The sequence below is a fragment of the Paramisgurnus dabryanus genome, chromosome 3 (assembly GCF_030506205.2).
Source record: "Paramisgurnus dabryanus chromosome 3, PD_genome_1.1, whole genome shotgun sequence".
NCBI classification, from domain to species: domain Eukaryota; kingdom Metazoa; phylum Chordata; class Actinopteri; order Cypriniformes; family Cobitidae; genus Paramisgurnus; species Paramisgurnus dabryanus.
In genome coordinates this window covers 4,018,392-4,079,339 of record NC_133339.1, presented here as the reverse complement: position 1 = coordinate 4,079,339, position 60,948 = coordinate 4,018,392, and the positions used below count along the sequence as shown (strand labels likewise).

Genomic DNA, 60,948 nt, shown 5'->3' with positions numbered 1-60,948 from the left:
GAAACCAAGATGTTTGTCAGACATGACACGCATCTTAGTATAGGTTAATCATTTCACTCTCAGAAAATGTACAAATAACCATCATTTTAGATGTTTAATTACTAAAGTATTTGAATCGCTAGACGAGGGATGAATGTAGGCTACTTATTTTTTCTGAAAACCTCCCACTCATTTAGACAGAATGGGTCACATGTAACTGTGCTGAAAGACACAATAAACGCTTAAAGGTGATGTACAGTCAACGCGCTCTCAAGTTCAACGCATATAGGCACAAGCTGGATAAAGCTTTGAAAATGAGAAGTTTGTTTTCAATGCCTATTATTAATTAGAATCAAGTTATTTGTCTTTTTGATTACAATTTTGTAATATTATTTTTAATAAATATTTAAAGTTATTTAAGTTAAAATTATAATAAAAGCAAAAATTCATTTAAAATGCCACATTAATGTAATATTCCGGTTCAATCCGAATACAAATACAGATACAAATAATTTTGAGATTGTTACAGATACAAATACTGACTCCGCTGCACACCCCTAGTTAAAACTAGTTATATTTCCTAATTAAACTAAGGCCTAACTAATCCCTGTAACCACCCCTATAATCTTTAAATATCATTTGTTGCCCTTTTTTAAGGTCCCCCTCTGGTTAAACCCTGGCCCCCCTAGTAAAATTTGACTAGAACCGGCACTGTTTATAGAAATTTGTGCAAGTGACATGAAAAAGACATGCTCAATGCACGAAAAAGCTGAATTTTGTGCCATGGACACAAATAAATAAATCAATTTTTTTATTTTGGGTATAATTGAGGGAACGACATTGGATGAGCAGAATTCAGACACCATGGCTAACACCTGATATAATACACTAAAGGGAAGTTTGATATTTTGGCACACACCAGTGCAGAAATGTTTGTATAAGATCCTAAACAAGTATACTCAAATATGTTGTCATATCTACATTTGCTTTAAGATATGGACACATTGTTAAATGTAGGATATTTTATTTGTAACGCTTTATTAAAGTAAAAGAAAGAATCATAAACTATGTCTTCTTTAAGATTAGCTCCAGCAGATGGGGCTCTTGACTTATGCAGGTTCTGCAACATGTGTGACATCACACAAAAAGAGGAGGAGCATCTTTGTAATCAGCAATATGGAAACAACATGAATGTACCTAACATTTTATATACTTCACATTTATTAGCTGCTATAACGTATCTAAAGACAGTCTGTTTTAAATTACATCTGTAATCTTACCTATTTCATCATTATTTAGTAAGAATGCATTTTCTGTATTATTTGCAAAAACAACTTCTGATGATCACACACACACCTCTGTCAAAGGCAGTTGTTGTTTTCTTGTCCTTATTCCCATAAATGGGCATCTGCCAAAAATTTTGAATGTGCTCAGGTTTTCTTTTTATTTATTCTCATGCACATTAAATCAATAGGTAGAGCCTTTGAGAGGCATAGGAACAAAGTTTCATCATTACTTCACTACAGCGAGTGGTAGCTGAAATAAATTAAGAAAAGAAAGTCACAAAACCATTTAAAATATCTATTATCATATTGCAGCAACAAGTGCTTAATATACTTTTAAAATGTATAAGATACCACAAACTCCATAAACGTATAACTAAAACCTAAGTATCTGGATCACGTGAATGATCAAGTAATTAACCACATGTGCAGCGCATTTCCAGGTGTTATGAGTTATAAACTCACACATACACCATGAATTTGTCTCAATCTGAGTTTTGTCGCGGAGGAGGCATGCAAATGTATTTTTACAGACATCCTCATAAGAAACAATTATCGTCTGGATAGGCCTCTAGACAATTTATATTTAATTGTTCCTTGGGTTTCTGTCAATTAATTAATTTGTTATTTATTATTAAATATTTGTCTTTTAGTCCCTTATCTGTTCCATTGTCTTCACCTGTTTTTGTAATTAGTTTAATTAACCCATTCACCTGTGTCTTTTTAGTTGTGTATAAATACCCTGTCTTCTTGTTGGTATAATGAGTGTAATGTTATAGTCTCCTGTGTTTTGATTATTAACACTACATAAACTCTTATTCATTATCTTGCGCTTTGTGGGTTACACCATTACATATTGTTAGGAACGACCCCAATGCCTTCAAAAAATGCACAACCAGACCACGTCCAAATATTGTTGTTTGTGATGGAAGATTGCATGTTCTTTAAAAGTGGAGAATGGAAAGTTTAGTTCCTTTCAGTCAGTAAACAGGAAACCAAGATGGGTTTTAGGGCAGCTGACTTTGCAGCTTTCAGCAATGTGGTTTACTGTGGAAATTAAATCTGGTTTGTCAGTGCAACATGCTCTGCTTGCCTGTGCAGAGATATGTAAAGGTTTAGATGGAAGAACAGGTTCAACATTGGTAACCGCAAACGCTTCTCTTTCTCATGCACACATGCTCAGTCTCACAGCACATTATACAGTTTATTAACAAAATGAAGCAGGTCAGTGCTTGGTGCCAGATGACTATCTCTGTGCACTGGTGCACTAAAGAACACAATAATCTATTGTAGCTAAATCTGCAGTAGAGAACCATTTGCCATTTCTAGGCATTTGGGATGTGAAGGTGTAGGGATTAGACATTTATGAGGCCCAGGTGAGAGAGCAGAATTCATATCTTGCAAAATTTGCACAATCTCCACTCTGTCGGCTGTACGGCCCCTGTCTCGGCTCCACAGCCTGCTGCAGCACCCCCTGTCTTGGCTTCACAGCCTGCTGCAGTGTCTGTCCTAAACTTTTTTTTAATAAAAGTTTTTTGTTTTTTCCTGATCCCATTTTTCAAACTTTAGGTGGTGTGTAATGATGCTGTTAAAGCATAAATAATACTAATTTGTTGTTCCTTTGATAGCACTCTCTCAACCCACTCAAAATGGGTTGTGCCCAACAGTTGAGAAATACTGGTCTTAGAGGTAAATACCATATTTTAGTACATATTTTTTTATTATAAGTCAATTTTATTAGAAACTGAATTTAATGATTTCAAATACACATAATATCATATTTTGCAGAGGAATGGGGTAGCCTTTAACTTAATATTCTCATATAAATTCATCACAATAAAGATCACGCTTCCTTAGAAATGTATAGATGATAGAAGTCACATTTTGCTTGGTGGGGGTACCTACTATTATATGTGTAGATATATAACATTACCGTATGTTTAATTCATATTTAAATGTAATTTTGAAAGCTTGGAAATATTGTCTAGATAGAGAGCTTTTTATAAAATAATGCAAGAACTACGTTGTTGTTGTTGCTGTTGTTGTTGCTTGGTCTGGATCTCCAGTTGCAACTTCTGGTTCTCGAACAACTTCTGGTTCTCCAGTTGCAACTTCTGGAAATCCAGTTGCAACTTCTGGTTCTCCAACAACTTCTTGTTCTCCAGTTGCAACTTCTGGTTCTCCAGTTGCAACTTCTGGTTCTCCAGTTGCCACTTCTGGTGCTCCAACAATTTCTGGTTCTCCAGTTGCAACTTCTGGTTCTCCAGTTGAAACTTATGGATCTCCATTCTATTATTTTGCTCTTCACTTTCACTCATCAGCTTCTCTTTCTTCAAACAATGCTTTGGTGTTTGTTCCTTCAGCTCAATTGGTGCACAACTCATCTCATGATTTTCAGCCTCCAGTTCTTGGTGTGGTATGTCTTGATCAAACACCTTCTTGTGTAGTTGAGGCTCAGCCATTTTATTTTCTTTCTGTTTCTCAGCAGCTTGCATTTGCTGTTGTAAATCTGCCTTTCTTTTTATATGATTCTCCAGCATTTTAGATGTTGTGTTGGAAAAGTACTGACCATTGTTGTTTCTCACCATATCTTGGATCTTCTGAAGGAATGTTGACACTTGGTCACAGCTTTTATCTTTATTGTTAAAAACATGATATCTGCCTTCACACATGTCAACTATGGCTTTAAGATCTTCTGCAGCATCTCTTACATACTCATCAATACTTTTGTCCTCCAGATTGTCTCCTCTTGTGAACAGGATCATTGTGTATTTGATGGCATCTTGACCAAAGATCTCCTGTAATTTCTGGACTGTTTCTTTTTCTTCTTTTGTGAAACGACCAATTGTCAGAACAAGCAGAAAGACATGAGGTCCAGGTTGAGACATGTCAATGCATTGAGCTGTTTCTTCTGTCAACTCTTTTTCAGATAGGTCTGTATCACACCATCCAGGAGTGTCCACCACTGTGATTTCTTTATCACCAATATTTTCTGAAGCCTTCTGACAGTGCCGAGTCACTGACCTAGAGCCTGATTCTTTGTGAAAAACCTCCTTTCCAAGAATGGTGTTTCCAGATGAACTTTTCCCAACTGCTGCTTTCCCGACTAGGACAATCCTGATCTCATCTACTTATACAAAAGAAAAATGTTTTAGTGAAATTGTGATACACAAATGTACTGCATTATTAACAAAGTTGTTACATACCTTTGAATTTTTGATCCATTTTCAACGTGCATCAGAAAGAGAGTGAGTCTATGAGGGCTGGGCAAGTTCTATTTCAAGTGACTATAGCTTGCCTTTTAAAAGCTTACAGATGAAACTGAAACTAAGAACAACAAGAACAAATTATATTTCTACTGCACATATCTTGTTTCATTCACACTTTTTTCCCCTTAGTTCTAACACAGTAAAAATGTTTTCAGGCCTGGCTTACTGTTGGTAGAGGTTTCTGGCACTTTTCAAAATGGTGCTTAGTCATAAGCAACAAGACAGTCATTAAAATAAGGCTGAATTTAGTGACTTACACAACCAGTTTCTGAAATTGAAAAAGCATATGATAAAGAATTTTACTATCAGTGGCACTAAAACTCTCTCACGGTGTGATGGAAAACCTCTGTTCATGAGGTGGAATTGGCGGTTTGTGTACTTAATATCCATGTAATTCCCAGCCATTATAAAAGTATTTGTATTATGGTTTGTTGTTGTCTTTAGTTAATTCTCATATTCTTTATTCTGGTATATGGCTCACCTTTTTGATCCAACATATTTAATAGATAAGTCACTGAGTTAGAAAACTGTCTAATGCATCAATGTGTTCTGTTCTTGACAACAAGACACTGAAAATGAAAGAAAAAAGAAAAGCAAAGATTTAACAGCAAGTCAAAAAGAACAAAAATGCTTGTGATGATTGAAAACACAAGAACAACACAAAACCATAAAACAGAACAAGACAGAGTTGTTAGAAAACTGTTTGGGAAAAGACTTGTTTATTGATACATATAATTGACATATACTTGTTTTTTAGTTTCTGTTTTAGGTTTTAAAATGCCAAGCTAGTCACATGAAACGGAATAGAACAAACCCTGCCCTCATATAGTGTACCCACTCTCTCTTTCATTCTCTGTCACACTGAATGAAAATGGATCAACAACCTAAAGGTCTGTGGCTAAGTTAGATGAACAATGGGTAAGACAATAGATGACAAAATAGAAAAAAACATATAGTAATGTTAATGTTTTTTCAGGGAAACAAATTCGAATTGTCCTTGTTGGGAAAACAGGGTGTGGGAAGAGTGCTACAGGGAATACTATACTTGGAAAGAAGGTTTTTCACGAAGATGTAAGCTCTAAGTCAGTGACTAGGCACTGTCAGAAGGCTTCAGGAATTATTGATGATAAAGAAATCACAGTGGTGGACACTCCAGGATGGTGTGATACAGAATTATCTGAAAAAGACTTGACAGAAGAAACAGCGAAATGCATTGACGAGTCCTATCCTGGACCTCATGTCTTTCTCTTTGTTCTGAGTATTGGTTGTCGTTTTACAAAAGAAGAGAAAGAAACAGTCCAGAAATTACAGGAGATCTTTGGTGAAGATGCCAACAAATACACAATGATTCTGTTCACAAGAGGAGACGATCTGGAGAACAAAAGTATTGATGACTATGTAAAAGATGCCACAGCAGATCTCAAAGCTTTAGTTGATCAGTGTGAAGGCAGATATCATGTTTTCAACAATAGAGATAAAAGCCGTCGCCAGGTGTCAAAACTTCTTGAGAAGATACAAGATATGGTGGAAAACAACAATGGTCTGTGCTTTTCCAGCACAACATACAAACTATTGCAGAAATACAAAGAAAGAGAAGCCAAATTACAAGAGCAAATTCAAGCTGCTGAAACAGAGAAGCAAGCCAAAGAAGCCGAGCACAAAAAAATGATGGAGGAGCGCCTGAAGCAGAGAGAGTCAGAACTACTGGAACAAATGAAATTTAGACAATTGGTGGACCGCTTTACCATGATGTCTATGATGAATCGAGACGAAATGTTAAAAGCAGAATTATTTCAAATGTCAAGGCAGTTGCAGAAGGAAAAGGCTGAAAAGGAAGCATGGTTAAGACAATATCTCCAAGAAAGGGGAAGATGCAATATTTCATAAAAAGCCCTATGTCAGATTTACATAATTTGCTTCAATAGGTAAAAATTCCAGCCAATCAACATAAATACAAAGCTCATGCTTGAAAAATATCTATGCAGTTTATAAATATCTATAAACTTTGTATCTTTATTTCTGCTTTAATTGATCAGCTACATTGTGTAATTTACATTAAAGATCTGTTAAAGTATTTCTGTTAAAGTATTTAGTCTAAGATATTTATAACATACTTAATTATCGGGTGTCTAGATGGCAAATGGTAACATTTTAGACTTTTTGCTGTGTCTATTTCAGTATTAATGTATTTCTTCATTTGCATTAAGTATAGAGAGGCTGCAATGAGTCGTTTTGTTTTACTGTAAGGACAGACAAAAGAAGATTAAAATGACTGTGGATGACATTTGATCATGGTACAAAAGTAATATTTTGGTGGTTCAGAATAAACATCTCTATTCAATTTCATTTCAAATATACATAGTGCTTTTTTAAAATGTGCATTGTTTTGTAGCAGCTTTGCAAAAATAAAATTCACAGAAAACAAAAACATTTTGTTTCTTACATGAGTGCTATAGTTCAACTTTTTATTTTTATAAGAATAAAACTTCTTTATATCAAATTAAAAAAGGACTAAAAAAATGCCACACAGTGACTTCTGGAAACTCATTTGATCTTGCTCCAAACTTTTCCAGTATGCAATTACTGCATTTTTTATTCCATTTTCAAGTTGCCAAATAACACAATGGTTTATTTAAGCTTGCAATGTCAAAGGTTACATTTATAAATTATACATTTTAAAATACATAAATACAATTACATTTTAAACCTACTTTTATTATTTAGTATATTTCCTAAAACTATAGTTTACAAAATGAAATTTCTGTGCAATATTTGTAAAGAAGTGTACGGTTTTCAACTTTATTTGTAAATATATTTAAGGTATTTTTTAACTTAATGCTTAAAGTTATCATTGTAACAATAAACAGAAAGCATATCCTTAAAATACATTATTTAATATCTTCAGGTTGGAGTATAAATTTAAACTGAACTTTTAAGTTAATTTTTAAGTTTACTTTTGCTTGGAAAATATATTTTAATAAATTATGGTAGGCACACAGTTAACAGTACCCAATGGTTTCCACAGTAAGACAAATACTATGGCAGTCAATAAGTAGCTACTGTCAGCGGTGTGCTTACAATTAATTTATCAAAATATTTGTGTGTTCAACAGAGTAAAGAAACTCATACAGGTTTAGAACAACATGTGGGTAAATAAATGATGGTACAAATTTTATTTTTTGGGCAAACTATCCCTTTAAATTGGTCTGGGGCTGCAGAGCAATCAAGAGCTGATCCCATTATAAACACTGTTGTCAGGCAACAGCCGTTTGAAAGAATGACTCAATGATTGAGACAGACATATGTCGCCACCTACTGGCAGTTTATTTTCATGTTTGAAGGTATCATTATGTTACTACCAACATTTCTTATTTGCATATTATATATAAGTGTGTGTCAAGCTACCAGACATGGGGACTTGTGACTTGGTGACTTGGACTCGAGTCAACTTGAGTCGCTATTTTTGTGACTTGTGACTTGACTTGACAAAAAATAAAATACTTGAGACTTGACTCGGACTTGGAAGTTAAAGACTCTGGACTTTACTTGACTTGAGACATGATGACTTGAAAGACTTGAGTGTTAATCACATCACGTTTTCCGTTTGAATATAAAATATATAAATTATTAAAACAAATAAAGTCGACCGAGCTGGAGCGCAGGCTGAGAATGGTGTTGTCATGACTAAATCACGACACTATTATCAGTCATGACCTCTCGTACGCACACGCACACCACGCCCACTTAGATCAGATATCAACATGTCAGCCGGAGGGGTACCGAGGGTCATCGCTTTCGGCTTCAACAAGATGGCAAAAGACGAACAGTGCGTTGCAAGACATGCAACATTAAAATTACGGGCAGCCAGACGACAACCTCCAATTTCGTTTGTCATTTAAAGAGCCATTTTGCCCAGTAAGTGCTTGTCAATTTGTTAATATCTGGTTAGTTGGTAGTTAGCTAATGTAATAATAGCTAATGTAGCCCTCATCATACCGTGTTGGGGACAAATGTGGGCAAAATAATTTTGATTTATTTTTTAAAATACTTATTTTTATTTTTTAATACTTCTTTTTCAAGTTTACCACCTGAACACACATACAGAGAAAAATTACTTGATTCTACAATGTTAGGGGCGGTTCACATGTCGCGTCTTTTGCACACTCAAGTTCGTTATTTCAAATTAAGGCACGCGAACGGAAGAGGTGCGACCACTGATCTATATAAATGACTGGATTGCGCATGACGTCACACTTGTGAAGCCACCGCGCCGCCATGTTGGTATACCCAAACGTTCTATTAAATCAATGGACGTTATCAGATTTTAATGATAAAACATCACTTTACTCGTCTTCGTTTTTATATGTGAAGTTACCCTGTACATTATTACAACACAAACGTCCAAAGCATGTAAATAGTTATTTACTGAAAGTTGTACATTTTGCGTTTTAATCAGTTATTATACATTCATCTTTATTACAGTATCAGATCAGCAGACAGACCGCAGCATATTTAGTATTAATGACAATAAACGTGCTCATTCTGAAATCTAAATAAATAATCATACTTTGTACCGTATGTGCATGCAATAATTTGCTAGTTTTGTAATTATGTTATCTAAACTTACAAGTTACCTAAACTTATTTAGAGAAATAACGCTGACCGTCACAGTGTAGCTGAATGTAAAAAAAAACTTTATTTATACCCGTGTCATTAACAGAATACAACAGACACACTCACCTTAACGTTTTTTATAAATCCATTATCCTGCCCGATTAAAACATAAACATTGCAAATAACACCAGAATTAACAAATAGTTAACGTACACATATCCTAAAAATTAACCTTGTGTAACTGATACGCTGTAAAGGGGGTAAATTTTAATCATGATTTTGAATGGAAGTCAATGACGCTCTCTGCCGGTTGGGTATACCAAGATGGCGGCTCAAATTCTGCGCTGGCTTCACGTCACGCAGTTACGTCAAGCGTTCTATGCGCAATCCAGTCATTTATATAGATCAGTGGGTGCGACGCGCTCGTTTTTTCTGGCCGCATGTTTGAGAGAGAGAGAGAGAGAGAGGGGAGAAATGTAACAAAGTTTAATGTTGTACGTATGTGTTTTGAGAGAAAGGGAGGTGTTCAGAGAGGGGTCTGTTGGATGTTAAGCTGTTATTTGTTTTACAGTATGGACTCAATGTGGAAAATTTCAAACACGGTTGGCAGAAGTGAAAAATAAATAATTTATGAAGTAACAATTTAGTTTGATTCCATGATGTATTTTATTGAACATGAGTATTTACAATGCAAATCCAAATTATTGTAATTTACTGATAGTTACTTACTGTATATCATGTCACTTTATTAAGATCAGATTCTGCGGGTAAAATTACAATAATAAGGTGACTTGACTTGGACTTGACTTGACCTACTACATTACTTGACTTGACTTGACTTGACATAGCCTGTGACTCGACTTGACTTGACTTGCCCAAGAAAAAAAATACTTGGGACTTACTTGAGACTTGAAGGTTCAGACTTGAGACTTACTTGAGACTTGCACATGTGTGACTTGGTCCCATCTCTGCAAGCTACTAATAAGATAAACTAGATGAGCCACTTGGATATAAAGAAATTGAAGCTTAACTGCGGTTATTATTGTTTTTTGACAGATTTTACTTGTTTCTGACAGACTATTCAAACCTGTGTAGCTGTAAAACTGACATTGGCTGGGTTTATGTGAAATACAAATATTGTAGATTTCAAAAAAGTAATAAAAAAATCCTTTGCCTCATAAGCTGTCATTGTTGTCACTTTCAATGTGACCCTGAGGAGAATTATCTGCTTTCTTTTACTTAAATTTGTAGGGGAAAAAAACACCCATTGGCCCAAATGTCGGCAAACCAATTGGCATGATAAAGGATTCTTGCACGTTTGGTCTTTCTGGTGATGACGTTTTGTCTGACTCCAACAGATAAAATGTTGCTGTGTATACAAATCAGATTAATTTTTAATTTTAAAAATCTACAGAGTCAATAATTACTATAATTATTTCTAACAGAGGTTATGAACACTATTACAATAAACTGACCGATTTCTGACAATAGCTTTGCATATTCATGCCATAGTTTCCTATGTACTTAGTTACACTTAAACACTTAGATGAAATAATCAGATTGAGACCCTATATTAAGAGCAGTCAGACAACATTTAAGTGTACCTCTAAACAGAAATACACAATGTTAGTCTCCACACTTCTAAGTGCACTTAAACTAACACCAAGTGCTAGTCGTATCTCTTAAATCCTCAGCTAATGGACCACTATGTGCTACCTAACTGGGATTTAGGCCGATCCCATCCATGCAGTGTCAACAATTTAGAGAGCAACACAAAAATAAAACCAAACATAACAATTTATAAGCCAGATAGGAAAATCATAATTCAAAAGCCAATTCAAAGTTCAATTAAAATACAAAACATAAATCCATAAACAGTTGTAATCAAACAAAGGCATTGGATACCTGGCAAAAGGACAATACACTGTGACACCTGACTACAGATTCCTCAAGTAGAATAAAATACATGAACCTGAGTCTTAAGCACAAATATATAGAGAGAACAAGGCATTGAAATAATGATAGAAATTTGGTAGTGATTGTGTCTTGTGAACTCATGTTTTTAATCTGCATACAGTGGGGAATTGGTTTATTGTTCCAGTGCACCATTAAACCCATTGTTAAGGTGGAAGGTGAAACACAAACCCCCAGAAATTCTCGGGGCAGCTGCATATGTTGAAATTTCAGTCAAAACCGTTCTATTTCATCATAAACAATCTGAAAACAGGGCTTTAAGTGTAAAATACCGAACTTGTCCTTTAAGAGTTGCTATCCGTTTGTCAAGTGCTACTGTGTCACCAATAGAATGACTCGAATTTGTAGCAGAAGCTTCTTTAGGCTAATGATCTTCAGCTGATGTACACTAAAATCTTTTATAATATTTTTCATTATTGTTCATTGACTTTTTAAATGTTTAAATTTGTGCATAATGAAATATTCTTTTCTGTATTTAGTTAGGACTCATCCCACTGCAAAATGCCTTCTGCATATTATATTATAGTTTAGATTTTTATTATTATTTGTTGTTTATTATCTATGTTTATTTATTATTATGGATTATTGCATATTGTAGCGGTAAACTTACAGTGAGCCGCTGTTCGGAGGGGAAAGCACAATTGACGCGTAGTCTGAATTCTTCATGTTAATTCTTTATTTGAACGGAAAACAAACAACAAAAAAAAGAATACATACAGCCACTTCCCTGCCGGGAAACACGGTCAGAAAATTGTATCCGCTTCCCCTTACTGAACTCCTCCCCGTTCCTAACCTGACCTATCTAAATACACTTGAACTTGAACTTGAATAGTGATGAGATAATAAAAGTGTCAGATTCAAAACATTCAAAATTAGTCCTCGTACAATCCCAAATAATACACAAATAATAATAATCAAACGCAGATTAAATTATATTCAAAATATTAAATAAATCCTTTTAATCAAAACACGCAATGAAAATAGAAATGGGAAGAAAAGAGGAATGGCTCCAACATTCCGGCCCCTAATTGTCAACTTGTGACAATTCTAATAATTCATTTCAAAAGGAGCCATACATTTTCTTAAAGGCCAATGTCAGAGTCTTTGAGTCTTATTATCAGTATATTTGCATTCTCATAACATGTCTCTAAGGAAGCACAATTTGCTAATTGGTCTCTCCAGAATGCTGTTCTTTGTTCTAACCTTAACTCGTCGTACATCTCCTTTCCTGTCCGGGAATGTCTCCAGGATCCGACCTAAAAGCCAGGAATTTCGAGGTGAAGAATCGTCGATAATGAGAACAATATCACCAGTTTTAAGGTTTTGTTTGACTTTGTTCCACTTCTGCCTCCTCTGCATTAATGGGAGGTACTCTCTAATCCATCGTTTCCAGAAAAGATCGCAGATGTATTGCACCTGTTTCCATCTTCTTCTAGAATAGATGTCATCCTTCTGAAAAAGCCCAGGAGGCAAAGTAGGAATTCCTTTCATTTGGAGTAGATGATTGGGGGTTAAGGCTTCTGGATCATTAACATCCTCAGAAACTGTAGTGATTGGCCGATCATTAAGTATGACTTCCACTTCACATAACGCAGTCTGTAGGCCCTCATCATCAAGAGTCTGTTGTTTCAGGATGGAATATAGGATCTTTTTGAGAATTCTAATGATTCGTTCCCATACACCTCCGTGATGAGAACCCAAAGGAGGATTAAAGGTCCACTTTACATTATCTCTCAGCAATGCCTTCTGTAACTGGTCATGATTGATGTTAACAAAGGCCTCTTTCAATTCTCGCTCTGCTCCAATGAAGTTGGTTCCATTGTCTGAAATTATCTCTTTAACTTGACCCCTTCTACAAACAAATCTTCTGAGGGCACAAATACAGGAATCTGTGTTCAGAGAATAGGCCATTTCAAGGTGAACAGCTCTACTATTAAAGCATGTAAATATCACGCCATATCTCTTGATGTGACTTCTACCCCTCTTCACCTCAATGGGACCAAAATAATCAATTCCGACATGACTGAAAGGTGGTAAATCAGGTGTAATTCGATTTAGGGGTAAATCTGCCATCTTTTGTTCGATTGCGTGTCCATGCCAACGTTTACAGAACAAGCAATTTCTGAGAACTTTCCTGGCAGTAGCATTGCCTTTAATAATCCAGTATTTTTCATGGAGTTTAGCAAGCAGTTGGCTTCTACCACAATGACCTGACGTTTTGTGAATATGCTCCATTAACAATCTGCACAGGTGACTCTCGTTGGGTATAATAGCTGGATGCTTAAACACCTTAGGCATTGCCATCCTACTCAGCCTTCCTCCAACTCTTAGAATGCCATCGTCGAGAATCGGATCCAATTTGTATATCCTGCTACTCATTTTCACAGCATGACCTTTCTTCAGTGAAGTCATTTCATCTTGGAAGTTCTGAGACTGAACATAACGAACAATGGAATCTTCGGCAAGTAAAAGATCTTTTACTGAAAGAGTATGGGTACCAAGCTGAGATTTAATTTTAGTCATATGATTGTCAAGCATCTCTTGAGCTTTGGGATGTTGTGAAAAGAGAGCTGCTGATTCCTTCCGTTTTTGACTCAAGTGAAGGAGTACATTCCTACATTTCAACAACCATGCAGTTGCTTTTCGCAATTTCTCCCATGAGGAAAAATACTCAATCAACTGACTGAGGGGGGTAGAGCTTACCGTAGTGGTACTAAAAACTACAGTCGTTCTCTTTATCTCTGTATCATTGTCCGAGATGCAAAACGATTCCTGGGTTTTAGGCCAGTCAGCGACAGGACTTCTCAAATATTCTGGGCCTCTTAACCATCTTCCATCATTCTTAAAAGAGCTAGATCTTAAGCCTCGGGAGGCATCATCAGCAGGATTAGCTGCAGAACACACATAGCGCCACTGAAACTTCTGTGACAGATCTCTTATAGTAGAAACTCTATTGGCAACAAATGTCTGAAATCTGCTGGTGTCGTTCAAGATGTATTTGAGAACTGATGTACTGTCAGTCCAAAATACTGAATCATCCAGAGTTAACTCTAGTTCTTCTCTTAACATTCGGTCAACTTTTACAGCGAGAACTGCAGCTGCCAATTCCAGTCTAGGGATGGTTACCACCTTCAGTGGGGCTACTCTTGCTTTACCCATCACAAAAACAACATGGACAGAACCCTTAGTATCTGCAAGGCGTAGGTAGCTAGCTGTCCCATAGCCGATTTCACTAGCATCGCTAAAGTGGTGTAATTGGGCACTGCAAATTTTCCCGAAATTATTGGGTACAAAACATCTGCTGAAACTTACATTTGAAAGTAACTTGAGTTCCTCTAGCCACTTGTCCCATTTTTGTGCAAAGGCTGCAGGAATTTCTTCGTCCCATCCACAACCCATTCTGCACAACTCCTGTCCAATTCTTTTAGCTGGCAGTATTACTGGGGAAAGAAATCCAAGTGGGTCGTAAACGGAGTTGGTGACTGATAGAATACCTCTTCTAGTACATGGTCGTTGTTTCAAAGCCATTTTAAAGGTAAAGGTATCATTCTCAGTATCCCACTGAAGTCCCAGTGCACTATCTACAGGAAGTTCCTCTCTGCGCAAGTCAAGATGTCTTACTTCTTTAGATCTCTCCTCTTCAGGGATTGAAGCTAATACAGTGCGACAATTGCTCACCCATTTAGTGAGCCTGAATCCACCAGTAGCACATACTGTACGAAGCTCTTTCACCAGCTTGATGGCTTGACCTTCATTTGAGACAGACTTTAGGCAATCATCCACATAGAAGTTCTTACGAATTGTGGATAGAACTTCTGGATCAGCTTGGCCTTCATTGTCATCTGCTGTCTTCTTCAACGCAAAGTTGGCACAACTTGGGGAAGAAACAGCTCCGAATAGATGTACGGTCATTCTGAACTCTTTCAAAGGCTGACTAATATCACCTTTAGGCCACCACAAGAATCTTAAAAAATCAAGGTCTTCCTTAGGAACCTTTATTTGGTGAAACATACCCTCGATATCTGCCATTACAGCGACCGGCTGTTGGCGAAACCGGAGTATTACACCTAAAAGGGTATTAGTGAGATCTGGGCCCTGCAACAATGCTGAATTCAATGAAGCACCTTGAAATGAGGCAGAACAGTCAAATACCACTCTAATTTTCTTTTTTCTTTTATGGTAGACTCCATGATGGGGAATGTACCATACTCCACCATCGTCCCTGTTGAGCTCTGTTTGTGGAACTTCCTCAGCATGGCCCTTTTTTAGGATGTCACCAATGAAGTCTCTATAATCGGATAAAAAGGCTTCATCCTTCCTAAATCTCTTATATATGCTCCGGGCTCGTTGTTCTGCAATCTTTTTGTTGTCCGGCAGGGTAAGGCCAGATTTACGAAATGGAAGGCATATTTGATAATGACCATCAGTTTTAACTACAGAGTTGTTCACAATTTCCAGAAATCTCTGGTCCTCAAAAGAAAGTTCACATTTCTCATCATAAGCTTGCTCTGGGAAATCATTGTTGTACTGTTCCTTGAGTAATTCATCCAGTTTAGCCACTGAGATCCTGTTAGACATAATTGCTCGTCCCTGAACAAGTGTAGATGAATTACCACTTAGTGGACCATTAACGAGCCATCCTAAACATGTTTGGACCGCATAGGGACCGTCCTTTTGGCTGTTAATAATTCTTAGTGGTTCCATCGCTTTCGGAACATTAATTCCGATCAACAGATCAATATCTGCTTTTATGGAACACAGTCGAACATCTTTGAGATATGGCCATCTCTTTATGTCTTCTTCCCTGGGTATATTGTCCTGGCTAACTGGAATGGAATCTTGTGTAAAAGTTTCAGGCAATTCTATGAAGTAGTTGCTGTCCAGCCCACTCACTTCCAAGTCCCTCAACTGAAAGGTTTTTATAGGTTTTTCCTGTCCCATTGTTTTGAGCAAAATCTCAATTCGTTTGCCTTCCACATTCAACCGTCTCATTAATCTCTCTGTGCAAAATGTGGCTGAACTTCCAGGGTCTAAGAAGGCATACGTCTGGAACACTCTATTACCTTTTGTAGCTTTTACTTTTACTGGAATAATTGCAAGCTTGCAATCAGCTGTACCAGCCCCTGTACACTCAGTAGCGACAACAGCCATAGCAACAGATCTGTTGGTGGTTCCTACAACATCCTCTTTCTTGTGCATGTCAATCGATGTATTAGATGAGCCTTCATTCAATGAAGCATTTCTAATATGTAACAGTTTGGGGTGTTTTTTAGAACATATTTGACAGATGAGACGTTTTTTGCAAAATTTGGTCATATGCCCTTTTTTAAGACAAGCAAAACAAAGACCTTTGGCTCTTAAGAATTCAATTTTATCTTCATGTGTTATGTTTGCCATTTTAACACAAGAGTCCATTGCATGATCAGAAGCACAAAACAGACAGGGTTTATTAAAAGCAACTTTTGCAACATCTTGATAATTTTCATTTTGTTGACGACTATCTTTTGCTGCTTCAATAGAAGAAACCGTGGTAACAAAGCTTTTCTTACTAGAAGATTTATGCAAAAGAGGTTCAGTCATTGTCTTTCTGATAATAGGATTTGGCTTTGGATCTTGAATCTCTCCAAAAACTGGATCAAGAAGAATCCTGGCTTGTTTCTCGATGAAAGCTACCAAATCAGCAAAGTCTGACCTTCTTTGAGAGCGTTCAAGAATTTCACAGGATGTAGCTCTCCACTTCTCTCTTAGCTTATAGGGAAGCCTAGAGACAATTATCTTAAGATTGAGTGGTAAATTCAATTCCGCCATGTTAGCCAGATCTTGTGCTGCATTGCAACATCCTCTGAGGTAGATTGCATAGCTGTACAATGCTTTTCCATCGTCGGGACGAATGTTGCTCCATTTCAATGCTTTCTCCATGTATGCACTAGCAATCTTAAATTCATCTCCAAAATGATTTTTTAACAAACGTTTGGCTTCATCATAACCTCTGCTAGCATTCATGTACAGACAACTTCGAACAAGTTCCTTTGGTTCACCTGCTGTGAACTGTTCCAGATAATACAATCGATCTTGATTGTTATCCGTCTTCTCCTCAATATTATGAATAAAAGACCTCATAAAAGGTCTATATTCCAGTGGATCACCACTGAATACTGGAATCTCCCTTGTAGGAAGTGAAACTTGTTTCTGCTGGGTCACAAACAAGTTAGCTAAATCGCTTTGTCTTCGCAGAACAGGACCAAGATCAACACCGGCAGTGGTGGTGTATATAGCTGCATCATGCTGTTGGTCCATGTGTGATGTTATAGTTGTGGTTGCAGCTGTTGTTTGATCAGTGGTGAGCCCCAACGAGACTTGAGGTCTCTGAACAATCCTTTGCAGTGGAGTCTTGGGAACGGTTCCGATCCTTGTATAATGTAGAGGAGATGTTTCAGAATCAATGAACAAAGACGATTTTTCTTCCAAGGCCTTATCCAGATATTCGTTCATAGCATTTCCTTTATTAGAAGATGAATGATAACTATGCAGTTCACTTGCTTCAGAGAATTCCAACACTTTTAACTTTGCATTTGCAGCATCTATTTCAGACTGCAACTGAAGAGCTTCCATTTTAGATTCCAACTGAGCTTTTTCCAATTCAAGTGCCTGTTTCTTTTTAAGAGCTTCAGCACGGGCAAGTAAAGCTGCCTTATCAGCTGCAATTTTCACACGAGCCGACAGAATTGAACTGTTTCTAGATTTGCTTGACCCTTTTGAATTTTTAGAAATATTAGATGCACTATCAAAAGGCTCAATCAGAGTCTGTGGATCAGATTGGTTATTTTTCCACAGCTCCAATTCGTTCAAAAACTCAGAAAAATTTGCTTTTTTAGGCTCAAACCAGTCAATCCTTTCATTTTCTTTGACATCATCAGATAAAAGCATTTGTACAGACTCATGCACCTGATAAAACTCATTTAAAGCTCTTTGAAATTCAAGTTGAAGTTCATTCACTTTATTAGCATTGCTCACATCAACCATCAAAGCCTTTAATTCATTCATTTTTCTTGTACATGCCCCAAGTTTGCCTCTGCGTGAAGCACTGAGTGATTTAAAACTCTCCATTGCAATTTCAGTGCCTTCAGTCTCAGTCATTATACTTCTTCAAAATGCAGTTATTTGTCATGAATTAGAATCAGAATCAAGCTTGATCAGATCGTCAAAAACAGATTACTTCCAACGCAGATCCGCCGCCAGCATAATTCATAATAAATCTGCCTAATGGCTACTCACGGCCCAGCAACATGTTCAAACAGCGTCCTAGACGATTTCCATCCTTCGCTGAATCCTCCAAAGCCCAGTGCTGCGGCACAAAAACACTCCAATCGACAGCTGGTCGGGTCTTTCTCATATCAGCGTCCGCGTTTTCGCGGAATTTTCTGACTTAAATGTAGCGGTAAACTTACAGTGAGCCGCTGTTCGGAGGGGAAAGCACAATTGACGCGTAGTCTGAATTCTTCATGTTAATTCTTTATTTGAACGGAAAACAAACAACAAAAAAAAGAATACATACAGCCACTTCCCTGCCGGGAAACACGGTCAGAAAATTGTATCCGCTTCCCCTTACTGAACTCCTCCCCGTTCCTAACCTGACCTATCTAAATACACTTGAACTTGAACTTGAATAGTGATGAGATAATAAAAGTGTCAGATTCAAAACATTCAAAATTAGTCCTCGTACAATCCCAAATAATACACAAATAATAATAATCAAACGCAGATTAAATTATATTCAAAATATTAAATAAATCCTTTTAATCAAAACACGCAATGAAAATAGAAATGGGAAGAAAAGAGGAATGGCTCCAACACATATTTCTTTGTTTTCTTTAATCAGATGCTATTTATTTTCAAAAAAATGTTTTTACTGTAGATGAATTATAGCAGCAATTGGTAGGAACCATTTATCATTTATCTCTGCAAAGTGGGGTGATTGTCTTGGAGATAGATGTAAATTCTTTAAGAAAAATTTTTGTTTTATGTTGATTCAACAGGATTAAATGTTTTTAAAAAACTTTCCCCTCTGGATTCAGCCTGTAGCATCCCCAGCTGAACAGATGACAACTGACTCTCAACTGATGTTTATGAAAGATTTAATTTCTAGGACAAACACCGTAAGAGCTGAATAAAAAACAAACAAACAGACAATAAATTAGTAATTTGCCCACAAGTTGAACATAAATGTCCATAAACACATAATACACATTTACACTGTCTTAGACCATATATAGTGTGACAATAAATCACATTTTAGTCTACAGGCTAATTTAATATCACTCCCTTGCCGTACTGTAATCCTTAATAATATGAATTATTAACAACAATATATTGGTAACAATCAGGGTTTAAATTGGGCCGGGGCCGTCCGGGGCTAAGCCCCGGCACATAGGCTGAAGGTCTCGCTCTGCTCTTGCCAGTGTACTCGCTTCGCTGGTGCGTGTGCACTGACGCGAAGGGAATAATGCGTTTTCATTCATTATGGGGCATACTCACCAACGCAAGTTCAACAATTTGCGCAAGCAGATTACATACAAAGTCAATGCAAAGACGCAACCAGGCGCGTCCTCGCACGGGGCGATGAAAATGACGCGAATTGGGTGCCGCAATTGCCGCGAAACACGCGCTTTTCCCTTTAAATGCGTCTTCGCGCAAGTTATGCAACTCAAGCGAAAAAACTCAGAACTTCAAGAACCACTCTCACGCAGGATCATTTGACGAGAGAGAGACAGAGACAGAGAGAGAGAGACACAGAGAGAGAGAGAGAGAGACAGAGAGAGAGAGAGAGCGAGACAGAGAGAGAGAGACAGAGGTAATAATGGTGCCCACGTCGAGAAAACTTAATAGAAGACTAGAAACGTGTTAAGGATTAAAGTATGTATGTCACTCATCTAATTACAGTATGTTAACTGGATAACACTGGATATAACTATTGTATAGTTTAATAAAATAATGTATTTTGATTACACAAATCAAACCTAACTATATGATTGTTTTAGCTGCTGACCAGCATAGGGATCTCTATGGGTAATTTATAAGACATGTTGATGATACAGTACTGTGTGTTGTACCTTTTCTTGTTAATTGAGTCTTTTGGGGTAGACTATCTTATGCCTAGAATTATTCAAGGAGGTTGATTCTTTTAACTTCCTTTAAAGTTTGATCAGTTGTGCATAATGACATGTGCAACAAATGGATATAGGGTGTCAAACTCATAGATTTGCATCATTTAAAATTCAGAAGCTCTTTTTAAAATATTTTGGGTCAACCTCTGGCACAGCTTTAAAGCTGAAACTTATCAAATCCTATCAGAGGTCCAGAATGTCATTGAAACACACCAGTGGCTTTGCTATCATCAGTATTAAACATGTTACCCCTTGAAGTACCCCTCTCCGCAGAGCCCCCCCACATAACAAATCCCAATTTAACCCCTGGTAACAATATTAAGTGCAAATAAAGACTACTAAAAGGTTTTAGACAATTGATAAACTTCAATTAAAGTGCTACCTCAAGACTATAGGATATAATGAATTACAAAAATCTCATTTTAAAGTGCAATGTTAGCTTAAAGGGATAGTTCACCCAAAAATGAAAATTCTGTCATTTTTACTCACTCTCATGTTGTTACAAACCCACATAAATTTCATTGTTCTGATGAACACAAAGGACCCCATTCACTTCCATAGTAGGAAAAATTTATACTGTGGATGTAAATGGGGTCCACGAATGGTTTGATTATGAAAAATTCTCAAAATATCTTCCTTTGGGTTTATCAGAACAAAGACATTTATACGGGTTTGTAACAACTTGAGGGTAAGTAAATGATGACAGAATTTTCATTTTTGGGTGAACTATCCCTTTAATTAACACTGGACTGGAGTTAACAACCTTTAAGTACAAATGACTCAATTTAGAGGAAAATATATATATTACCAAATAAAGACAGTTTCATACTAAACTATTTAGGATGCAATAAACAGAAATGAGACTATATCCCGTTGTGTTCTGCTTATGGTAACCGTTAGCAACATTAGCAAATATACGCAAATGACCCGTTTAACATTAGCAAACAGCTTCAGATGAGATTAATTAAGAGATTAACAAGAAGTAAAATAAACATATGAAAGTCTCAAAGTTCACCAAACAGTACAAAATCAAAACAGTACCTTGTGCCCTTTGTCAGCCAGGAGCTTAGTTGGAGAAATAAACCTTTTTCACAGCATGTACAAAAACGATCAACTTATGTCTCTGGTAGCGTTAATCAGACTGACGCTTCACTTAAGGGCTGTCCACACGGAGAAGCGTATCACTGTATACGTATAAATTTGTTATCGTATTGGCGTTTCATCCACACGGATCCGGCGTTTTGGGAGACTGAGGGTGGGTTGCAACAACAAGGATTAGGCCAAAATCTGGTTTAAATCAAAGCTTATTTAAAAATTCCGTTGCACCAAAGTTTAAACCTGTTTAAAAATAAACAGGTTTAAATTTAAACTGTCATTTTGATCCAGGTTTAAATCTTACAGTAAATCTAGATTATCTTTAATCCTGTTGCTCTATTACTTTAAACTCTGTTTTAAATCTAAGTGAGGGATTAACTTTAAACTTGCATATGTTTAAATATGTTTTTTTATAATTAAATGTCTGGCTAAATGATTAGAAACACATATCGCGAGCATGGTGGCGCTATTCAAAGATGCGTTTATTATAACGTCTCAACAAAGTGAGTTTGGCGGCTCAAAAAGTTACCAATGCTCATATGTGCTTCTCCTCTGTCACGCGCGCTCCAGTCAGACGAAAGACAGTGAATGAACGGACACACGGTGGCGCTTAATGACAAATGTGTCGACACATCTTGTTCATTATATCACAATATCTGAGCTTTGCGATATTTCCTGTCACAATATTTCCTGATATGTTAATCAATACAATGTTTTAAAAGATTGTCAAATGTTTTTATTTGAATCAGACCTTTAGATTAGCCTACCGGTGTATGTAGGTGATTTATAATACAAAAATTACATTACCTTTGCTTGTATAAACTGTTTATTTCCTTTTTGAATGACAATGTAAACATTGTTGCTGTTTAATTACACCGAAAATTTCAACATGGCGGACAAAATAAATCGCAGATGAAGGGTTTAATACAGTTTAAGGTTTTAATCTAAGATTTGTTAATCTGTGTTTAAATTTAAGTGGTGCAACACAACTCGAATTAAAATTAAACTGAGATCAACAAACCCTAGATTAGCTCTAAACTCTGCTTAATTTAATCCTTGTTGGTGCAACCCACCCTTAATCCGCTATTTTTTGAAACCGGGTCCTAAAGTGGATAAATCTGAAACCGACACCCTTGCGGTTTCGTCTGTACAGCCAATCCGTATATTTTGTGAAGCGAAAACGTCATCACGTGTCGGAAGCGTCACACGTAACAGCAACAACAATAACGGCGGACTACGTGATTGTGTTCGTGCTACAGAAGCTACTAAAGCCTACTAGCTTTATTACAGCAAAATCTATTGCTTCTATGCAATTGTGGTGACCAACAAGCGATAATGGACAACACCATACGTTGGATATGCGCATGCTCAAAGTCTTCTTCTCCGTGTGTATATCTGTGGAAGAATTACAGCGCCCCATACTGGTCCGGCATATATACTACACCGCTTTCAGTCAGTTTCAGTGGTTTCGTGTTTACGGAAAAAAAATTTAGAGCAAGGAAAAAAATGATCGGATAGGGAATGCACCGGCTTCGTGTGGACATAGCCTTAGAAAGTGCGTGAAAATACACGAACAGCGCCTCCGCATTTCCTCTCATATTTCAAAATAAAAGTATGGGGTAAAAACATAAGCACTCTTGCAAAACAAATAACAAAAAAGTCCACATTAAGCATTCAACAAAATCAATATTTAACTAAAGCAAAAATAAATAAAGAGTTATTTAGCAGCATTTTGCTCAAAGTTTAGCAATAAAGTCCTTTTTGGTGAAAGCCTTTTTGTATAGTTCCTTGACAACATCGCCCTCTATAGCTGAAGGTAAAAGTGTCAGCTTACTTCATTGATGGGCAATTTAAAGCAGACATATCATGCTTTAGGGTCTGTCCTTTTTATATATAAATCATCTATTTGAGGTTTATATAAAGCGGAACTGCAATGCTTTGGTCTGAATTCCTCATTATTATAGCCCCACAGGCCCCCTTTTTACCCCTTTTCTGATGTGCATCTGAGAGCAACTCGTTTTGGTGCTGTGTTTTTAAATGCACGTCATACCCTGCCCCCTCTCCAGGTTGCAGATGTGACAATCGGTTAAACTCCACCCCGTTCAGCCATTTTTGTAGTTTTATAGCAGAGATACGATTATCTAGCGGCACAGAAACTTTTTTTCACTCGTTATTCACAAAATGTCAACAATGGGAGACTTGTCCATCCAGCCGTACATGTTCGAGCCAGAGTCGGAAACGGAGCAAGATGAAAATGAAGATGAGGAACCTGCAGAACAACGTCTTCATATGGAGGTATCGCAATGGTGTGAGGCTGCAGCCTCCGGAGGTCGCATTTCTTGGCTGCATACGTCAAGACGGTCTTATTTCAGAATATTAACAGTTATAAAGTTGACTATTATTCTTAGTTAATCGTAAGTTGTTGTAATATGCTCATGACTTGCAAATGTGATGCTCAGTTAACTTAAACCAGGCTTGATGCCCAAAAGCGATCTCCGCAGGCTGCCGCCTTCGGATTGAGAAACAGCACTGCTAAACCATGACCACCGTGTACTTTACTTTTTAAAGTTATATACAGCTTACCGAAGTGCTCTGCTCGTCGTCTCCAAAGAAAGAAGTAATTGACCCCTCAATCAGACGAAGTCTATCGGCAAATCCTTCTTTATACTGGCGGAGATTGGTGAATTAGTTATCCTTGAAGTACTTCGGGCACACAAAAATGACTTTACCCACAGATGTGGGTACATTTCTTACTCTCTCGTAACTTCTGCATCTTTGAGCTTGGACTACAATATCGCAGCGAGAAATAAAAAATGGCGGATTGCTCGTAGTGTTGGGCTGGGAGTCGATGTCCTTATTTGGCAGTTCCGCTGCAAATACTGTGACGTAATTGTTCAAAAAACATAATAGATAATAGAAAAATCAGAACAGGTTGGAAAATATGACCAAAAAAAGAATATAAAGATATAAACAAAGCACCTCAAGAGACTAATTTCAACTTTTATGTACTTCTAAACACTACAAATATACAACAAAATGTATTTAAGAGCTAAGAAAGTGGATTTAGCATGATATGTCTCCTTTAATGGTCATTTACACAGCCATTTGGAGGCTTTTTACAGCTACCTTTAGTTAGGATTTGACACCATCCTTACACTTCTAGTCAATGAATTGCAGTTTAAGTCACTTCTGTGTTAGCTTCATGATAGACACCAGAAGGTTGGTTAAAAGCTCTAAGAGAACTTGCATGGCCTGCTCTGTGCGACAAAATGAAGCATGCATAAGTTAACAATAGGAGGGTGGTACCTGAATTTTGATTTCATATCTGTTATTTAGTCATTTCTGTCTATAAATGTCATTTAAAGCTTGTCCTGAGGATTTCAGATATCTTGAGGGTGTAATATGTTACACAACATTTTACATCTTTTTTATTTACTAGGAAGAACATACTCATTCATTTTTTTTTCATAAGTTTGTATGGGCGGGCGAAAGACTTTAATTCTATGATATTTTAATAGTCATGCTTCAGTAAAGTGAAATACAGAAACATAAACTTGTTTAGGCTGAGCTCCAGCAGATGGTGCTCTTGATTTACAACGTGTGTGACATCACACAAAAAGAGGAGGAGCATCTTTTCTGAGCTCTGCACCAGAGAATAAAGCTGTTTGTCATTTTAGCAGAACAAGAAAGACAGACTGCACTGAAACTAAACAGGTACACTAATAATTACTCATTTATGGACAAAAATGTAAATGTTCACTGTATTTTAATTTTTTTTTTTTTTTTGCAATATTTGCTCTCTCAAAAAGAGAAATTTTAAAATATTATGTATGTAACTGAGTACATATTTTTGTAGCAATAAAAACTATGTTTCAATAAATAGGAAAAATATGAGGGAAAGTATGTTTGATTACATTGCAGTTTTTGTATTATTTTATCTTTTCAGCTGAGAGCTACAATGGATGAAGTGAGAATTGTTCTGTTGGGTAAGCAAGGAACAGGAAAGAGTGCATCAGGAAACACTCTTCTGGGTGATGAACGATTTAAATCTGAAGTCCACGCAGATCGAGTAACCCGGCTCTGTTCAGTGGAAACATCCACTGTGGACAACCAAAGCATCATAGTGGTTGATACACCTGGATGGCCTGATTCTTTGTCTGAGACTGAAATCAAACAGGAGATCATGAAATGCATTGACATGTGCAGTCCTGGACCTCATGTGTTTCTCCTGGTGTTGCCCATCGGCAGGTCTACCGGTGAAGAGATAAACACAGTCAAGGATATAATGAAAGAGTTTGGGAATGAAGCTTTTAAACACATGATATTGCTGTTCACCAGAGGAGATGATCTAAAGGGGAAGTCCATTGAAGACTTCCTGGAAAACATACACCAAGACTTGAAGAATATACTTGAGAAATGCTTAGGAGGACACCATGTGTTCAACAACAGAGACAAAAGCAATCAAAGTCAAGTCTCTTCTCTACTGCAGAAGATCAATCACATGGTGGATAAAAATGATAAAAGCTATTACACAAAGATTATGGATCAAAATGTCAAAGACCAACAGAGAGAAGATGAGGAATGTTCAACAACAGCAGAGAATTTGGCACCAAACAAAGACTTTGCTGAATGTACAAAATTAGAGTCAGAGAAAAAAGGAAGAAAAGAAGATGAAAAAGAGGGGCCTTTTAAAAAAGAAGAGGAAGAAAGTAAAATAATGCTTCGGTCAATAAATAGAAAAACACCAGTTGAAGAACTGGAACAGCCGATCAATAGTATTGAACAGCAATTGACAGAATTAAAAAAATATAATCAGGATAAACAAAATGAAAATTTCGATGGACAAATAGGAGAAATAGATGAAAAAGAAACTGAAATGATGCTTTGGTGGAAATATATAAAAACATTAGTTGAAGAACATGAACAGCGGATCAATAGAATTGAACAGCAGTTGCCAGAATTTAAAAAATACAAACAAGATAAACAAAATGAATATTTGGAAGGACATCTGGGAGAAATAGATGAGAAAGAAAGTAAAATGCTTCTCATTGGGGATGAGGACAATACATCCGCTAAAGACCTTAAACAGCTGGTCTATAATCTGAAGCTTGAATTAGAGAAAAACCAACAGGACACAAATAGAAAACTGTATGAATATTTGGATAAACATCTAGGAGAAATAAATAATGTGCTTAGTGAAATAAGAGGGAAAGTCACAAAAAAAGATGAAGAAGATGAGTTACTACACTCTAAGAAAGGATGTGTTAATTTTTAACACATTGTTTTGTGTTGTCCTATTTAACACATAGGGGCGGTTTCCCGGACAGGGATTAGACTAGTCCTAGACTTAAACACTTTTAAGAGCTCTCCAAACTGAAAACAACTTGCACTTACATATCTTAAAATACATCAGTGCCCATTGTTTTACCTAAAAATGCACACAGGTTATGTTTTTAGTGAGGCATGTTTGTTAAAACTAGTTATATTTCCAAATTAAATTTAGGCCTAGTCCTGGATTAAGCTAATCCTGGTCCGGGAAACCGCCCCATAATGTGTTATTTTAACACATTATCATTATGAGTAATGTGTAAACCCATGGAAGCTGAACCCATGACCTTTGCTCAACTAACGCTATTCTTTGGTTAAGGCTACGCCAACACAATGTTCTGTTTAGATAGTAATTTACTGTATACTGTGGGTTATGTTATATTATGGGTCCAAACAGTCAAGTGCTGGAACCCTCTTCTTCTTATCTGTAAGGATGCTGTCTGAGCATCCAGGACAATATCGCACAGTACAGATCCCAAACTTGGCGAGATGGTCAGAAATCCCACTTGCTCCATAAGCACATTGACACACGTCTGACAGACACTAGGTGGGACTATAATAAGCACCTTTGCATTTTGGTAAAAAAAAAAACTGTTTGAATGTAAGAATCCTGCAAAATTTGTATCTTGGCAATTTCATGCAAATCAAATTATAAAAGGTTTTAACCAAGTTTTTAACTATAGTGTTATCTTATATGTCAATATTTAGTGATTTAAATGTCTGTTAAAGTTTTCAAAGATTTTTTTATTATTTTCCATACAAATGCAGATTTCTGAATTGTCACATTCATAATGATGTCTCTTTCTCATTAAACTCCTAAGACCTGGAAATCCACAAATGTGGACATTAAATTTGTTTGTTATTTGCACCATAATACTTAATTCTCTGTAATTGGAACCTGTTGTACACAAACATGGATAAATACACTGCTTAATGTTGTAAGAAAAATATTTTATTTAATTATTTTTCTTTGTGAAACGTGGCCGGTTGCATAAACATAGCCATGACGTTAAGACTGCGTCTTAAGAATGATTCTGACTAACTAGCAATTAGTTAGGGCTAATCAGTGTTACTATTTGGATTTAAATTAGACCAATCTACCTTTCTATGTAACATACTTAAATTCATGACTAACTTTTAAGACTAGTCTTAAAGTTTTATGCAACCGGCCACAGGCCTTAATTTACAGATTTCTTACAAATAATATTCTCTCCCCAAAACAAAACATATACATGTTTCTCTCATTTAAAATAGAAAACACTCTTAAAAATGAAAATGAAAAGGTTCCATATGGCAATGTGATAGAATAACCTTTTCTTTTTGGTTCCTCAAAGAACTAGTCAAAGGTTCTTTAAAGAACCATTTTTTTATACATTTTTATAATCTAAAGAAGCTTTATTTACCTTAATTTCACATTTTTGGTTTGCTAGGATGTTTCGCTAATGACTAAGTTTTTTTAAATTACCATTTTTTAAGATAACAACCCCTCTCTTCCACTCATCCCCTGGATGCTTTATAAAAAAAAAACTTGATGTGTTTAAACAAGAAAAAAGAATTGCAGAAAACAGAAAACCTCAGCAGAAATCTTGTCAGACGGCAAAAACATTTATTGTCAAAGTGTACATGAAAATGTAACAATAATAAAAAATCTAAATTACACATTGATCTTTATGTCATCTTACATTTTCAAAAACACAAAAAAATATGTCTGAAATATCACATGAATGCTCTTCTTTCGATTTTCACTCTTGTGATAACACATGTGGTTTCCGGAAAATATTGCCAAAGCGCTGTTGTTGCAAATGTCAGTTGAACCAGCAAAGCAGTTATAGTCTTAAAATGTCCCTTTAAACTCTAATTTACTCTGTATCACTCTCTCGCTCTTTGTGGTGAGAGATTGCATGCTAGGTATAGAAAGAGAATGGAAAGTTTAGCTAGTTTCAGTCAGAAAACAGGAAACCAAAATGTAGGTTGCTGTAGTGTGCACTGCACATTTGCACCATTGGCAAATTTGTGCTACATTGCACTAAAAGCTCATAATCTTAAAGGAACCATTTTAGTGAAGAACCAAAAGTGGTCCTACACAGGTATTGCACTTAAAATAGTTCCACCATTAACTCTTTCCCCGCCATTGACGAGATATCTCGTCAATTAAGAGAAAACGCTTCCCCGCCAATGACGAGATTTTCCGTCTTTCCGCAATACCGCTATTATCCACCAGGTGGCGCCCTTCCGCAACTTTTTAAAACCGGAAGTATTGCCCTATGGCAAGCTGCTGCATGTCCGTGTCTGTTTTAAAGATCGCTCTGAATCGGATCTCTATGAAAAGTCCGTCACAAATATGGAATTATTTTTGCTTTTTGCTCAAAATATGGTGTTTTTGCAAAAACCTACCCATATTCAAAAGCTGATTGCAAAAGAACCACTAAAGGTAGGATGAAACGGGTTTTTTTTGTTTGAAAGCAGAGGGTCTGTTCTTTCATTTGGTATATTGTATGTTTATTTATTTAAAGAAGAACATTTTCTGGAAGGCATTAAACTTTGGTGAAAATCATGAAAAACGCTGGCGCTGGCTGGCAACTTTTTTTAAAAACGCTGGCGGTGAAAGAGTTAATTACGAGCCAGTGAACCACCTTTAGTGCTATTTATCACCAGTGTATAGTGTAAATGGTGTTAATGGTGACTGACAGATCTCTGTCACTGCAACAAAATCTGCTGCCTGTGCACAGATTTTTGTAGGTAAGGGTTTAGGAAAGAAAAGTGACACAAACAAAACAAAAACAGAGCCATCAACAAACAATGTCTAATCGCTAACAGGCAAGGGTTTGCAGGGCAAAGATTTTTTTCATTCCAAAGACAAGGAAAAGCACCAGAGAAGATACGCGATAGTTATGCATATTGTGTTCGATCTCGATAATCAACAGTTGTAAAATCACTACTTACGGTTTGTGGTATGGGTTGTAATGGCCATATTGCCCCCTTTTCAGTATCAAACGCTGAGTGAAGCCTGCTTGATATTGTCCCAGGTTAGAAAAAAACTGTCTACACTGAAATGGCCAGAGCAAACTAACAACTTTAGATTGAATTGCTTGTTCCAACGAAAAAGACTCCAGATTTGTCTGACCTGGAAACTGACTGCAAACGGTGCAAAACATCACATTATTTAATTCGTCGTGTTTTACCCAAAGAAATGTCTGCTTTCAAGATGTTAAATAATTATGATTTTGTTTGGCCTCATAATTAGAGGGCACCGCCGCCATTGTAGCAATAAAATGATTAGAAACACATACCGCGAGCGTGGTGGCGCTATTCAAAGATGTGTTTATTATAACGTCTCAACAAAGTGAGTTTGGCGGCTCAAAAAGATTATTAACAGCACCGGTGACAGCTACCGATGCTCGTATGTGCTTCTCCTCTGTCACGCGCGCTGCAGTCAGACAAAAGACAATGAATGAACGGACACACGGTGGCGCTTCATGACAAATGCGTGGACACATCTTGTTCATTATATCACAATATCGGAGCTTTGCAGTATTTCTTGTCAGTCACAATATTTCCTGATATGTTAATCAATACAATTGTTTTAAAAGATTGTCAAATGTTTTTATTTGAATCAGACCTTTAGATTAGCCTACCGGTGTATGTAGGTGATTTATAATACAAAAATTACATTACCTTTGCTTGCATAAACTGTTTATTTCTTTTTTGAATGACAACGTCAACATTGTTGCTGTTTATTAACACCGGAAAATTCAACATGGCGGACAAAATAAATCGCAGATGAAGGGTTTAATACAGTTTAAAGTTTTAATCTAAGATTTGTTAATCTGTGTTTAAATTCAAGTGGTGCAAAACAACTCGAATTAAAATTAAACTGAGATCAACAAACCCTAGATTAGCTCTAAACTCTGCTTAATTTAATCCTTGTTGGTGCAACCCACCCCTAGAGTAGGTAAAAAAACAAGTTGAGATTTAAAGGGACACCGATCTCCGGGTCTGGCAGTACCATTTTTAGCATAGCTTAGCATATTTTATTGAATCTCATTAGACCAAACTGCAATTTGTTGAAGCTAATTGTTTGCCATTTATTTGCTAAATGTTCTTTCACTCACTCACACACACACACACGCACACTCTCACAGCAGAGAAACAGATTATTACCAGTTGAGCAGATGTATATGAAGTCAGCTAACTGCACCAAGTTCTAATATTTTAGAAGAAAAGAACAAACATTTAGAAACATGTGCCACTTATTTCAGTGAAGTGACATTTTTTTAATTACTACTATAGTTAAAAGTTATGGCAACAAAGATGAAAAGTCTGAAATATTTTATACATAAATTTTTTGAGGCTGAGCTAACAGATAAAGACAGAGCTGTTACCAAACGGTTTGGGAACAGAATTGTTCATAGATGCATATAATTGACAAAGTTGTCTCATAGTTTCTGTTTTAGGTTTTTAAATGCCAAGCTACTTACATGAAACGGAAGAGAATAAACCCTGCCCTCATATATTCACTCTCTCGTTTCTTCTCTCACACTGAATGAAAATGGATCCACAACCTAAAGGTCTGTCACTAAAATAGATGAACAATGGGTAAGACAATACATGACCACATAGATAAATCATATAGTAATGTTAAATTTTTTTCAGAAGTACGAATTATCCTTGTTGGGAAAACAGGGTCTGGGAAGAGTGCTACAGCAAATACCATCTTTGGAAAGGAGGTTTTTCACGAAGATGTAAGCTTTAAGTCTGTGACTCGGCACTGTCAGAAGGCTTCAGAAAATAATGGTGATAACGAAATCACAGTGGTGGACACTCCTGGATGGTGTGATACAGACCTATCTGAAGAAGAGCTCACAGAAGAAACGGCTAAGTGCATTGACATGTCCTACCCTGGACCTCATGTCTTTCTCTTTGTTCTTCGTATTGGTCGTTTCACAGAGGAAGAGAAAAAAACGGTCCAGAAATTACAGGAGATCTTTGGTGAAGTTGCCATCAAATACACAATGATTCTGTTCACAAAAGGAGACGATCTGAAGTGCAAAAGTATTGATGAGTATTTAAGAGAAGCCCCAGCAGATCTCATAGCTTTAGTTGATCAGTGTGAAGGCAGATATCATGTTTTCAACAATAGAGATAAAAGCCGTCACCAAGTGTCAAAACTTCTTGAGAAGATACAAGATATGGTGGAAAATAATAATGGTCAGTACTTTTCCAGCACAACATACCAATTATTGAAGAAATACAAAGAACGAGAAGCCGAATTACAAAAGAAAATTCAAGCTGCAGAGAAAGAGAAGCAAGACAGAAAGAATGAGTACAAAAACATGATGGAGGAGCAGGAGCGCCTAAAGCAGAGAGAGTCAGAACTACAGGAACTAATTAAATTTAGGCAATTCATGGACAGCTTTGCCATGATGTCTATGATGAATCGAGATGAAATGGTTCAAATGTCAAGGCAGTTGCAGATGGAAAAGGCTGAAAAGGAAGCATGGTTAAGACAATATCTCCAAGAAAGGGGAAGATGCAATATTTCATAAAAAGCCCTATGTCAGATTTACATAATTTGCTTAAAAATTCCAGCCAATCAACATAAATACAAAGCTCATGCTTGAAAAATATCTATGCAATTTATAAATATCTATAAACTTTGTATCTTTATTTCTGCTTTAATTGATCAGCTACATTGTGTAATTCACATTAAAGACATATTAAAGTATTTCTTTAGTCTAAGATATTTATAACATACTTGTATGCAAACGCATAAACGAGTGTCTAGAGAAAGACAAATATGATGATTTTGTTGTAACATTTTAGACTTTTTGCTGTGTCTATTTGAGTATTAATGTATTTCTAAAATTGCATTAAGTATAGAGGGCTGCTACCATAAGTTGTTTTATTTTACTGTAAAGACAAAAATGTTTTTTTAATTATTGTGAATGACATTTGATTATGGTACAAAAGTGATTATTTGATGGTGCAGAATAAACATCTTTATTAAATATCAATTCAAATATACATATAGTGCTTTTTTAATGTGCATTGTTTTGTAGCAGCTTTGCAAAAATAAAAGTCACAGAAAACTTCAAACATGTGTGATGAGCTATAGTTAAACTTTTCATTTTTAATAAAAATAAAACTTTAATTCTTAAAAAAAAAGTACAAATACAATGCCACACAGTGACTTCTGGAAACTCATTTGATCTTGCTTCAATCTTTTCCAGTTTGCAATTACTGCATTTATAATTCCATTTTCAAGCTTTCAAATAACACAATAATGGTTTGTTTAACCTTGCAATGTCAAAGGTTATGTTTCTAATTTATACATTTACTGTTTCCCCGCCATTGACGAGATATCTCATCAATTAAGAGAAAACGCTTCCCCGCCAATGACGAGATTTTCCGTTTTTCCGCAATACCGCTATTATCCTCCAGGTGGCGCCCTTTCGCAACTTTTTAAAACCGGAAGTATTGCCCTATGGCAAGCTGCTGCATGTCCGTGTCTGTTTTAAAGATCGCTCTGAATGGGATCTCTATGAAAAGTCCGTCACAAATATGGAATTATTTTTGCTTTTTGCTCAAAATATGGTGTTTTTGCAAAAACCTACCCATATTCAAAAGCTGATTGCAAAAGAACTACTGAAGGTAGGATGAAACGGTTTTTTTTTGTTTGAAAGCAGAGGGTCTGTTCTTTCATGTGGTATATTGTATGTTTATTTATTTAAAGAAGAACATTTTCTGGAAGGCATTAAACTTTGGTGAAAATCATGAAAAACGCTGGCGCTGGCTGGCAACTTTTTTTAAAAACGCTGGCGGTGAAAGAGTTAAACATATTTTAAAATACATAAATACACAAACATTTTAAACATACTTTTGTATATTTTCTAAAAATATAGTTTAGAAAGTGAAAGTTCTATGCAATATTTGTAAAAGCATTGTACAATTTTCAACTGTTTAAAAAAATATATTTTAGGTATATTTTAACTGTTTGCTTAAAGTTATCACTGTAACAATGCACAGAAAGCATATCATATTCCTTACAATACATTATTTCATTTTATTTAATATCTTAAGGTAACAATATATAGTTAAACTTAATTTTAAAGTTAATTTTTAAGTTTACTTTTGCTTGGAATTTAGTTTATTATTGACTAATATGACGAATGCGTCACATTGCCACTGCATTGAAAGCGCACTTTGTTTTGTGTGGTGGGGATTGACAAACTATCCACGTCAAATATAGGCACATTACAGAAAGATCTATAAACTTACCACATAATTACATTAAATAATTAAAATGTGCTGTTGCAGACTTACAATACTAAATTTTGCTGTAGATATGCAACTGTTTGCCAGTAACTTACTGCAGATTTAAATGTATGTTATTTACTGGCAACAGTTTGTTCAAAGTTAAATGAACATTAAACATCTTTATATCTTTACAGAATAAAATAACAGCCTCATGCAAAGCATTCTGGGAACCAGAAATCCTCATCAACCTGCTGTTCCCAGAATGCTTTGCATGAAGCTGTTATTTTATTCTGTAAAGATAAAGACGTGTTAATGTTTAATATTCATTTAACTTTGAACAAACTGTTGCCAGTATAAAACAAAAATTTAAGTCTACAGTAAGTTACTGGCAAACAGCTGCGAGTTATACTGTAATTTCTAAAGACATTTTTAAAAGTGTGAGCTAAAGGGACAGTTCATTCAAAAATCTAAATTCTGTCATAATTTTCTCACCCTATTGTTGTTCTAAACCTGTATAAACAAAATTCTAATATTATATTTTAATAAATGGTATGCACCCATTCACTTCAATAGGAGGAAAAACAAATACTATGGGAGTATTGTAATAAATGATTAAAATATATTTTAATAAATTATAGAAGGCACACAGCTAACAGTACCCAATGATTTCCAGAGTGTGCTTACAATTAATTTATCTAAATCTTTGTGTGTTCAACAGAGTAAAGAAACTTATACAGAACAACATGAGGGTAAATAAATGATGGTACAAATTTTCATTTTTGGGTAAACTATCCCTTTGAATTGGCCTGGGGCCGCGGGGCTATCAAGAGCTGATTCCATTATAAACACTGTTGTCAGGGATCAGCTGTTTGAATGAATGACTCGAATTGAGACGGCCATATGTCGCCACCTACTGGCAGTTTAATTTCATGATTAAAGGTATCATTATGTTACTACCAACATTTCTTATTTGCATATTCAACGTGTGTGTCAAGCTACTAATTAGTTAAACTAGAGGAGCCACTTGGATAAAAAGAAATTGAAGCTTAACTGCGGTTATTATTGTTTTTTTGACAGATTTTACTTGTTTCTGACAGACTATTCAAACCTGTGTAGCTGTAAAACTGTCATTGGTTGGGTTTATGTGAAATAAAAATATTGTAGATTTCAAAAAAGTAATAAAAAAATCCTTTGCCTCATAAGCTGTCGTTGTTGTCACTTTCAATGTGACCCTGAGGAGAATTATCTGCTTTCTTTTACTTAAATTTGTAGGGGAAAAAACACCCATTGGCCCAAATGTCGGCAAACCAATTGGCATGATAAAGGATTCTTGCACGTTTGGTCTTTCTGGTGATGACGTTTTTGTCTGACTCCAACAGATAAAATGTTGCTGTGTATAATACAAATCAGATTAATTTTTACTTTTAAAAATCTACAGAGTCAATAATTACTATAATTATTTCTAACAGAGGTCACTCTTACAATAAACTGACCGATTTCTGACAATAGCTTTGCATAATCATGCCATAGTTTCCTATGTACTTAGATACACTTAAACACTTAGATGAAATAAAGATTGAGACCCTATATTAAGAGCGGTCAGACAACATTTAAATGTTACTCTAAACAGAAATACACAACGTTAGTCTCCACACTTCTAAGTGCACTTAAAGGAGACATATCATGCTAAATCCACTTTCTTAGCTCTTAAATGCATTTTGTTGTATATTTGTAGTGTTTATAAGTACATAAAAGTTGAAATTAGTCTCTTGAGGTGCTTTGTTTATATCTTTATATTCTGTTTTGGTCATATTTTCTAACCTGTTCTGATTTTTCTATTATCTATTACGTTTTTTGAACAATTACGTCACAGTATTTGCAGCGGAACTGCCAAATAAGGACATCGACTCCCAGCCCAACACTTCGAGCAATCCGCCATTTTCGATTTCTCGCTGCGATATTGTAGTCCAAGCTCAAGGATGCAGAAGTTACGAGAGAGTAAATCAAAATGTTCGGTTGTTGAACCTGTGCCTGGTTGAGTTTTATTTTTCACAGAAATTTCATTTTTTAGTGCGCGAAGCACTTCAAGGATAATTTCACCAACCTCCACCAGTATAAAGAAGGATTTGCCGATAGACTTCGTCTGATTGAGGGGTCAATTACTTCTATCTTTGGAGACGACGAGCAGAGCACTTCGGTAAGCTGTATATAACTTTAAAAAGTAAAGTACACGGTGGTCATTGTTTAGCAGTGCTGTTTCTCAATCCGAAGGCTGCAGCCTGCGGATGTCGCATGTGGTCATCAACCCGGGATTAAGATAAAGCATATTACAACAACTTACAATTAACTAAAAATAATAGTCAACTTTATAATTGTTAATATTCTGAAATAAGACAGCCGGCATTAACACACCATTGCGATACCTCCATATAAAGACGTTGTTCTGCAGGTTCGTCGTCTTCATTTTCCTCTCAGTCCGTTTCCGACTCTGGCGCGAACATATAAGGCTGGATGGACAAGTCTTCCGTTGTTGACATTTTGTGAATAACGAGTGAATAAAAATTTTCTGTGCCGCTAGATAATCGTATCTCTGCTATAAAACTACAAAAATGGCCGAACGGGGTGGAGTTTAACCGAGTGTCACCTCTGCAACCTGGAGAGGGGGCAGGGTATGACGTGCATTTAAAAAGACAGTACCAAAACGAGTTGCTCTCAGATGCACATCAGAAAAGGGGTAAAAAGGGGGCCTGTGGGGCTATAATAATGAGGAATTCAGACCCAAGCATTGCAGTTTGGCTTTATATAGACCACAAATAGATTATTTATATGTAAAAAGGACAGATTTAAAAGCATGATATGTCTGCTTTAAACTAACGCCAAGTGTAGTTATATCTCTTAAATCCTCAGCTGATGGACCACTATGTGCCACCTAACTGGGATTTAGGCCGATCCTAGCCTTGCAGTGTCAACAATTTACAGAGCAACACAAAAATAAAACCAAACATAATTTATAAGCCAGATAGGAAAATCAGAGTTCAAAAGCCAATTCAAAGTTCAATTAAAATATAAAACATAAATCCATAAACAGTTGTAATCAAACAAAGGCATTGGATACCTGGCAAAAGGACAATACACTGTGGCAGTGGAGGAGATCTGACTACAGATTCCTCAAGTACACTAAAATACATGAACCTGAGTCTTAAGCACAAATATATAGAGAGAACAAAGCATTAAAATAATGATAGAAATTTGGTAGTGATTGTGTCTTGTGAACTCGGGCGCTGTTATTAATGTGCATACAGTGGGGGATTGGTTTATGTGTTTAAGGTGGGAGGTGTCTCTCAACATTGATTAAAGTTTGCTTAATTTATTGTCACACTTTATCATTGAATTCTGTTGTTATAGGAGTGAGAACATTGTACCACTTGCACTGAGACATTTCAAATGATATAAAACATGACCAGGTACAGATTCTTTGTGCATGTTAATGTAGCATTTCATACACAGTTTATAGGCGAGATTTAAGGTGCTCTGAACTGAAACAATGAGGAGAGGGGGAGAAGGGAAACAGACATGAGTTATTTTGATGAAGTGCGACTCTTTTGTCTCCGCACAGTGGGGTGGTTTTCTTGGAGGTAGATTTGAACTCTTTGAGAAAGAATTTTTGATCATGTTGATTCAAAATTGTTCCCTCTGGATTCAGCCATTTGGAGGCTGTTTACAGCTACTGTTAGGATTTAAACCATTCCTAAACGGCCAGGTGATGAAATGCAGCTTAAGTCACATCTGTGGTGGCTTCACGAAAGAGACTGATTGATTGACTAACCCTGATTAAATGACTGAGGTTGTGTGTTATGTGTTACACCACATTTTACATGTTTTTTATTTACAAATATTAATTGTTTAGAATTTTTTATGCAACTATGAAGCGTATATAAATCCCTCAGTAGGGGAGAACCGGGGCAAAAGTAATGTGGGACGAAAGTAACAAAGCGATTTTCTCAGAGCCCTGATAACATTTGCATCCCAAACTATGACACCATCTTAGGCACACAACCCTTGACAGAGCTGACACATATTGTGTTATTTACTCACCGTTTTCCGCGTGTAGATCCAAAAAGGTGTTTTCAATCATGATAAGTAAATTCCAAAAGCGATAATATTTTTCTTATAATATGTTGTGTTTCTTGTTTCAAGTGTTACAGTACTGATCAATCTACAGGTTATTTAGTCAGTGGCGTGTTTACCCACCACGCAAACCACGCAATTGCGTGGGGCCTCGCGGGCTTGGGGGGCCCCCTACTGGCCACAAGGTGTGTGAAAGGATGTTACGTTTATTCAGACCCGAATCTAAGGTACGGATAAAGCACGCGCGAGCGAGAGATGTGCGAGTATGCACGTAGAATAATATTTGCGCTCATCCTCGCGAGGGCACATATAGGCTACTTCATGAGTGAAACTCTACGGGAAAGCGCACCTCTGCCCAGCGCGCACAAATGCAGCCAAACAAGTGCTGGAATGAGCTCTTGCTCGACTCTCTCTGTGCTCTCGTAACTGCACAACATTCACTCGATGGTCAAGTTTACTTTAAAGACTTGTGACTTTACACCTGTGAATGGTGGTTTGGTTTGATGACACGCATCTTTTGTTCCACACTCATACAGGTATAAACATGATAAAGACACCATGCAGGGGTTAAAATCACGTCGAAAATAGACAAATCATATTCTGTATCTCATCATTGTCATTAAAATATCATCTTTAGTGTATTTCTAGTCTATACGCTTTTTGTATCTCACAGTAAGTTTGTTTTTGCAATATGAACATAAGAGTTTTATGTGATTCCCATCCATAAATTCAAGCAATAACCAACTTACAATGTTGTTTGCTGGTGTTTGTTAGTTCAGTTTGTTAGATCAGTCTAAACCATAATCCAATGCTTCCTCTTTTTCTTCATTTAGTTTTTTAGTAAGATGTCAGAAACCGAAGTTGCAATTTTAATTACATTGTTTTAAATACATCATATAAGACATTTGCAAGCAAAAGATATATATGAGAGGGGCGTGAAAATTTTTTTTAAACCAAGAATTTTTGTCATACCAAACTAACAATTTAGTGTAATTTTAAGCAGTGTAAAACAAAATAAACCAGGTTTATATATATATATATATATATATATATATATATATATATATATATATATATATATATATATATATATATATATATATATATATATATATATATATATATATATATATATATATATCTCACTTAATTCTATATACTGAATATTATTGTTGTGCAATTCAAATGAAAAACCTGGGGCAATGCTGGGGCATGGGGGGGCCCCGGTTCTTGGACTTTGCTAAGGGCCACCAAAATGGTAAACACGCCACTGTATTTAGTGCTCTAACACATCCTAAAGTTTCACTTCGAGTTTTTCAAAATTAAAGTAAATCGTGTTTAAATGTGAGTAGATCCTGTTGTGACGAAAGTAACACTTGTTACTTTTGTCCCGCAGATAATACTGTTGCACATGTTATTTAATTTCATTTTCATAGTGTTCAAACTGTTGAAATTTTTTTTTATTCTCAACAATTAAGGTTTGAACTTTTGGTTGCTTTTGAAACATTTGATAAAACTAAAATAAAAAATAAAGTAATTTAATAATTGTTTTTACAAAGATAAATGTCAAAATAAGTTTCCAGTTACATATTAACAAGGTCATAGTCATGTACAATTCATAAAAACAAGTGTAGCACAAAAAATCTATCTTGTTCTGTTGTGTTACTTTTGACCCACCTGTGTGTTACTTTCGTCCCTGCAGGTGGGGTCAAAAGTAACAATTCACTACTTATGTTTAAAGTTAAATTATACTGAAGTCGTTTTACATTTGTTCAAAATTCCACCGGGTATTGATAGACCACACTTGTGAGTTACCGACCACAGCAAAAATATATCTCTGTCTAAAACATTATCTTTTAAAATTAAGTTGTTCTGAAAAATGGTTATTTCGCCCCTGCTCTCCCCTATATTACTTATTCATTTTTAGAGATATGATCAATGTAATACTTCAGTTTTAAGTTTGCCTTTCATTTTTCCCCCTTTGTTTGCCCAACAGACTAAATGAATTTAATGGAGAAACATGCTCATTCATTTTCGAGATTGGCTGGCGAAAGACTGGAATTCTAGGATATTCTTCAGTAAAGTGAACTACAGAGTCATAAACTTGTTAAGACTGGGCTCCAGGAGATGGTGCTCTTGATTTACAGCATATGTGACAACACATAAAAAGAGGAGGAGCTTCTTTACTAGAGAATAAAGCGGTTTGTCATTTTAGCTGAACCAGACAGACAGACTGCACTGAAACTAAACAGGTACTCTGATAATTACTCATTTATAGACAAAGATTTCAATGTTCACTGTATTTTTGTTATTTTCTGGAATATTTGCTCTCTTAAAAAGAGAAATTAGAAAATGTTATGTAACTGAATTACATATTTTGATAGCATTATAAACTATCAATAAAACTATGAGATAAAAACTATGTTTGATTTAATTTGCGGACTTTCTTTCTTTGTCTACATTTTCAGGTTTTTTTATTTGAACTTTTTCAGCTAAGAGCTACAATGGAAGAATTGAGAATTGTTATGTTGGGTAAGCAAGGAGCAGGAAAGAGTTCATCAGGAAACACTCTTCTGGATCAAAACCTGTTCCACACTGCCGCCCACACTGATCGAGTAACTCAGACCTGTTCAGCGCAAACATCCACTATAGGCCAGGAAAAGATCACAGTGGTTGATACACCTGGATGGCCTGATTCTTCATCTGAGACTGAAATCAAGCAGGAGATCATGAAATGCATTGACATGTGCAGTCCTGGACCTCATGTGTTTCTCCTGGTGTTGCCCATCGGAAGATTTACTGATGAAGAGATAAAAACAATCATAGATATTATGACTGAATTTGGCCCTGAAGCTAACAAACACATGCTACTGCTGTTCACCAGAGGAGACGATCTGGAGGAGAAGTCCATTGAAGACTACCTTAAAAATACACAAGAGGACCTGAAGAATATACTTGAGATGTGTTCTGGATATCATGTGTTCAACAACAGAGACAAAAACAAAAACATTCAAAGTCAAGTATCTTCTATTTTACAGAAAATCAACCGTATGGTTGAAAACAATGCTAAAAAGTGTTACACAAAGACTATGTATCAAAATAAAGATCAACGAAGAGGACAAGAGGCAGGGAGGAGAAAAGAGGAGAATTTGGCACTAAGCAAATATGCTACTAAACATAAAAATACAGAAACAAAGATGGGGAAATACAGTGAAATGAATGAGAAAAGAGAAAAACAAAGCCAAATAAGAGAAGTGAGGAAACAGATTGATAAAGAAGAGAGAGACACTGAAATAGTGATGCCCATGAATAAAATATCTAGCAATGATAGTAAGGGAGCACATAGGCAAGATTATAATAGAGTTGAGCACATATCTGTTGATAGAAGGGACATTGAGATGATGTTAGAATTACAGAGAACCAATAGTGATAAACTTAAAAAATTGTCAGGGCGTGTAGCAGGTGTGGAAATGTGTCTACAAGAAATAAAAAATATGCTTGGTGAAAGACTGAATCAAGAGAAAAAAACAAACAAACCACAGAACCTACTGCTCCTGGCAGATCAGGTCTAATATCTAGCCCCTTTAGAAGGCGTTAGTTATAAAGGGATTTGCACGATTCTTAGCATTTTTCAGGAGATCTTCCCTCAGTGCCTGCATGATGTTCAGGGAGGGCACAACATGATCAATGGGCACACTAAACCTAACCTTCACTTCTCTCAGCTTATAACATTTACCCTAACACTTTTACCCATTACTTATTAAAATCAACCCCTTCTTAAAGCATAACTAAACCCCTGGTCAGAGCCTGACTCCGCCCACTGGCAATATTTGAAAAATGCAAGAAAAGTGGGCAGACCCCAACGGAGACAGAGGGGACGAACTAAAGTGTGTGGTGAGATTGTAACAAGGGCGTGGTGAGCTTGAACCTGCTTACGTCACAAGTTATTTTTTGGACCCAACATCCAATAAGAAAATTAAACTGCAGTAGCCACCGTTCAACCTGAAGAGGGCAGCACTCAGACGTTTTACACCATATATTGTAGTATTGAAACACTTTACATCCAAATGTCAAAAACTTACACTAATAAAGCATCATTCTTACAGATCATTAACTAAAAAAAGTTGGTTTAGGGTTTAGTTACTCTTTAAAATTCTGATTAAATTGTAATTTACTGTATACTGTAATAATACTCATATTTATATTCATATAGCAATACTGGACTGATCGATCAGTTGTTATTTTCTGTAACCAAAAATTGTTGTATAATTGCTAAAAATAAATACTAATGTTTGTAAACTTATACTTGTTTTTCTTTAACAAGTGTCTGCAATAAAAACAGGAGTGTGTACAGAAATAGGTACGTCAATGTTTTGATCACAAATTTTTCCAAACCTTTTTACCAATTCCAAACCACATTAGTCTTGATATGAATTTTTCAGAAATCTCGTTTTTTGGTTTTGCATTCCAATTACTATCAATTCAACTGCAGTTGGTTTGTTTTGATTTGAACCTTCATACTGTAACTTAAAAAATACAGCTAAGTAGCATCATAAAACAAAATAGTAACATGATAACATAATTAACATGTTTTGACAAAAATTTTAAAAACGGACTTATCTCGTTTTGCAACAAAACTCTAATTTTTTTATATAGTCTGACCAATAGACTACTAAAAATGTCAATTGGGGCGGTAGGATCACAAAAAAAGGATGAAAATTAATGGTAGTTGTAAGATTACTGTGGTTTTGAATTGGTAAAAGGTGTACAGAAAAAAAAATGTGATCAAAATATTAATGAGTGAGCGACACGCATTGATGGGCGTTCCTTGGCTAGTATCTAAAAGCGGTATCAAAAGTCACTTCAGAGGTATTGTTAAGTTACAAGAACAATGATTTTGGATTTAAAAGTATTTATTTCTCGATAAAAGTAACAAAATATATGAGATAAAATGCCAAACTTATCAGATATATACAGAAATAGGCATTTTCCGCCATCTTGAATTATTTTTCGAGCCACAGACCTACGTCACGCTGCCCCTTCGTTTTGTCGCATCGCTCAGCATTTGCATAAAATAGCCTTCTTGTCTATTTTGGCCCCACCTTGCTCGGCGCAGCAGCAACTCGTCGCTGGCAAACGGACACTCCCATTGAAAATGAATGGTAGCCTGTCGCGCTGTCTCTTGTAGCTAATGTGACTGGGGGGTAGGACAATTAGCAGATTTTTAAAATCTGCGAAGCCTTTTACAGTGCTTGCATTATATTATTCTAATGTCACGTGTCAGCTCTTATACTTTTCGAATTAATCATTATATGGCTTTGAGTTGGTTTACATAATCAAGGTTGCACAAAGATTGTGATCCTAGTAAAATGCCAGGCCGATTTTTTGTCCCAGTCTAGCACTGAGCACTAGACACAACTATCAAAACCAGGGTTTTTCGGAGTGGCCAAGATGAGGCTCATTAATTGGGTAAATGAGAGCTGGCACCCACTTGTCATGCCTGGAACTCATAATTCCGAAATCAAAAATGTTAAATTTTAAATATAATCTTCACCAATCGACTGCAGTTTTTACCACGGGTCTGTTGAATGCTTTAATCTGATTGGCTGAGAAATGTTTAATGGATGTTGATTATTTTTTCAATAAATGCACACCTAACTTGTCAAATGTCTTAAAAATAGTATTTTTTGTATATCTTTTCCTTTCATCCTATATTATGCCCTTGCTGCACGAATCAGGATTTCTGGTATAATGGTCACACCTCAATTTAGCAATTTCCATGTATGGCATCTTTCTTATGGACATTAAATAATGAATTTCCAGTGTGTGTGTTAAACATTTTTTTGGCCCATTTTAAATTTAAAAGAAAATGTGGCTAATAATTCTGCACACCTGAATATAAGGTGCTTTTTTCTCCAGCCAGCCATCATTAACAATAATGTATTACTTATAAATGCCTTATGTACTAAATAAATGGTAGTTATTAAGATTAATTTGGTTTGGAATTAGTAAAATATGTTTGATAAAAACTGTGATCAAAAGTGTTTTAGATGCAGTTCTGCTTACCGCACGTCCACTCAGTTCTCAGTCGTCTCTTATTTTGACAGATGCACACTGACGCTGCATGCTTTATAAAATGTGCTAAAAGTTGTGATTGGTCTAGCCAAATGTCAAAAAAAAGAACCATACATCTTACACTTACTTTTTTTAAAAATGCAGTACATTCCCACCGCGCCTTTTAGCGCCATTAATGAATTACATTAACACAAAAAAAGAAAGAAAGCAACGGGCTGCGTTGCGCGATGTACGAGTGGCTGGTCAGACAAAAATAGTGTGAGATGTATGATACGTTTGTATGATACTCGCTCTCTGTTTCTTGTGTCAGATCATCGTTCTCGTTTCATCGCTCTCTGTTTCTTGTGACTGTCCATCTGACACAAGAAACAGAAGGGGAGGGGTGGAGCTTGTTAAGAGATGATTGGGCCAGCCTAGTGTCAGTATGGAAAATGAACCAATGGGCCGCTGTCCCTTCTTTATGGGCCGGTCGTTGGCCAATAAAAAAAATCATTATATTCACCGGCCCCCAAGGACGTCGGCCCACCGGGCATTTGCCCGGTATGCCAGATTACCAGTCCAGCCCTGCATAGAGACAGAGTGCAGCGCGTCATAACCTGAAAACCACACCCACCAGGGGGGAAAACAATCCAACCGTCTCCATTGACTTTGTATTGCGAGAGGCTGCCTCCTTGTCATTTCTGGCTTATAACAAAAAACAGAATAATGCCTAAAAGCTGCCTCATGCAATACAAAGTCAATGGAGATGGTTGGATTGTTTTCCCCCCGGTGGGCGTGGTTTTCAAATTTGCATAACTGCGCTCTGTCTCTATTGCATGTACAACCTGGACAATTTACATTTCTCTAGAAAAAAATGCATTTGTTTATAAATGTATAATATTTAAATTAAATTCTAAAAAAGATAATTTATGGTCATCAAACAAATGCCAATGGGGTTCAGGACAACGACTAATAACGTTAGTCTTATTGTTTGTTTGATTAAAGGGGCTGAATGTAAGTTATTACTTAAAAAAATCTTTAAGATAGAGTTTTCATTTGTATATTTATGAGGCAACCATAATGTAATAGAAAGAATGACACCTTGAGTGTCCTCCACGGTTGTCTCTATCAGCCTGTAGGCTCTTTTATGTGTGGAGGAGTCCGGTCCGAATTGGCGCGAAATTCAAAATGTGACGTCATGCGCGTGCTCGTCTACCTGGGCGTTCCATATAGACGCGTATGGCAGTCATTAGTAAACAGCGGCAATTGCTAGAATGTTTCAAATGGACTCTGTAGACGGAAAGAAGCGACCAACTTCCAGCACAATCCAGACACTCACGGAAACTCCTCGTAAGTTTTAAAAAAATCCTTATCTAGTGCGGCCAAAATAGTGCGTGACCGGCGTCGGGGAAAAGACAAGAGTAAACATCGGATTGGCATTTGATTCTTGGAGGGAGCTCCGGTCAGCGCTAGGTATGAAAACAGACCTTGAGCAGGTTTCCTTTTTACTGCAAAGGTAAGACATAGTTACAGGGCATCTGTAATATATTATGTTATTGTTTTTGTGGTGTAATGCTAACAATAGCATTTATTTTGTGGTGTAATGCTGACGATAGCATGTAGCACAGGACCGTTTCAAAAGTTACTTTCTTATATGAATTATCTTTATTCAGAGCACGAGTGCATTAAGATTGTGAGTGTCGGGAGTGTGTTTTACAGTGTCGTGTTGCAAAACTTTTAGAAGTAGACTTCTGTTGAAAATATAAAGTAGCACTGCAACATTTTGCTAAAATATTGTCTGTCAAACAATAACCTTACAGAACTGTAACTTTTCTTACATTTGTAAACATGCTGGTGAATCTCAATGAGCTGTCTGTGGTTGCTACGGCAACTCTGGTTGTTGTGGTCGTGCTCGTACGAGTGTGCCCACCGAGAACGAGCATGAGACTGGCTGCAGTTTCTATAACGGCCACTGGTGTCAGTAACGGTTAGAAATTTCTCAACTTACGGAGAGCACCTTTAATTAACTTTATTGTCTGTTCAGATTGACAGTCATTAATTACTAGTGTTAGTTTATTCTTGTGTTTCTTTGTTACATTTCCATACCATGAAACGATGTTGTAAGTTCAAATGCTTTCAATCATTGATCTATATACAGTAGTTAAAATGTTTCTTTCGATGTCAAAGTTTTGCAACTTCCTAAGTAGACTTAAACGTTGTCTAGTTTTCTTATGTACATAGTCCACATTATCCTGGAACGAAGGTTTGTCATCGATGATTGTATCTAAATATTTAAAATTTTGGACTTGCTCTATCTTTACACCTTTTATAACTTGGTCGTATGGGAGAGCAGTTGTACATTTCTTATTCTGATTCCCATTTCCCACAACATAATTCCTTTGTCTTTCCAATGTTCAACCATACATGACTGTTGTCAAACCATTGTACAAGACTTTCGATACACTCAAAATAGGTGGAACATTTCATGTCTGTTTGTCAAGAGATTAAAACCAGATCATCTGCATATTTAATCAGGGCAAGATCATCCCTGTTGCACTGGAGCTAATTAGAGAAAAGCAAAGTGGATAATACACATCCCTGCGATAACCCAGAATGTAAGACTATGCAGTCAGATGAGACTCCATTAACACAGACTCTTTGGGGCCTATTGCTTAAAAATTTCTCAATCCATAATATTAACCAGCTACGTACACCTACGTACACCTTCCATGTTATATGTACAACATGGAAAATTTACATTTCTTAAAAAAAAGAAACAAATCTATTTATGAATGTATAATATTTTTATTGACCTGAAATGAACAATTTAAAGTCATCAAATAAATTCCAATATTGTTTAGGCACAGACTTAAATTTTATTTATTAATTCAAGTTCCTTCACTATCATTACATATTACATGGAAATTTTACATTTATCAAAAATAAATGTTAAGTAGAACTCTATAAATGTAGCAGAACTTTAATATACCTTACCATCTAATTTAATTTATCTGTCTTTCCAATACAACTATCAGGTTTAGGTAAAGTCAATTACACATTAGTCTTTATTTAATTTTTACAAACTAATATAAAAATTTAGTGCCCCAGTGTGTACATTAAATATGTGAATCATTTCTTAAATCCGTAAAAGTTTTGCAAGGATGCTCACCAGTGTTGCCACCCCTCATAGTTCTCATGCCACCCGCTTACCACCTCATAAATAATTTTCTAGATCCGCCCCTGTTTGAATGTTTCTTGTATTGTGTTTAATTGTGCTTGAAATTTGTTGACTTTAATTAATATTGTTTAATATTAATATTAATACAATATTAATAATAATATTGTCTATCTTTTTATTTTAAGAATACATGGTTCAAAAACAATGAAAATAACTATGCCTATTATTTATTACTTTGAAAGTTTTTTATCTTATAAAGACACAAAGAGAAGTTGTAAAACCTGTTTATGGAAAGATGCAGTTCATTGTTATGCTCTAATGGGGGCCATATGTCAGTGTGATGTGCTTGCAGTATCTTAGTTTCTGTTTTAGATCGCAAGCCCAGCCCTTATAAACTCACTCCTCTCTGGTTCTTTGTCATACGGAGTGAACATGGATCCACAATATGAAGGTTTGTAGCAGAAATGGATGAACAGTAAGAGGATACATTTATAAGAACTATTTGTTAATGTTTATTTTTGTTCCCTAGGAAATAAACTGCGTATTATCCTGGTTGGGAAAACTGGCAGTGGGAAGAGTGCCACAGGAAATACCATCCTTGGAAAGGAGGTTTTTCACAAAGAATCAAGCTCCAAGTCAGTGACCAGGCAGTGTAAGAAAGCTACTGAAATTGTTGATGATAAAGAAATCACAGTGGTGGACACTCCTGGATGGTGTGATACGGAGCTATCTGATGAAGAGCTTAAGGAGGAAGCAGTCAAGTGCATCGACCTGTCCTACCCTGGACCGCATGTCTTTCTACTTGTGTTAAAGATTGGTCGTTTCACAAATGAGGAGAAAAAAACAGTCCAGAAAATACAGGAGATCTTTGGTGATAATTCCATCAAATTCACAATGATCCTGTTCACAAGAGGAGACGATCTGGAGGAGGACAAACGTATTAATGACTATGTAAGAGAGGCTACACAAGATCTTAAAGCTTTAGTTGATGAGTGTGGGGGCAGATATCATGTTTTCAACAATAAAGATAAACACCGTAAACAAGTATCAACACTCCTAAAGAAGATCCAAGATATGGTGAGAAACAACAATGGGCAGTGCTTTTCTAACACGACATACCAACTATTACACAAATACAAAGCAAGAGAAGCCGGGTTAAATGAGCAAATCCAAGCTGCTGAGAGGGAGAAGCGAGCTAGAAAAGCTAGGTGCGAAATACTGATGATGGAGAATAAACACTACAGGCAGAGAGAAGCAGAGCTAGAGCAACGACTAAAACAACAACAACAGCAACAACAACGAACCAGAAAAATGATGTCTGCAAATAATCAAAAGGAAGAAGAAAGCAGAAACATACCTGAACTAACACAGCAGCAGGAAAAAGAAAGGGCTGAAAAGGAAGCAATGTTTAAATCTCAACAAGAAAAGTGGAGTTGCTGTATTTCATGAAAGCCTTGTTAATCTAGAGGTTTCTAAAAAGGTTTTCAGAATGACTCATAATGTATCTCAATGATAAAATGATTTTGGATTTTAAAAACAGACACTTACTATCAAATCTATTCACGTTTTTAAAAACACATCTTTTATTTTGTTTCTTTATCTATGCTTGCTGTTGCTACATGATTTAAAACCTTAAAAAACCTGTTTAGTAAATCATCAGACAGATGATTTTAGAATTGTGTTTCTTATATTGCATCATAAACTCAGTGTAATTTTTTGTCTCAAAAAGAAAATGTTGTAGCGACTTTCATCCTGCACAACAAAAACATTGCTCACTTTCTCACTTTAGTGGGGAGGACTCCATCAAAGTGCATTTTAAAGTAAAATAGATTCAGATTTTATATTTTCTAATAAATAAAACCTTTAACAATGTATATGTAATTATAAAATAAATACAATTTAAGCACTGTCATTTATCTTATCATATTGTAAAGTATCATCCATGGCTTAAATACACTGATCTGCATACAGGTTAGTCTTGATCAACAATGTTTTGTATCAGTACATCAGAAATGATCAAATCAAAGTTTTTAGTTCTTCTGAATCAAGAGCAGCAGCATCAATGAGAGACCCAGGATTCTCATTGAAGGGAAAGTTTTTTGGCTGTCAGTTTGTTTCTTGCCACCCATGGCTAATAGGTTTAACAAGCGCTCATGCACGCACACAAACATCCACGCAAGCAAGTCAACCAAACATGTATATTTATTGATGCACAAATAAGTAAATGAATGCAGGTGAGTATTGATAGTGTTGTGAGTTTTTGATATGGTAACTGATAATTAAGATGCCTTTTATTTTTCAATATGTATGTGCACCTTCATGTAAACAATTTTTTATTATTTTGTATGGATACCTGTACGAATAATTGCTTTTGTGTTGTTAATCATAAATAACTCAATGGTTATAAGAACTGGGTGTGTTCCTTTATCTAAAACAATAAGAGATCTAGGAGACAATAAGGACAGTTGCAAATTATAAAAAATGTCACCCCAAACAGGTTTTCTGTGTTTTAAGTTTAGTTATCTTTTGTTTTAAAAAATGGAAACAATTTTCAGTAACAGAATAGAAATTATGTCTTTTTCACTCTCTATTGTGGTTATAGACCTGGTTCTGTTCTGTAATATCAGACTTGGAAACACAGAGCAAGTCAACCAAACATACACAAATAAGTCAATTTATGCAGTTGAGTATTGATAGAATTGAGGGGTTTTAATATGGAAACTGATAATTAAGATGTCTTTTATTTACAGATTGTATAATATAGTTTACATTGTAAAAGGTCCCTTTTGTAATTTATTAAGAATGAGGAGAAACAAACGTTTCACTCTTTGCTTTAAAATATATCTGCCAAAAAAGGTTTAACAAAGAAAATTCATTATTTAATGTTTGACCAATATACTACTAGAAATGTCAATTGGGGCAGCAGGGTCACAAAAATAGGATGAAAATTAATGGTAGTTGTAAGATTGCTGTGGTTTTGAATTGGTAAAAGGTGTACAGAAAAAAAGTGATCAAAATATTCATGTACCTGATAATTCTGCTCACACTGTAACTGCACTCGTGCCTCTGCCGCATGAATACGACTACATTGTAACATTTATCATGTCTCAGTGTTATCATAAGGTGGTCAGAACAGTTGTGCACACTAGTTAAGACAATTAGCAGATTTTTTAAATCTGTGAAGCCTTTTACAGTGCTTGCATTATATTATTCTAATGTCACGTGTCAGCTCTGATACTTTTCTACTTAATCATTATATGGCTTTGAGTTGGTTTACATAATCAAGGTTGCACAAAGATTGTGATCCTAGTAAAATGCCAGGCTGATTTTTTGTCCCAGTCTAGCACTGAGTACTAGACACAACTATCAAAACCAGGGTTTTTTTTAGGAGTGGCCAAGATGAGGCTCATTAATTGGGTAAATGAGAGCTGGCACCCACTTGTCATTCCTGGAACTCACAATTCCGAAATCAAAAATGTAAAATTTTAAATATAATCTTCACCAATCGACGGCAAATTTAAAGATTGTACATGTTTATACCGCGGGTCTGTTGAATGCTTTATTCCGATTGGCTGAGAAATGTTTCATGGGTTTTGATTATTTTTCAATAAACGCACACCTAACTTGTCAAATGTCTTAAAAACAGGCACCAGAGCAATGTTTTTGGTAACTGTGGTATAAACGGAATAATTGACTCCGGTCCTTTGAATTATTCGAAAATAATGCACTTACGCTGTGTTCAATGGCCCTAATCAATTATTCCTTACATAATCTCACCTAAAATAATCTTAAAAGTACAATCTCTTACCCAGAGAAAGAAATATTGAGAAACTGCTATGATGTCTATTGAATTGGCTTGCGCTATGTACAACCCATTGCATACAACCTGGACAATTTACATTTCTCCAAAGAAAAAAATGGATCTGTTTATAAATGTATAATATTTAAATTGATCTAAAATGTTCTAAATTTCACTTGTTTGTTCAAATAACATTAGTCTTATTATATGTACAACATGGAAAATATCAGGTTTAGGTAAAGTCAATTACACATTAGTCTTTATTTAATTTTTACAGACCAATAAAAAAAATTGTGTGCCCCAGTGTATACACCAAATATGTGAGTCATTTCTTGAATCTGTGAGAATAATGCTCATCAGTGTTGCCACCCCTCATAGATCTCATGAATAATTTTATAGATCCGCCCCTGTTTTAATGTTTCTTCTATTGTGCTTAATTGTGCTTGTAATTTGTTTACTTTTTTAATTAATATTGTTAAAAAGTATTGTTTTAAACAATATTTGAAATGTATATAGTTTTTATTGTCTATCTTTTTATTTTAAGAATACATGGTTCAAAAACAATGAAAATAACTATGCCTGTATTATTTATTACATTGAAAGTTTTTTATCTTATAAAGTCACAAAGAGAAGTTGTAAAACCTGTTTAGGGAAAGATGCAGTTCAGTGTTATGCTCTAATGGGGGCCATATGTCAGTGTGATGTCTTTGCAGTATCTTAGTTTCTCTTTAAGATCTGAAGGAACAAGCCCAGCCCTTATAAACTCACTCCTCTCTGGTTCTCTTGTCATACTGAGTGAACATGGATATACAATCTGAAGGTTTGTAGCAGAAATGGATGAACAGTAAGAGCATACATTTATAAGAACTATTTGTTAATGTTAATTTTGTTCCCTAGGAAATAAGCTGCGTATTATCCTGATTGGGATAACAGGATGTGGGAAGAGTGCCACAGGAAATACAATCCTTGGAAAGGAGGTTTTTCACAAAGAATCAAGCTCCAAGTCAGTGACCAGGCAGTGTAAGAAAGCTACTGAAATTGTTGATGATAAAGAAATCACAGTGGTGGACACTCCTGGATGGTGTGATACGGAGCTATCTGATGAAGAGCTTAAGGAGGAAGCAGTCAAGTGCATGGACCTGGCCTACCCTGGACCTCATGTCTTTCTACTTGTGTTAAAGATTGGTCGTTTCACCAATGAAGAGAAAAAAACAGTCCAGAAAATACGGGAGGTCTTTGATGGAGATTCCAATAAATACACAATGATCCTGTTCACAAGAGGTGACGATCTGGATGGAAACAAACGTATCATTGACTATGTAAGAGAGGCTTCACCATCTCTTAAAGCTTTAGTTGATGAGTGTGGGGGCAGATATCATGTTTTCAACAATAAAGATCAAAACCGTAAACAAGTATCAACACTCCTCAAGAAGATCCAAGATATGGTGAGAAACAACAATGGGCAGTGCTTTTCTAACACGACATACCAACAATTACAAAAATACATACCAAAAGAAGCTGAGTTAAAGATGCAAATCCAAGCTGCTGAGAGGGAGAAACGATTCGTATTAGTGAACGAGAGGAATAAACACTACAGGCAGAGAGAAGCAGAGCTAAAGGAACAACTAAGACAAAAACAACAACAACAACGAACCAGTAAATTGATTGACCAGTTTACAATGATGTCTGCAAATAAGCAAACGGAAGAAGAATTAAAAGCTATAATTCATGAACTAAAACAGCAGCTGGAAAAAGAAAGGGCTGAAAAGGAAGCAATGTATAAATGTCAACAAGAAAAGTGGAGTTGCTGTATTTCATGAAAGCCTTGTTAATCTAGAGGTTTCTTATAAGTTTTTCAGAATTACTCATAATGTATCTCAATGGTAAAATGATTTTGGATTTTAAAAACACATGGATTGGATTTTTAAGACACTTACTATCTAATCAATTCACGCTTTTAAAAACACATTTATATTGTCTCTTTAATTCTGTCTGCTCCATGATTAAAAAACTTTTAAAAAATCTGTATAACTGTTTAGTAAATCATCAGACAGATGATTTTAGAATTGTGTTTCTTATATTGCATCATAAATTCAGTGTAATTTTTGTCTCATAAAGAAAATGTTGTAGCGACTTTCATCCTGCACAACAAAAACATTGCTCACTTTCTCACTTTAGTGGTGAGGACTCCATCAAAGTGCATTTTAAAGTAAAATAGATTCAGATTTTATATTTTCTAATAAAAAAACTTTAAGCACTGTCATTTATCGGAGTAAAATTTATCTTGTAAACTGCGTAACAATTCCCAGAATGTAGCAGCAGCAGCATCAATAAGAGACCCAGGATTCTCATTGAAGGGAAAGTTTTTTGTCTGTCAGTTTGTTTCTTGCCACCCATGGCTAATAGGTTTAACAAGCGCGCATGCACGCACACAAACATTCACGCAAGCAAATCAACTAAACATGTATATTTATTGATGCACAAATAAGTAAATGAATGCAGGTGAGTATTGATAGTGTTGTGATTTTTTTTTAAATGGTAACTGATAATTAAGATGCCTTTTATTTTTCAATATGTATGTGCACCTTCATGTAAACATTTTTTTATTATTTTGTATAGATACCTGTAAGAATAATTGCTTTTGTGTTGTTGATCATAAATAGCTCAATGGTTGCGTGAGATTATAAGAACTGGGTGTGTTCCTTTATCTAAAACAATAAGAGATCTAGGAGACAATAAGGACAGTTGCAAATTATAAAAATATGTAACCCCAAACAGGTTTTCTGTGTTTTATTAGTTATCTTTTGTTTTAAAAAATGGAAACAATTTTCTGTAACAGAATAGAAATTATGTCTTTTTCACTCTCTATTGTGGTTATAGACCAGGGGCCGGATTCACAAAACATTCTTAAGAAGAAAAATCTTCTTAACTGCAATTTTTATCTGAAATTCAAGCTTAAGAAAAAAGTTAAGAATATTTTGTATTCTCAAAAAAGCTTCTTAACTCTTTCCCCGCCATTGACGAGATATCTCGTCAATTAAGAGAAAACGCTTCCCCGCCAATGACGAGATATTCCGTCTTTCCGCAATACCGCTATTATCCACCAGGTGGCGCCCTTCCGCAACTTTTTAAACCCGGAAGTATTGCCCTATGGCAAGCTGCTGCATGTCCGTGTCTGTTTTAAAGATCGCTCTGAATATGATCTCTATGAAAAGTCCGTCATAAAAATGGAATTATCTCTGCTTTTTGCTCAAAATATGGTGTTTTTGCAAAAACCTACCCATATTCAAAAGCTGATTGCAAAAGAACCACTAAAGGTAGGATGAAACGTTTTTTTTTTGTTTGAAAGCAGAGGGTCTGTTCTTTCATTTGGTATATTGTATGTTTATATATTTAAAGAGGAACATTTTCTGGAAGGCATTAAACTTTGGTGAAAATCATGAAAAATGCTGGCGCTGGCTGGCAACTTTTTTTAAAAACGCTGGCGGTGAAAGAGTTAAGAAAGTTCTTATTTTTTTCCTTAAGTATGTTCTTAAGAAAAAACTTAAGCAGAATTCCAATTCTCGAAAAATAAACTGTCTTAAATAACATCTTAAAGTTAGGATAACCATACAGTAGTCTCAAATCTCAAAATGTAAGATGTTTTATAAGTTAATGTGATTGTTTTAAATGTGACATGTTGTATTTTGTAGTCTGAAATGGCAATTTAATCAGTTTACTTCACATAGATTAGTTTAAAGTGGAATTCCACACTCATATAATGAAGTTTAATGGCTTACTCAGTAATATTTCATGAAACACAAATAAGTATCAGTGATAATATTAGCAAACATTTCACTTCCTCCGTAATAGCCTACATTCATTGTGAAATTACTTAACAGCTAAAAGTCGCTCTAAGCGAGAGGCGAACCGGTAATCGCTCCGCCATGCGAGTCGAGGGCACCGAAACCGCAGGCACGCTTCACCCTCCGCGTCCGTCTCTTGAGGCGTGAGCGCGTGTCGCGGGAGACGAAAGCCGTGGGCACGGAGAGTGAAGCACGCACACCCAGAGCGCTCGACCCGCATGACGGACCGATTGGAACATTATGGAATTTTATTTACGCACCGCACCGCCTTAATACTAGCTGGCCTCTGTTACAACAGCGAATAACATCCTGTAGTAGTCTTAATGCATCACTCGTTTGTATCGCGATAATGATCGCAAGGTAGTCAAAAGATTAATGGATAAGTGTATTGTTACCTCAGTAGCAGGGTATCTTAATTCATTTAAAAGCTTGTCATTTATTCTTAAGACACAAATTTAAGATATTCTTAAGAAAAAAATTGAGAACTTAAGATATGTTTGAGAATTGCACTTAGGAACATTCTTACGCACTTCTTATAATTTATTTTAAGAACTTTCTTATTTTTTGTCTTAAGAATGTTTTCGTGAATCCGGCCCCTGGTTCTGTTCTGTAATACCAGACTTGGAAACACAGAGCAAGTCATCCAAACATACACAAATAAGTCAATTTATGCAGGTGAGTATTGATAGAATTGAGGGGTTTTAATATGTAAACTGATAATTAAGATGTCTTTTATTTACAGAATGTATAGTATAGTTTACATTGTAAAAGGTCCCTTATAAAACGGGCAGTTCTGGTTCTTCATTTTGATTGGTTGAAACGCGTTCTAAGCCGTGATAAAATACACAGGTAACCCCACGGTTCAGACCACATTACATAAGTATCACTGCGCCACTGTTGCTGCGTACTGATTTATGAAAATAAATACCACAGTCTTTAATCATATTTTTAATTTGTCTACAATTGCACAATTAATAGCGATATCCAGATAAATGTCAATACATATTGTTGAGTCATCTCGTCGATAAAGAGAAAACGTTGTCTGAGGATATTATAAATCAAGTTCATACATCTGCTATTATCCACCGGGTGGCAATCTTACCCAACTTAAACACTGACGCATTCACTCAACACTGAAAACAGCGTGTTTTCATCATGGCTCTGAATCTGATCTCTTACAAAAGTTCTTCACAAAAATGGAATTATCTCCGCTTTTAGCTAAAAAATTTGAGAGGTGATAAGAGAACAAATGAAGGTAGGATGAAACCTTTTTTTGTTTGTTTTTGTTTGAAAGCGGATGGTCTGTTCTTTCATTTGATATTTTATGTTTATTTAAAGAAGATACATTTTTCTGCAAGGCATTAAACTAAAACTGGGTGGCAACTTAAAAAAAACGCTGACGGGGAAAGAGTTCAGCATGCTTCCAAGCATATTTGATCATCACTTCAACAGTTGCACAATATAAATGTTAATGTATAAATTACATGAATGTTGGTTTATAAAATAAACACCACAGTCTTAAATCATATTTTCATTGTGTCTTTGCTGCATCTCTGTTGGTTGTGATCTGCGCTCTGTTGCAGCCACACTTGATTCTGAGGAACTACTTTGTTTGGCGGAAGAGTAATATTTGTACTAATATAATTACAACTTATTTGTGTTTTATTTTATAAAATCCCACTAACGTTATGCATATGAAGTAACCGTTTTATAAACGCAATAAACCCCAAGAAGCAGTGGGTTACCAGTGCATTTTATAACAGCCTAACAACGCCCCTAAGCTGTTATAAAATGCACTGGTAACCCACTGCATCCTGGGGTTTATTGCTTTATTTTGTAATTTATTAAGAATGAGGAGAAACAAACGTTTCACTCATTGCTTTAAAATATATCTGCCAAAAAAAGGTTTAACAAAGAAAATTCATTATTTAATATTTGACCAATAGACTACTAGAAATGTCAACTGGGGCGGCAGGGTCACAAAAAATAGGATGAAAATTAATGGTAGTTGTAAGATTGCTGTGGTTTTGAATTGGTAAAAGGTGTACAGAAAAAAAGTGATCAAAATATTAATGTACCTGATAATTCTGCTCACACTGTAATTGCACCCGTGGCTCTGCCGCATGACTACGACTACATTGTAACAAACAGGTCTCAGTGTTATTTTAAGGTGGTCAGAATGGTTGTGTATACTGGTTAAGACGATTAGCAGATTTTTAAAATCTCCGAAGCCTTTTACAGTGCTTGCATTATATTATTCTAATGTCACGTGTCAGCTCTTATAGACGGTTTCATCGGACGCACATACGCTGACGCGATACACGTCTGGATACAAAGTTTTCTTCTGGTTTGGTTTTTTTAATGGTCTGACTAGTTGCTAAACTGATCTCTTGAACAAATGTGTCATGAACTGTGAAACGGGTTAAATCCAAATGCAGGTTTATTGAAGAGTAATCCACAAACCGGCTATTATTAAGGAATTAAGGGATTCCTCCACATATTCCTCTATCGGGCAGTTTCCTTGGCGTAGTTCTAGCAACAAACTTCCTGGGTCAATATTGGGTGTGTAATTCTGAAATAGGTTGGGGCTCTGAGCATTCGTCAAAACCGCCGCCATCTTAGATCAGGGGTCTTGTCATAGGAAGTATCTAGGTAAAGCTGCTATCTCCGCCTGTACTTCGAATTCATGAACGATGCCGGACTTTTGTGCTGCGCATGGATGTTAGGGCTACTAGCACTATGCAATACAGTTAGAAAAAGTACATTTTCATAAAATCAAAACTTTTATTTTTTTCTGAATTAAATGCTAAATACATGTCTGACTGTTGAAACAAACCAAAAGAAAACCACGAAAAACACGTTCATGACGATTTATGGTGATTTTATTTCGGTTACACCATTGCCTACAATGACGCTGATGCAGGATTCCCCTGTTTCAAGATGGCGGCTCTAGTTGACGCATTCGGTCCAATGAACTGCCTTAGCCAAGGCGACATCTAGTGTACATATCTATGGGGGGTGACCATGTTAGCTGACCCTTCAGCCGTGACAGGAAGTTCCGGAGACTCATGTTCAGACCTATCAGCCATGGAAGGAAGTTCAGGAGACTCAGGTTCAGACCTTTCAGCCATGACAGGAAGTTCCGGAGACTCAGGTTCATGGCCTTGAGAGACCTCTTGTGGAACAGTAGAGCAGAAAGCAGACCACACACACCACAGAGCCATAGCAAATACCAGAAACACAGAAGTCAAAGAACATACCTCGGGCACCATAGGTTCCACGAATCTGGAGACCACTGTACTTAAGACCACCCCACTAGGAACACTAGCTGCCCGCACTGACACCAGTGGAGTGTCCACCAGACTCGAGACTAGCCGTTTGTTCCAGAAATTCACCAGTAACACTGTAGAGCCGGCCATCTTGTGAACTGGCTCGGATGTGGCGGCAGCCATCTTGTGAACTGGCTCGGGTGCGGCTGCCATATCTTGTGAACTGGCTCGGGTGCGGCAGCAGCCATCTTGTGAACTGGCTCGGGTGCGGCAGCAGCCATCTTGTGAACTGGCTCAGGTGCGGCAGGAGCCATCTTGATAACAGGTGCAGGTATGGCAACGGCCCTCTGGGGAACAGGTGTAGATATGGCAATGGCCCTCTTGATAACAGGTGGAGGTATGGCAATAGCCATCTTGAAAACAGGTGCAATCATGGCGGCGGCCATTTTGGGAACTGGTGCAGGCCTGGCGGCCCTCTTAGAGAAAGGTGTTCTTCTGATTGCCATCCTGGACATAGATAAAGGGCATGGTGGCATCGATTTTAGGAACAGGGACAGACATGGTGGCGGCCATTTTAGGAACGGAGACAGGCATGGCTTCTACTGGCTTTGGCAAAATAGACATGGCAAGGACAGGACTGGACAGAATAAACATAGTGCATACAGGCGTCTGTGGGTGATCTGACTGCCCAGCCCATGGAGCCTGATGCCTACTGCCCCCCCCCAAAAAATGTTTAGGAGTGGCGTCCACCTCCACTTCACCCACAGTGAAGGAGGACCCACTCAACAACAATGCAAAGTCAATAAAGTCCTGAAAAGACCCAATTTCCCGACTGTTGGGCATGAGGTAGCGTAAATGGTCATTCAAGCCAAAAAAGAAAAAGTCTTTCAGAGCTAAATCGCCAAAGTTCACTCGATAGCTTAGATTTAGGAATTCCTCCACATATTCCTCTATCGGGCGGATTCCTTGGCGTAGTTCTAGCAACAAAGTTCCTGGGTCAATATTGGGTGGGTAATTCTGAAATGGGTTATGGCAAATACCTGAAAAGTTGAGTTTGGATTTGGCTGATTGTTCCATGGCTGGTGTAGAAAAAATCGACCGGAGTGGATGAAGTAAACCGCTGAATCTTGTGTGGCGAAGTATTCTGTCATGAACTGTGAAACGGGTTAGATCCAAAAGCAGGTTTATTGAAGAGTAATCCACAAACAGGCTAAGGTCAACAACCAGGCAAACGAACACAGCATAGGCAATCCAAAAACAGTAGTCAATATATCCAGGCAAAGGTCAGGGCAGGCAGCAAACAATCATCAACAATAAACAGGCACGGGTCAAAAACAGAAAGACACAGAACAGGATAACGGGATAAGCGCTCGGTATGCAGACAGGCTAACAATACTTCGCAAAGTGAATGAGTTCTGAGTTAGCTATATAGTCCAGGTAATTATAAAAACAGGAAACAGGTGTGGTGCTGATAAGACTAGTGCATGGGATGATGGGTAATGAAGTCCTGAGGGTGATGTATGGGAGAAGCCTCTGCAGGCCAGCAGAGGGAGCCATGCTGGCTCTCATCACAAAATGCCTAGTCGAAAATAACTAATGTTTTGGTTTCCTATGTAATCTATGTGTTGTTTTTTGCTTGTTATATAAATAAACTAAGTTTAAAGAACTTTGTTGTTATTTATTCTTAGCGGAGTTTACCGGAAGTTACCTGCGGACCACAACAGCTGCTTGTTTATGTTGTTACTGCTGAAACCGTCAATAAACCAAAAATGCGACGCTGCGTTTTTCCTTATCATGGCAGAATCAACTTAAAATACTCCATCATTAATAATCATACACTAACGTGTTTGACATCATTTGAAGCGGTAAAGAGTCTTCTTTAATGTGTGTTCATTCACAATAACAACAGATCTTTGTGTTATGTCAAATAAAGAAAATAAACAGGGTGTGCATCCAGGCATTTCTGTCTCCGCAAGGTGTCTCTCAAAACACGTTACAAAAATCAATTGAAACTCCGCGAATACCCGTCACACAAACATGATACACATATCCAAAGAAAAGCCTGAAATGTCTACTTTTAAACAAGCTAATCGAAAACAAATAATGCCGGTTTATATAATCTGCATTGAAGTAAAGAGAGTACCGTTTTTCCTGGCTGACTTCATTATCTTTAATTCGGTCACGCCCACAGGTGGTACCCGCTGTTGACATGGAAATCAACAGACGAGCGGTTCAAACCATAATAAACAAAGCGTAAAGTTTATCAGATTTAAAGACTTTACAGGATTAGTTTTACAGGGGGACCTCTGAGAAAATCGTGCTTCTCAGAGGTCCTCTGTGTTTTTAATCCCGTCCGAATCGGCCATGTCTGTGTTTTTCTCTGATGACCTCCGTAAGAATTCCAGAGCAATTTACTTACTGTTTTTCGCCGAACTCAGAGGTCCTCTGAGAAATTGAATCCCGTCCGAATGCAAATGTCTGTGTTTGCCCACAATATCTTTTGAAAACGCGGTTCATTACGTGTTTTGGCCGACGTGATCTGCCGTAAGGTCTTACTAATGCGCGTATATTGTATTTCCTGAGTTCCATTCATTCAGATATGAATGTTTTTTCGCATTCAGCAAAATAAGATAAATAAATAAATCAAGACGAGCTAAATATCATACACTGTTAAGACTGGCCACTGTACTATCATTAACGTTATAAGAAACT

General features: G+C 36.4%; 4 protein-coding genes across 4 annotated transcripts in view; 3 read left to right on the top strand and 1 right to left on the bottom strand.

The window, feature by feature from the left end:
• Positions 1-3,062: 3,062 nt before the first annotated feature.
• Positions 3,063-4,569, bottom strand: LOC135733826 (GTPase IMAP family member 7-like). Its single transcript, XM_065252612.1, has 2 exons — positions 4,469-4,569; positions 3,063-4,389 (listed from the first exon to the last, which is right to left on the bottom strand). Exons 1-2 carry the CDS (start codon positions 4,485-4,487, stop codon positions 3,263-3,265), a joined length of 1,146 nt encoding a protein of 381 aa, XP_065108684.1. The 5' UTR covers positions 4,488-4,569; the 3' UTR covers positions 3,063-3,262.
• Positions 4,570-5,313: 744 nt separating this feature from the next.
• LOC135733756 (GTPase IMAP family member 8-like) lies at positions 5,314-32,796 on the top strand. Its single transcript, XM_065252545.2, has 8 exons — positions 5,314-5,421; positions 5,508-6,415; positions 11,223-11,277; positions 14,484-14,577; positions 24,999-25,092; positions 25,325-26,645; positions 31,248-31,274; positions 31,363-32,796. The coding sequence occupies exons 1-8, from the start codon at positions 5,397-5,399 to the stop codon at positions 32,250-32,252; spliced, it is 3,414 nt and encodes a 1,137-aa protein (XP_065108617.2). The 5' UTR covers positions 5,314-5,396; the 3' UTR covers positions 32,253-32,796.
• A 7,526-nt stretch (positions 32,797-40,322) lies between these two features.
• LOC135768371 (GTPase IMAP family member 4-like) lies at positions 40,323-42,309 on the top strand. Its single transcript, XM_065277610.2, has 2 exons — positions 40,323-40,343; positions 40,584-42,309. Exon 2 carries the CDS (start codon positions 40,596-40,598, stop codon positions 41,661-41,663), a length of 1,068 nt encoding a protein of 355 aa, XP_065133682.2. The 5' UTR covers positions 40,323-40,343; positions 40,584-40,595; the 3' UTR covers positions 41,664-42,309.
• A 5,352-nt stretch (positions 42,310-47,661) lies between these two features.
• LOC135733754 (GTPase IMAP family member 8-like) overlaps positions 47,662-60,948 on the top strand; it is a 27,579-nt gene continuing 14,292 nt past the window's right edge. The window contains exons 1-6 of the mRNA XM_065252544.2: positions 47,662-47,774; positions 47,853-48,755; positions 52,020-52,931; positions 57,999-58,121; positions 58,242-58,364; positions 58,628-58,826. Coding sequence (XP_065108616.1) covers positions 47,756-47,774; positions 47,853-48,755; positions 52,020-52,931; positions 57,999-58,121; positions 58,242-58,364; positions 58,628-58,826 — 2,279 coding nt within the window. The 5' untranslated portion in view covers positions 47,662-47,755. The remainder of the gene's footprint in view (positions 47,775-47,852; positions 48,756-52,019; positions 52,932-57,998; positions 58,122-58,241; positions 58,365-58,627; positions 58,827-60,948) is intronic.

Coding starts and splice junctions, on each gene's coding strand:
- LOC135768371 (XM_065277610.2), top strand. CDS start 40,596: ATGGAAGAATTGAGAATTGTTATGTTGGGTAAGCAAGGAGCAGGAAAG.
- LOC135733756 (XM_065252545.2), top strand. CDS start 5,397: ATGAAAATGGATCAACAACCTAAAG. Junction 5,422..5,507: donor AATGGATCAACAACCTAAAG/GTCTGTGGCTAA, acceptor ATGTTTTTTCAG/GGAAACAAATTCGAATTGTC. Junction 14,578..24,998: donor TACTGGGGAAAGAAATCCAA/GTGGGTCGTAAA, acceptor TCACACAAAAAG/AGGAGGAGCATCTTTTCTGA.